Source organism: Diceros bicornis, chromosome 25, assembly GCF_020826845.1.
Source record: "Diceros bicornis minor isolate mBicDic1 chromosome 25, mDicBic1.mat.cur, whole genome shotgun sequence".
In the NCBI taxonomy this organism is placed as follows: Eukaryota; Metazoa; Chordata; class Mammalia; order Perissodactyla; family Rhinocerotidae; genus Diceros; species Diceros bicornis.
Genome location: NC_080764.1, coordinates 43931129 through 43985505, shown reverse-complemented (window position 1 = coordinate 43985505; position 54377 = coordinate 43931129). Strand labels below are relative to the sequence as shown.

Below are 54377 nucleotides of genomic sequence, written 5' to 3'. Positions count from 1 at the left end.
TGTGCCCCTTTACCCCCTTTGCCCTCTCCCCATCCCTGTTTCCCTTTGGTAACCACAAATCTGTTCTCTGTATCTACGTGTTAGTTTGTTTGTTTGCTTATCTTCCACACACACGTGAAATCATATGGTATTTGACTTTCTCCATCTGACTTATTTCACTTAGCATAATACCTTCAAGGTCCACCCATGTTGTTGCAAGTGACAAGATTTCATCTTCTTTACGGCTAAGTAGTATTCCATTGTGTGTATACATACATACATACATATATATATATACACTATATCTTCTTTATCATTGATATTGATGGGCACTTAGGTTGTTTCGAAGTCTTGGCTATTGTGAATAATGCTGCAATGAACATAGGGGTGCAAATATCTTTTCAAATTGGTGTTTTTGTGTACTTTGGATAAATACCCAGAAGTGGAGTAGCTGGATCATATGGTAGTTCTATTAATTTTTTGAGGAATCTCCATTGTGGCTGCACCATTTGACATTCCCACCAGCAGTATATGAGAGTTCTCTTTTCTCCACATCCTCTCCAACGCTTATTTCTTGTCTTTTTAATTATAGCCATTCTGACGGCTGTGAGGTGATATCTCACTCTAGTTTTGATTTACATTTCCCTAATAATTAGTGATGTTAAACATCTTTTCATGTGTCTGTTGACCATCTGTATATCTTCTTTGGAAAAATGTTTGTTCAGATCCTTTGCCCACTTTTTAATTGGGTTGTTTGGGTTTTTGTTGTTGAGTTGTATGCGTTCTTTATATATTTTGGATATTAACTCCTTATCAGATATGTGATTTGCAAATATCTTCTTCCAATTGTTAGGTTGTCTTCTCGCTTTGTTGATGGTTTCCTTTGCCATGCAGAAGCTTTTTAGTTTGATGTAGTCCCATTTGTTTATATTATTGTTTGTTTTCCTTGCCTGATGAGACATATTCAAAAAGATACTGCTAAGACTGATGTTAAAAAGCATACTGCCTATATTTTCTTCTAGGAGTTTTATGGTTTCAGGTCTTACGTTCAAGTCTTTAAGCCATTTTGAGTTAATTTTTGTATATGGTGTGAGATAGTGGTCTACTTTTATTCTTTTGCCTGTAGCTGTCCAGTTTTCCGAACACTATTTACCGAAGAGACTTTCCATTCTCCATTATATGTTCTTGGCTCCCATGTAGAAAATTAATTGTCCATAGATGTGTGAATTTATTTCTGGGCTCTCGATTCTGTTCTATTGATCTGTGTGTCTGTTTTTCTGCCAGTACCATGCTGTTTTGATTACTATAGCTTTATAGTATATTTTGAAATCAGGGAGTGTGATACCTCCAGCTTTGTTCTTTTTTCTCAGGATTGCTTTGGCTATTTGGGATCGTTTGTTGTTCTATATAAATTTTAGGATTCTTTGTTCTATTTCCAGGAAAAATGTCATTGGGATTCTGATAGGGATTGCATTGAATCTATGGATTGTTTTAGGTAACATGGACATTTAACTATGTTAATTCTTTCAATCCATGAGCACAAAATATCTTTCCATTTCTTTGTATTTTCTTTGATTTTTTTTCAATAATGTCTTATAATGTTTAGTGTACACCTCTTTCACCTCCTTTGTTAAATTTATTCCTAGATATTTTATTCTTTTTGTTGCAATTGTAAATGGGATTGTATTCTTAATTGCTCCTTCTGCTAGTTCATTGTTAGTGTATAGAAATGCAACTGATTTTTGTATGTTGATTTTGTACCCTGCGACTTTACCGTATTTATTAATTATTTCTAATAGGTTTTTGGTGAATTCTTAGGGTTTTCTATATATAAAATCATATCATCCACAAATAGTGACCATTTTACTTCTGACCTTCCAATCTGGATAACTTTTATTTCTTTTTCTTGCCTAATTGCTCTGGCTAGAACTTCCAATGCTATGTTAAATAAGAGTGGTGAGAGTGGGCATCCTTGTCTTGATCCTGTTCTTAGAGGGATAGCTTTCAGTTTTTCACCATTGAGAATGATGTTAGCTGTGGGTTTGTCACATATGGCCTTCAGTATGTTGAGGTACTTTCCTTCTATATCCATTTTATTGAGAGTTTTTATCATAAATGGATGTGGTATCTTGTTGAGTGTGCTGTCTCTGCATCTATTGAGATGCTCAGGTGATTTTCTATTGTGCATTTTGTTAATCTGGTGTATCACATTGATTGATTTGCAGATGTTGAACCATCCCTGCATCCCTGGAATAAATCCCACTTGATCATGGTGTGTGATCATTTTAATGTATTATTGTATTCAATTTGCTAATATTTTGTTGAGGATTTTTGCATCTATGTTTATCAGCGATATTGGCCTGTAATTTTTTTACCAATACCTGGTTTTGGTATTGGGGTAATGTTGATCTAGTAAAATGAGTTAGGAAGTGTCATATTCTTTTCAGTTTTTTGGAAGAGTTTGAAAAGGAAAGCTATGAAATCTTCTTTGAATATCTGGTAGAATTCATCAGAGAAGACATCTGTTCCTGGACTTTTGTTTTGGGGGAGGTTTTTGATTACTGTTTCAATCTCTTTACTTGTGATTGGTCTATTCAGATTCTCTATTTCTTTTTGATTCAGTTTTGGGAGGTTGTATGATTCTAAGAATTTATCCATTTTCTTATAGGTTATCCAATTTGTTGGCAGATAGCTTTTCGTAGTATTCTCTTATAATCCTTTGTATTTCTCTGATATCTATTGTAATTTCTCCTCTTTCATTTCTGATTTTATTTGAGCCTTCTTTTTTTCTTAGTGAGCAGCTAAGGCCTTGTCAGTTTTGTTTATCTTTTAAAAGAACCGGTGGGGCCGGCCCAGTGGCATAGTGGTTAAGTTTGCACACTCTGCTTCGGCGGCCTGTGGTTTGCAAGTTTAGATCCCAGGCATGGACCTACACACTGCTCATCAAGCCATGCTGTGACAGCATCTAACATACAAAACAAAATAGAGGAAGACTGGCACAGATGTTAGCCCAGGGCCAATTTTCCTCAAGCCAAAAAAAAGAGGAAGATTGGCAACAGATGTTAGCTCAGGGCCAATCTTCCTCACCAAAAAAAAAAAAAAAGAACCAGCTGTTAGTTTCATTGGTCTGTTCTATTGTCTTTTTAGTCTGTATTTCTTTTATTTCTGCTCCGATTTTTATTATTTCCTTCTTTCTACTGACTTTGAGTTTTGTTTGTTCTTCTTTTTCTAGTTCCTTTAGGTGTAGTGTTAGATTGTTTATTTGAGATTTTTTTTGTTTCTTGAGGTGAAGCCTGTATTGCTATAAACTTCCCTCTCTGTACCACTTTTGCTGCATCCCATAAGTTTTGGTATGTTGTGTTTTCATTTTCATTTGTCTCCAGGTATTTTTTATTTCTCCTCTGATTTCTTCATTGATCCAATAGTTGTTCAGTAGCATGTTGTTTAGTCTCCACATATATGTGACTTTTCCAGCTTTCTTCTTGTAGTTGATTTCTAGTTTCATACCACTGTGATCAGAAAAGATGTTTGATATGATTTCAATCTTCTTAAATTTACTGAGATTTGTTTCATTTCCCAATATATGGTCTGTCTTTGAGAATGTTCCATGTGCACTTGAGAAGAATGTGTATTCTGCTACTTTTGGGTGGGATGTTCTATATATATCTATTAACTCCATCTGGTCTAGTATTTCACTTAAGGCCCATGTTTCCTTCTTGACTCTCTACATAGATGATCTATCCTTTGATGTCAGTGGGGTATTAAAGTCCCCTACTATTATTGTGTTGCTGTTAATTTCTCCCTTTAGGTCTGTTAATAGTTGCTTTATATACTTTGGTTCTCCTATATTAGGTGTATATATATTAATAAATGTTATCCCTTCTTGATGGATTGTACTCTTTATTATTATTATAAAGTCCACCTTTGTCTCTATCTTTGTCTGATATAAGTATAGCTACACCTGCTTTCTTTTGGTTGCCGTTTACTTGGAGTATCACGTTCCATCCTTTGCCTTGAGCCCATGTTGGTCTTTAGAGCTGAGATGAGTCTCCTGGAGGCACCATATTGTTGGGTCTTGTTTTTCTATCCATCCAGCCAATCTGTGTCTTTTGATTGGTGAATTCAATTCCATTTACATTTAGAGTGATTATTGATATATGAGGACCTAATATTGCCATTTTATCTTTTGTTTTCTGGTTGCTCTATATTTCCATTGTTTCTGTCTACCATTTTAGTTTGGTAGTTTTCTGTGATGTGTTTTTCAGTTTCCTCTTTTTTTATGTTTCTTGACTCTGCTCTGAAATTTTGTTTTGTGATTACTGTGAGGTTTGCATAAAACAACTACTAAATGAGATACTCCTTTTCTGCTGATAGCATCTTATCTTCTCTTGCCTGTGCAGATTCTGTCCTTTTCCTCTTCCCTTTCTATGTTTTTGTTGTCACAAATTATCTCTTTTTGTATTGTCAGTTTGTTACCAAATTGAAGTGGTTATAGTTATTTTTAATGCTTTCTTTCCCTTTGACCTTTTTGTTATAATTTTTTACTAACCTATTCTGATACACAGTTGCAATTTTCTAATTCTATCTATCACCTTGCGCTAAGCTTTGTATACTTTTGCCTTTTCATGTCAGATAGGAGAGCTGTTTTCAAGATTTGTTGTTAGGCAGTTCTAGTGGCAATGAACCCCCTCAGCTTTTGTTTGTCTGGAAAAGCCTTTATTTCTCCTTCATATTTGAAAGATAACTTTCCTGGATAGAGTATTCTTTACTGACAGTTTTTATCTTTTAATATGTTGAATATACCATTCCACTCTCTGCTGTCCTGTAGAGTTTCTGTTAAGAAATATGCTGATGGCCTAGTGGAGGTTCCTTTGTGGGTTATTGTTTTTTCCTCTCTGGCTGCCCTTAATCTTCTCTCTCTGTCATTGACTTTTGATAGTTTTAATAAAATATGCCTTGGAGAAGGTTTTTTTGTGTTGAGATAATTAGGTGTCCCATTAGCCTCGTATACTTATATATTCAGTTTCCTTCCCAGGTTTAGGAAGTTTTCAGCTATTATTTCTTTAAATAAGCTCTCTGCTCCCTTCTCCCCCTCTTTTCCTTCTGGGATACCCACTATCCTTATGTTGCTTTTCCTGATTGAGTTGGATATTTCTCGTAGCATTTCTCTATTTTTAAAAAATCTTAGTTCGCTCGCTTCTTCCACTTAGATTCCAGATTTCTATCTTCGAGCTCACTAATTCTCTCTTCCAAATAGTCTGCTCTATTTCCAATGCTTTCTACTTTCTTCTTCATCTCATTTATTGAGTTCTTCAGCTCCAGAATTTCTGTTTGGTTCTTCTTTAGAGTTTCAATCTCTGATGAAGTACTCCTTCTGTTCATTAATTTTATTCCTGAGTTCATTGAACTGCCTTTCTGAGTTTTCTTGTATCTCATTGAGTTTCTTCATGACAGCTATTTTAAATTCTCTATCAGTTAGACTGCAGTATTCTGTGACTTCAAGTTTGGTCTCTGGATATTTGTCATTTTCTTTCGTGATACCGTGTTACCATAGGTTTTCATGGTGCTTGATGAAGTTTCTCTCTGCCGGCACATCTGTAGTAGCCAACACCTTTCTTATCTAGGTAAAGCTTTGTTTACTTTGATTCTGAGTTACTTCTGGTTGTATTTGAGAGCCTGCACTTTCCACTCTCCATTGCCTCTGCCAAAGGTGTGCTCAGTGCCCTTGTGCTACTTGTGCCCCTGAGGTTACTGATGCCTTGTTGCTTCGGTGTCACAGTAGTCACAGGCATCGCCACCAGGGTCACTGGGCTGGCGAGCCCATCTGCTGCTTCTGGAATCACCTGGGTTGCGGGTTCCCCCACTGTAGTGCGGGGAGGCAGAGAGTGGGGTGGGAGCCGGGGTCATGGGCACCTCTACTTCATCCTGGTTTGTTGTGTCTGCAGGTGCTGCTCCCATGGGTGAGGGGGCTGAAGTTGCAGGCACTGCTTCAGCCTGGGGGGCCAGGGTCATGGGCTCTTCTGTCACTCTTACCAAGCTCTCCGTGGCCTCTGGTTCTGCTGCCATGTGTGCCACCTGTGCTGCTGTTCCTGGGTTTTCTTGGGGAACTGGCACTAACGCTGCTGGGGGTCCTGGGTTCACAAGTGTCACCACTGCTGCTGAGTGGGCCAGGTCACAGGTGCCACCACCACCACCACAGGGGGAGGAGTACCTGGGTTGTGGGCTCCATTGCAATTCCTAGAACCTCCAGTCACAGGTGCTGCTGTGGTTCCTAGAGCCTCTGGTCTCCAGCAGCTCCTGGAGAGTCAGGTTGTGGGTGCCACTGTGGTTCCTGGACCCTTGATCTCAGGTGCTGGCATGGTTCCTAGAACCTCAGGTCACAAGCACCGTTGCTGCTGCCAGGGGCACCAGGGTCTTGGATGCAGTCCCCACTGTTGTGAGGGCCAAGGTCAGAGGTGTTGCCATCAGGGGAGGAGGCAGGGGCTGGGTCATGGGCAATGCCACAATTCCTGAGCTTCTGTTCATAGGTGTCGTGGCAGTTCCTGGAGCCTCTGGGAGTGTCGGCTGCCTCAGTCCCTGGGGCCCACATTCATGGGTGTCACCGAAGTTCCTGGGGCTTCTGGTCACCGGTGCCACTGCAGTTCCTGGAGCCTCCATCTTGGGAACCACTACTGCCACTCCCTTGGTTCCACACATCCAGTCCACCCTCTTCACATGTGTAGATGCGTGGATCTCTCAGGAGTCTGTTGTGCTGTGCAGAGGACCCTTTGTTGGTCTATGGGTGTCCTACTGTTGTAAATTAGAGGGGAGAGACAAAGGGAGAAACTCAGCCTGCCATGATGCTGACGTCACTCCATTAATGTCTATTTTTAATTCAAAAGATGTATTGTAGTACAGAGAAGAGTAGCAGTAAAAAAAAAAATCTTTAAGTTATTTTTAGAAATTACAATTTTACATGTATCAAGAGTCCCATTCTCTAATATTCTAGATTGTCACTTTAGTTGCAGTAGACTTAAAAAACTAAACATTTCAGATATTAGACATTTTCCTCATATGCCAGTAGCTTCCTTTAAGAATACTATCAACATTATTCAGAAACAAAATGTTATTAAATCTTAAGGAACATTTCAGATAGCACTAATATTATATTATGGTCATAATCAATAGTTGGAGAACTAGATGAGAACAGATTAAACTCAAAAAGAGAAATCAATTAAAATTTAAAACTTTGAAAGGTACATGTATGATCCAAAAATTAAAATCACACTCTTGTAGGAGATTTTATTTTAAAACATGCCCTGCATACAATAACAGGATGCAGATAGTACACCTTTTAAAACCCTACACAAAATTATCTGTAGTGTAGTTAACAATATCTCTACAAACCAAAGAATTGGTATATCCTGGAATTCCTTTTGTCTGAAGACAAAAAAATCCCCAGATTACTCAATTAATTCAGTTTTAAAAATCATTTATGTTGAATTGTTGACTTCTGTGAACTAAACTATCTAGATCTTTTTCTTCTCAACTAAAGCAACCACCAGCTTCCCTAGGCTATAAATATTAAAATCCATTTAATGTATTTTTAACATGAGTGAGAGTTATTTTGTATATATTGCCAAATACCGAGGAATTTCCACATAGCTAGCTAATTGATGCTATTCTTAAAAAAAGTCAAGTGATTTTATATTTCAAATCTCTCATATTAGGGTTCTTCAGAGAAACAGAACAACAAGTAGAAGAGGAAGAGAGAGAGAGAGAAAGGAGAGACTTTAAGGAATTGGCTTACATGATTTTGGAGGCTAGCAAGTCCAAAATCTAGAGGGTAAGCTGGTGGGATGGAGATTCAAGTAAGAATTGCTGTTGCAGTCTTGATTCCAAAGACTAGAAAATCAGGTAGAATTTCTATGTTGTAGTCTGAAGGCAGAATTCGTTCTTCTTCAAGAAATCTAGTCTTTCCTCTTAAGGCCTTCAACTGATTAGATGTGGTCCACTCACATTATGGAGGACAGTCTGCTTCACTTAAGTTAACAGACTGTAAGTGTTAATCACATCTAAAAAACACCTTTACAGAAATAATCAGACTAGTGTTTGACCAAACACTAGCCAACATAGGCTAGCCACATTGGCACACAAAATTAAGCATCACACTGCCATTTGGCATCATGTGTATGGAGTTGTCATCTTTTTAAGTAAACTATTGCGATTTAACTATTGCATTGTTACAATTTGAATTCATAATTAAGTACTCCTTAACTTGCAGTTTGAAACAAGCTAAAAGTAAATTGACATATGTATAGTATACTTTTCTATCTGTTGTATTGTTTATTATTGTGTTGTCCTTATGGATTTTTAATTAATTTTTCATTAATAATTAAAATATCCTCTGATTTTTAATGTAATTACTCCGTTACTTCTTCAGACTCCTTATTTATCCAAGAGCCTACGTCTCCTTAAATCAGATTAATTGAAATTCTACAGACCACATCAAAAAATAAATTTTTACAGCATTACCTTCTCTGATTTTGAAGAAATATTTGTCAAAGACTATTAAATTGGCACTGCTGTAGGAACTTGCAAGTAGTGGCAGTCCTCAGAAAATAAGGTTTCCATTTGCAGAGTTTTCTATCTATGCTGAAGCTATGAGCAGAGGCTGGGCAGGTGGAGTGCCTCTGCCTTCCTAGCGCAGTTTCCCCTCATTGGCAAGAAGAGAAAATTCTGGGCCAAGGACACATCTTTTCTATTTCTTGTGATCATAACCACAGACATGATAGGACATCTTGGGAGGCCTGGCATCACTTTCCATTTTTTCACTCTGAGCACATCTTGCTCTTAACAGAGACCGCGTTTTACTCGGTTTGTAATTACTAGACAAACTGCTCTGGGCTTGGCCTTTTCAAATTCCCGAGGGCAGTCAACTCAGGATTTGCGCAGTGCATTTTTCCGGGGATCCTCTTGTCCTACTAGGCTATGTCTGAAGTTCCCAGAAATTGCCTCATCACTTGGAGGTAAAGTGATCAGACTTGTCAGTCTTATCTGGGCCAGGGTTGTCCCATTCTCAGCCCTTGGGAAGGATGGTAAAGAGATGGTTTAAACAGTAATCTCTGTGATTTTTTGATTATGTATCCCTATCACTAAAAAATATTGTACAGTGACCAACCATCCTGGTTTGCCTGGGACTGAGGGGTTTCCCAAGACATAGGAAAACACACTAAACCCAGGGCATTCCCTAACAAATCAGAAAGCTGGTGACCCTAAGCTTCATCCAAAAGTAAATATGTACCATTTAATTACCTGTATTATGTGTACTTTTAAAATACAGCAATATAGGTTTTAAAATAAAAAATTGAACCTGAAAAGGATGACATAAAAATGAATTAAAAAATAAGTGCTGGGACCGGCCCAGTGGCATAGTGGTTAAGTTCGCATGCTCTTCTTCGGCAGCCCGGGGTTCGCAGGTTTGGATCCCAGGCACGGACCCACACAGCACTCATCAAGCCATGCTGTGGTGGTGTCCCACATACAAAAATAGAGGAAGATTGGCACAAATGTTAGCTCAGGGCCAATCTTCCTCACCAAAAAAAAAAAAGTGCTAAAGAGATGTTTATGCCAGAAAGATAAGAATTGAACGATTGATATTGTTTGTCTATAATTAATCTGCAATATCCTTTCAGCTATTTTTTCAAGACATATGACCAATTTCTGATGCTTGGCTTAGTTAAAACTAGGTAATATAATCTGTAATTAAATCTACCTGGGCTCACATACTGGAGCAAAAGGAACAAACAAATCCCATAATCATCAACTCCCATTTTCCCTCAGGAAAGCTACATACCACTTGCCAATGGCCCCTAGTCAAAACCCACCAGGAACTCACTCAGAGTTGCACACATTGGATTTGCTCCTTGAAGCTAGTAAGACCACACTGATTATCATAAGAATAATTCAATAAATATGTATTAAGAATACATAATGTATCTGTAAAAATGCTAAGTGTTAAAAGTTTATGTTAGTCCTTGTCCATATAGGTGAAATGAGATAGTATTTATTAACAGCATTAATTTCATAACAGTAATACCTAACAATAATATTTACAATGTGCCAAGCACTAAGTGCTCCACATGTAATAATTTATATAATCCTCTCAATAATTCTGTAAGGTAGATGCTATCGATTTTCATTTCTTGAACTACTGGTAGATGTAAACATATTTTCATAAACTGCATTCAGTTTTATAAATTTTTCTTGAGAGTTATTAAAATAGTCCAGGGGAATGCTGTTCTTTGGTGGGAGGATTCCTAGGAGTTACTGCATACATATAACCATACTAAATAAATATTGACCTCAAAAATACAGGAGTGGGGGCCGGCCCCATGGCTTGGTGGTTAAGTGCGCTCGCTCCGCTGATGGTGGCCCGGGTTCGGATCCCGGGCGTGCACCTACGCACCACTTCTCTGGCCATGCTGAGGCTGCGTCCCACATACAGCAACTACAAGGATGTGCAACTATGACATACAACTATGTACTGGGGCTTTGGGGAGAAAAAGGAGGAGGATTGGCAATAGATGCTAGCTCAGGGCCTGTTTTCCTCAGCAACAAGAGGAGGATTAGCATGGATGTTAGCTCAGGGCTGATCTTCCTCACAAAAAAAAAAAAAATACAGGAGTAATGTAAATTTAGGAGTCAAAATTTCATATAAATATTCCCAGATTTATACTTGATTTTATGGCATTGACTTTTGGATAGAGGCAAACTGTAATTTAGTTCCTGAGACCCAAACTCATCCTGGAATCTGGTTATATACAGTCCGTCTTATCTATGTGTGAAAAGAATAGTTGCAGCATGAATATTTCCACTACACTGTTTTTAGCTTTTTTTTTTTTTTGTCAACTCCTTCATTCATCTCCTGTTCCTCTCCTTTATTCATTTTTCTAATGGTGCTGTTCATTTTCTTAGAAATCGTAAATGGTTCTTAAATGTGCCTTAATGGCACATCAGTGATTTTAATCCTTTGACATTTATCTAACATATCTTTCTCAGTTATCTTCTATTTACATTTTAATGAAGTAAAGTCCATCTTTCCACTTTTTAATGTTGGATTTTATTAGCAGCATCATTTGGCTTTCTCTTGTAACACTTCTTATGCACCATTATTGCAATTTGAATTTTTTAATTATAGAAAAAATCAATCAAGTGAGGACTGATAAAAAAGTAAAAACAGTAAGAAAGTCAATAAATTAAAAACAACATTATCTCCCCAATAACATCTAAACAGAGAACAAAATAACACCTATCAGCATCTTTAGCCTTATTCTGTGATCATTCTCCTTATGTGTATGTAAAAAATATATTTTTAAACTTGCTAGCTTTTATCAAAATCAGAAAGATCACAGAATTAGGGTATTATTTCCTTAAAATTTCAAGCACAACGTGCAGAAACTGAAAACCTAAGGAAGTTCAAAACCATCTGAGATAAATAAGAGGCTTAAAGCTTATTTCCTAAAATTGCCCTTCTTTTCTAAGTGAAAGCAATGTCTCAGACACAACAACAGAAAAGTAAATGGGTATTCAAAAAGTACATCGCAGCAGAACTTTAGTGAAATATTAGTTTTCACATTGCTTGTAAAGAGATAGATGATTCTGTCAGTTTCCTCTAACAATTCCAATGCCTTCAAGAAACTTAATGTGCTAAATTATTTCATCACTTTCAAAATTAAGAAAGTTAAAACTTCTTCGAGGGCTTAGCTGAGTAGCCCAAAATTTCAAAGCTTGAAAAGTCACATGCTATAAAAACTTTTGAGAAAACTATTTATCTTTTGGTATTGATGTACAACCTGTGATTTAATACATCATATGTTAAACAATGATTAAATAATCCTCAAGTTTTACACACCTCTAAAATTTTTGAAAAAATATATTTTAGAAATGTAATGCATTTAAAATATTTCTTGTATGAAGAACATGATGTGAGCCAATTCATTGACATATCGGAAAGGTTGAATATTTGCAGAACTCCCTCAGCAAAGCCAACTTCTTTCTACACAAACCAAACTAGACGCTTTCGTGTGCCCTTCCTCTGAACTCCCATGTTAGTTACCTGGGTTTGAAAACAAGCTCTACCATTTACTGGATGGGTGACTTTAGACAAATTACTTGACTTCTTCTCAGTTTTTCCATCTGTGAAATGGAGATAATAATAATAATATCTGTTTCTTAATGTTTTTATGATTTAAATGAGTTGATATTTTCCAAGCATTTAAAATAGTGTCAGATAGTTCTAGAAACAGTGGTGATGATTATACAACACTGTGAATGTTAACTGCCACTGGATTTTACACTAAAAATGGTTACAATGGTAAATTTCGCATTCTGTATATTTTACCACAATCAAAAAATAAAAAAATCAAAATAAAATAGCTCCTGACACACAGTAAGGATTTTTGAAATAAACTAAAAATAGCATTCACTACTCTGTATTGTAATTGTTTGATGATCTGTCTGTATCCTTTTAACTAAAAGCTGCGTGTGGGTGGACTGCACTCGGAGCCTGCTCTACCACCCAGCATGGGCTCTGGCACACAGGAGGTCCTAAAGACATACTTACTAGATTGATGAGTGAGGGTCTCACAATGGAATGGGCTGCCCAGGAGATGATGACTTCCCTGTCAGTGTAATTATTTAAGCAGAGGGTATGATGATCACCTACTGATATGTGTCAGAGAAAAAGTCGAACACACGGATGGGACTAGTAAAAGTGTCTAAAATTTCTTCTTAATCTAAGAGTTCATTATTCTATTTATCTTGTGCTTTAATATAGCAATTTTTATAGTCTTAACAACAGTACCAATATCATAAAGGAATTCCATCTTTCAGTGCTTGCCATCTTCACCCCTACAACAGGCTCTGTTCCTATTAAAACACTTGCAGCTCTTTTGGATCTCCTGGCACATGACACGCTTTTTCCTTTTTTGAATGGGCTCTTCACCTGTGTGCTTCACCTTCTTGATGTCTCATTCTCCAGAAAGGCTTCCCTGATTCTCTGAAAGGGTGTTAGTTGCCCCATACATGCCACAATAGTATTTTGGCTTTGTATTATCACATGGTATAGAAATTTGCTAGTTCTCTAAACTGTAAGCTACTTGGAAGCAGGGTCTGTGTCTGGCCACTAGTCTTTCTCAACCACCTAACACATTACCTGGTAATAAATATTTATTAAAAGAATAAAGGCGTGAATGAAACCATCTTGTGAGGTCTACTGCTTTCAGTTGTGTACAACATAGATAATTTTTTTTTTGGTGGCGAAGACTAGCCCTGTGCTAACATCTGTTGCCAATCTTCTTTTTGCCAAGGAAGATTGGCCCTGGGCTAACATCCGTGCCCACGTTCCTCTACTTTATACGTGGGACACCTACCACGTCATGACAGGCGGTGCGTAGGTCCCCGCCTGGAATCTGAACCTTTGAAGCCCCAGCCGCCTAAGCAGAGCACATGAACTTAACCGCTATGCCACCCTGCTGGCCCCCAACATAGATAATTTTTAAAAGCACATTTCTTTTTAGGTATTTTTGGCCAACCAGTTGCAATGCTTTCTTTGTGGCAAAATTCTGTCCCAGTGTCAGTGATTTTGAATATCTCCTTAATGCTATGTAGCACAGTATGTTATATGCAAATATGTACCCCAAAACATATATGTGCTTTTATTTTGTGCCTAGAACTTACACTCTTCAAAACAAGTTTTCTTGAGTAAAATGTGTGGCGATAAAGAGACCAGGCCAGAATCTGCTAAGACACCAGCCATTTTTGTCTGAAAAAAAAGAAATGAAAACAAAAAATGAATTCTTACCTACTGTGAAAACAAGGATTTGTCAGAGAAGATGAATATCGTTATTCCAGGCTGTCTACACAGTGCCGGTGACAGAAGTGGCAATATTTTAATCTGATAGAATTCTCCCAGAATTTGATGATCCCCAGTCTTCTCCCTAACTGCTGAGCTCTCCACTCTTCCATTTATTTTCTGGTTTCCCACAAAAGATCTTTAAAACACAGAGAAAATCTCAATGAGGAATTCCACCTAAAAGATGATATTCTTGTATCCATCAGGAAAATAAAGGGCGCGTCCTCCATTAACTTCCCAACTCAACAGGTCAGGAGGAAAAAAAAATTAATTGAATTTTCATCAGTATTACAGAAGAATGATCATCTCCCCTTGCACAATCAGAAGGTTCCTCCGACATGTTAATTATTCAGCAATTGGCATTTACCGTACAGATGGCTTATTAATAAACGATGACATCATGTGGTGTCAGAAATCAACTCTGGATAATATCTGCCTACATTGGTTTAGCGAAGAGCCTGGCTCCTCTAACTCGAGCTTCTCCTGGTTAGCTCTGCAGGCAGCTGGGGCGAGAGCCCTCTGCACCTGCAGCCCTGGCCGCCCCCCAAACTCGCCCCACTCCCGGTGGGCGGGGCCGGCTCCCGCGCCGCCCGCGGATTGGCAGGTCACCGGGGCAGGCCGGCGCGTGCGCACTGGTCTCTCCGCAGCCGGTGGACCATGGAGGCTCCGAGGCCCGTGAACCCCGAGGGGTGCGCCCAATCGCTCCCCGGGACGCGAGGGGGCGTTTTGAAGCTGTGGCTCTGTGAGCTCTGGCTACTACTGCTGGGTTCCGGCTTGAACGCGGATTTTCTGCCCGACGAAGAGGACGTAAGCTTTATCAATGAGTACGTGAACCTCCACAACGAGCTCCGTGGCAACGTCATCCCCCGGGGCGCTAACTTGCGCTTCATGGTGAGGCCCTAGGCGGTTGCCCGACCTCCCACCCTCGTCACCACCTCCCCGGCCTCCGAGAGGCTGGGCCGCTGCGCTGGGGCTCTAGGAGCGCGGGGTGTCATGTGGGTTAAAGATACACCTGCAGTTTATCCACTGAAGAGATAAAACCACTGACACTGTAATAATACACGGTGATGACCAGCGTTCTGCACGGGGCTGGGACCAGGGTGAGTGGGGCATTCACCTGAGGTGCAAACTTTAAGGGGGCTTCCATTCGAGAAAATGATAGTCTAATGCAATATATTTTTTAAAGACTTTAAAATCAGTGCAAAAATCTCATTGATGAAGACAATATCAATTTAAACAAAAACAGAATCCCTGGGCTTGAATTAGGGAAAGGCAAGTGAGCGCTCTCAGATGGTGCAAGTGAAAGGTCAGATCCTGGTTTTATTTAAAATTTTGAATTTTTTTTCGTCATAGGTGTTTTCACATTAGTTTTGCCTTGTTTAAAGTATTATTTACCTTGATTACTGAGTTTTTCATATCCACTCTCAGTTTTGCACCGAGGGAGTGTCTCAGTCACCTGACCCTGGTCCTGGCCCTGATTTTGCATTTCCCTACGCTGTCGTCCTGCTTCTTTCCCATTTCCCCCTTATTTCTATTTAACATCTCGTCAGCTGTCCTCTTGTTGCTGTGGAGTCTTCGTGGTTGTCGTTAAAAATGATGGCAAAATTTATTGAGTAGTAACTCTCCTCTTATCAGGCAGTGAGGAGCTTTCAGTTGCCATTATAAATGATATTGTGAGGACTGTCTCCCTAGACATAAGTCTTTTCTTCCTCTGGATTAGTTCCTTAGGACAAATTCCAGAAATGGGATAAATAAAAGATATAATATTTTTGGTATATTTGATACATAGCAATTGTTATTCTAAAGGGCTGTGCCAAAGTAAGCAACTACTAGCAGTGTGTAAGTGTTCAGTTTTCACCACATCCACACTGGCTTGGGCATTTTCAGTCCCTTGCTAAACTAATAAATTATAAAATGGTACTTCATTTTATTGTTAATTTTAAAATGCTATGTTGATTGGGACATATTTTAGTTCTTTCTTGTTCTTTTCTTTTTTTTTTTTACCTTTTGTATTGTCAGCATTTCCTCTTCTGTTTATATATTTTCTTATAGAAATATACTAGCATTTAGTACTATTTGCTGAAGATAGTTTTTTTCCAAGCCAGTTTTTATCTTTTGAACTTAATCATAGAATTTGAGGATAGATTTGAGAATTTTAGCTATATATTTCCCACCCTTTGTGATTAATTCTATTTCTTGCAAGTTTGAAGATTAGCCTTCCTCCTGATAATTAATAAACACATAATATTTTTAATACAGCTTTTTATAGGTTTTGTATTTCTAATCTCTAAAAACTATATTTCAAACATAAAGTATAGAGAATAATATAGTAGACACCTGTTTACCCACAATATATATCTTAATATATGAACATTTTTAAAGGAATAGTGTTTTGGGTACAAGTTTAAAGCCCCACCCTAAACTTTTATCCTTCTCTTATTTCTAAAAGTTAGGATGTATTTTTCCCATGGATTTTACTAGGACATAAATGGTAACTAAATAGTATAGTCTATGTAATAGTATGATCTACTTAGAATTTTTCCTTGACAGGTTTGGAAATCATACATTTTATTTTTATTGGTTATTCTTAACATTTTAATATATATACAAAGTCAAAAGTTAATCAACATCTATAATCTCCTTCCAAATATTAAAAAGGTCTTACAACACAAATTCTGAATGGTCTCCTGCCCATGTCCATGCTGTTGTTGTCATCTAGTATTTTTGTTCTACTTTGTTTTTAAACTCAAAAAAATTTATTTATTTTTATTGTTGTAAAATATGCATAACATAATATTTACCATTTTAACCATCTTCAAATATATAGTTCAATGGCATTAAGTACATTCAGATCGTTGTGCAAATCATCACCGCCATCCATCTCCAGAATATTTTCATCTTCCCCCACTGAAACTCTGTACCCATTAAACATTAAGTCCCCATTCCCTTCTCCCCCCAGTCCTTGGCAAACACCATTCTACTTTCTGTCTTTCTGAATTTGACTTCTCAAAGTTACTTCATATAGGAATCATACAGTATTTCTCTTTGTGACTGGCTTATTTCACTTAGCGTAATGTCTTCAAAGTTCATCCATGTAGTAGCATGTGTCAGAATTTCCATCCTGTTGAAGGCTTTATTTAAGGATTTAAGGATTAAGTCTTTGTTTAAGGATGGTTAGTCATATTGAGCACCTTTTCATGTACTTGTTGGTTAAAACTATAGAATTCTTAGAAGAACACAAAGGGGAAAAGCTTCATGACATTGAATTTGGCAATGATTTCTTTCATATGTTACCAAAAGCACAAGCAACAAGATAAAACATAGACAAATTAGACTTCGTCAAAATTAAAAACTTGTGGGCCGGCCCCGTGGCTTAGCGGTTAAGTGTGCGCGCTCCGCTGCTGGTGGCCCGGGTTCGGATCCCAGGCGCGCACCGACACACTGCTTCTCCGGCCATGCTGAGGCCGCGTCCCACGTGCAGCAACTAGAAGGATGTGCAGCTATGACATACAACTATCTACTGGGGCTTTGGGGGAAAAATAAATAAATAAATAAAAATTAAAATATCTGTTAAAAAAAAATTAAAAACTTGTGCATCAAAGGACATTTTCAACAGAATGTAAAGGGAACCTATGGAATGGGAGAAAACATTTGCAAATCATATATCTGATAAGGGATTAATAAAGAGTTGATTAATAAATAATAGAATAATAAATATAGAATAATAAAGATTTCCTTCAACTTAAGTAACAAGAAAAACTAACAACCTGATCAAAAAATGAGCAAAGGACTTGAATAGACATTTCTCCAAAGAAGATATATAATGGCCAGTGAGCACCTGAAAAGGTACTCAACATAACTAATCATTAGGAAAATGCAGATCAAGACCATAATGACATACCACTTCACACCCATTAAGATGGCTGTATCAAAAAGCAGAAAGGCCAGAAAGACAGAACCGCACACGCTTAACCTGGTGGCATAGTGGTTAAGTGCGTGCGGCCATGCTGTGGCGGCATCCCATATAAAGTAGAGGAAGACGGGCACAGATGTTAGCCCAGGGCCAGTCTTCCTCAGCAAAAAGAGGAGGATTGGCAAGAGATGTTAGTGCAAGGGTGATCTTCCTCACCAAAAAAAAAACCAAAAAACAAAAAGCAGAAGATAATAAGTGTTGACAAGGGTGTGGAGAAACTGAAACCCTTGTGCGTTGCTGGTGGGAATGTAAAATGGTGCAGCCACTACAGAAAACAGAATGGTAGTTCTTCAAAAACTTAAACATAGAATTTCCATATGTTCCAGCAATTCCCGTTCTGGGTATATACCCAATAGAAGTGAGAATAGGGAATTAAACAGATATTTGTACATACACCCATGTTCACCGCAGCATTATTCACGATAACCAAGACATGGAAACACCTAAGTGCCCATCAACAGGTGAATGGATAAAAAAGATGTAGTCTATATATATATACAGTAGAATAGTATTCAGCCATGAGAAAGAAGGAAATCCTGCCATTTGTGACAACTTGGATCGGCCTTGAGAACATTATGCTAAGTGAAATAAGCCAGACAGAAAAAGACAAATACTACATAATATAACTTTTTTTTTGTGTGTGAGGAAGATCAGCCCTGAGCTAACATCCATGCTAATCCTCCTCTTTTTGCTGAGGAAGACCGGCTCTGAGCTAACATCCATTGCCAATCTGCTTCCTTTTTTTCCCCTAAAGCCCCAGTAGATAGCTGTATGTCATAGTTCCACATCCTTCTAGTTGCTGCATGTGGGACGCGGCCTCAGCATGGCCGGACAAGTGGTGCGTCGGTGCGCCGCTGGGATCTGAACCCGGGCCACCAGCAGCGGAGTGCACACACTTAACCGCTAAGCCACGGGCCGGCCCTACATAATATAACTTATATGTGGAATCTGGAAAAAAAAAAAAAGTCAAACTCATAGAAACAGAGAATAGAAAAGTGGTTGCCAGGGGCTGGGGGGTCGGGGATATAGAAAGAGTTTGGTAAAAGGGTACAACTTTCAGCTATAAGATGAATAAGGTCTGAGGAGCTAATGTAAAACTTGGTGACTATAGTTGATAACACTGTATTATATAATTGAAAAAAAAAAAAGAAACTTTAGCCTCTGTTTTCAACTGTAATTTTATTCAAGGTTGAGCAAAGGAATTTGTAACTATCATAATTTATTTGCACACCGTCGTGGGAAGCAATGAAATAAAATGCTTACAAACTTGGAGTTGAGAGTTAGGTTTCCTGGGTTTAAATCCAGGCTCCGCAATTTACTGGCTATACGTAAACTACATAACTTCTTTGTGTTTTAGTTACTTCCTTTGTGAAACAGAAATAGTAGTAATAATGCATCCCTTATAGGGTTATTGGAAACATTAAGTGAAATAATGCATTAAAAACACTTAGAATAGTGACTGGTACATAGTAAGCATGTGGTGTGTAAACAATATGCAAAACAAGGCAGTAGAAGAATGGTTCATGGAGTATTGTTTGCAAGTGGGAAACAATCTAAAAGGCCATTAATAGTGGAATGGTAACATTTATTATGTGCTATCCATGCTCCAGAATACTATGTAGAGTTTGTAAAAATTGGGTAGATCTAGTTGTGCTAATATGGAGCAATCTCTCTAAGTGAAAACTGCAAGTTGTAGGCCAGTAATATTATGTGTGGTGTAATTACAGTAGTGCAAGGAAAAATATCACAAAATACTCATCTAAAACATCCAAACTTCTATTTGAAGTGTGTATTTCTATATGTATATAGAGATAGAGAAATGTATACGTAAACAATTTTTTTAGCAATGATTATCTTTGGGGTAGGGGAGAGAAATATGTGTGTGTGGGATATTCTAAAGGCCTGATTTATTCTCTATAATGTATTTTGTATATTGTATTTATGTATAATCAATGAAATTAACTAGGAAAACTCTAAATAAGTCTTAGTATTGGTTTTCAGAAGTGTTTACTTTCAGATAGCCTATAACATACACACTTAGCATTTTTATTTTACAGCTGTTTTGTTGCTTTTTCTGTGTGTGTTGTTTTTGCTCTTGGCCTTAACCAGGAAGCAGCATCTTGTGATATTTTCTCACATTTCTGGGAATATCGATAAAACTTTATATGTGCCTCTTTTGTAACATTTACCAACTACCACTATGTGTTAAAATTTTATATATATATAATATCCCAGGTTGTTCTCTTAACAATAAGCAACTAGAGGACAAAATTTATGCCTGGCTTCGTATTTTATTCCTCGCAATACAATAGTTTGCGTATAGTCAGTGCTCAATAAATAGTTTTTAGATGAATATTTTAAATTATTATGTTACTATGTATAAAAAGCCTGAGATTAAAAATACATATTCTGAACAGACTACATGTAAGAGTATTATAATCATTTGCATAATCTAACAATCTGATTTTGTAATTACAAATATGTGCATAGTCCTTGTCTCAGGAAATAGTCATTTCATTTATGATTATCTCAGAAAACTTTCCCCCATAGAAATTCCACAATCAAGACCTATAAGCACAATGTTAGAATTGTTTTCCTTTAATCTAACTATGAGAACTCAAGGAAAATAATGTAGAGCACAAGATATCCTAATTATTGTTGTTTTGTTTGCTTTGCTTTTTGCATTTTTTTTCAGACTTGGGATGTAGCTTTGTCACGGACTGCTAGAGCATGGGGGAAAAAATGTGTGTATGAGCATAATACTCATTTAGAAGAACTAAAAATGGCCCATCCTAAATTTAATGGTATTGGTGAAAATATGTGGGTCGGCCCTGAAAATGAATTTACTGCAAGTATTGCTATCAGAAGTTGGTATGCAGAGAGGAAAAAGTACCATTTTGAAAATGACAGTTGCTCTGATGACTGTTCTCATTATATACAGGTATCTAACTTTTATATTATTAATTCAATAGAATCCTCAGTTGCTTTACTGCTAAGTTTTTATTGATTGTTTCAGTTTTATAGATAAACTCAAATGATAAAATTATTGCTCCTAATAGAATCAAAATTCTAGTCAGTTCTGTATCTTCAACGTATCTATAATTCTATCTATTATGTGAACCATACAATAAAACACTCCTTTAAATATATAAATGTAATCTCCATACCCAAAGATGAAAGGTCCTTTTCTAAAAATAATGGATACTGGAAAAGGAAGTAAACCAGCAAATAAAAATTATTTTGAAATTATTGACTATAAACATAAGTAAAAGATTTGATAATTTTTGCACAGATCAGTACATATACTACTATATAATTGATTGATTAAAACATTTTAAATGCAAATTAATAGTTTTATTTCCCTGCCTCATGTCTAACAATCTACTCCTAGACTTTATACTCCAAGAATACTGAACCACTTGTTTCCTGTACATACATTTATTATTTCACGTATCACATGGTTTTATAATCATCTGTTTATATGTGATACCACACTAAGGGCAGAGACTTTGTATTCTCACCCATGTATTCTCAACACAACAACATGACATCATTTAAGTCTTCAATAAATATTTGTATCAGGAATCAAGAAATTATTGAATGAACTTCCAAGCTTGTTTAAAAAATCATTATTCTTTCAATCAATAGACTCTGATGTCATGTTTTATGTAGAACTTAAAATCTTGGAATTTTTTGATGTTGAACTCGTGTTTTTCTGTTCCATCAAATGAACCATTTTTCAGGAAATTTTTGATCAGTTCTTTCTTCTTCTAGAAAGTTATAGGTTCTGCATTGTGTTACTCATTACAAATTTAAAAAATTATTAAATAAATTATTTATATAAAGTTAAAAAAATTATTAAATAAAATTTACTTATTATTTCTATTTTATTTTATAGTGGAATTTCCTCAACAAAAGAAAAGAGAAATGCTTAAGGCATTCAGTTTCTCTCTGCTCTTTTATCACTTTTCCTTCCTTTCCGTGATCTTAGTGTCCCTCTTTTTCTCCCTTCACAACTTTCCTTCTTCCAAAACTTTTTCTCCTCTCTTTTCCCTCTTCCTCTCTGCCAAGGACCTCGAACTCTCAAATTCAACACGAGATTGAAAATTGTTTCAGCAAGTGTGCCTTCCTTTGGCTCTAAAATTTTATTCTGGATCAGTGTTTCTCAAAGTCTTTATCCTAAGAGTACAGTATTGGTAGAACCTATTAAAGTATTTCTCTAAATACAGTTTGGAAGTGCTTCCTTAAGTCCATGATAATTCTCTACCTGCATTCAAATGAAGAATAGTTCATATTCCTTGAATTACTTGGTTAAAGGTTTAATGTGAATTGAATATATTATTGATTATAACATGGCAGAGTAAATGTTTAGTATTAATTTTTATGTTTTTTTGGAAAATTTTATTTTAGCTTGTTTGGGACAAATCTTACAAAGTTGGTTGTGCTGTTACTCCATGTTCAAGAATTGGACGTATTAAACATGCAGCAATTTTCATATGCAACTATGCACCAGGGTAAGTTACTTTAAATTTTAAAAAGAATGTAAAAATAAATTGGAAATTTTTCAAGGTTAAGTTTTCCTAACTATCAATATATTCTTTTAAATGTCTTTGTGAATTCTTTCCACTGACTTACCATCTGATTATTTACCTTATACCTGAATACCTTCCTGTGATGGGAGATAACTACCTTCTGAAGTAGTTTCCATCTCTGGAGAGCTCCGTCGGAAAGTCTCCAGTATTCTTTTAGGTCAATATGATACTAGAAGTAATATTATTAAAATGTCCAACTAAAGGAGGAAATATCCTAATCAACATGTCAAGTAAACAGTAAAAATTGACTACATGCTAGGGTTGAGAGGAATTTCTGCCAAATAAAATGCTTCTGGGACTAATCCAAAAAGAAAATGAAAAAAAATACCATTGATTACTAATTACTGATCGTATTCCCTTTGATAGGGAAAACGAAAGAATTGTGATGTAAGTCAAATTAGAGTCAGAAAGCCCTTTCCTGTTGGGAAGCTTTGCTGCCTTAGAACATAGGCTTACAAAACAAGTTTGGGATGTAGAGTCATTGCAAAACCTTTTAGGCTTCCTTTCATTCGTACGGACTGGAAGCATTGGGATGATATCTGTTACGTGGAGAAACTTTTGAAAGTTATCTACTGATTGGTATTGAAAATTCAGAGAACTGGACACTGGCGTGGGGGAGGGAGGAAGTTCATCTGCTGCACTAGTCTTAATTTATGCACTTAACAAATATGTACAAGGCCCCAGTCTATCTACTAACAAGACCAAAAAAGATTGACCATATTTGGTTTATAGTCTTGGAAGGAAGACAAACAAATAAGTGACCACATAAATAAATAATATTTAATTAGATAATAAAATGTGCTGTAAAATGAAGATAAGCAAATAGGGAATAACTAGTATGGAATATAGATAAGGTATTTGCAAAAGGAGGTGGCATTTGAGCTGAAAGCCAAACAAGAAGAAGATGGCTAAAGGGTATTGCAGGTAGAAGTAAGAGCAAGTATAAAATCTCTGAGCTTGGAATGAGTTTAGCATGTTTGAGAAATGAATAATGTGGTCAGAGGTAGGAGTTGAGGTAGAGAGTTAGGAGACAGCTACACCAAGTAGAATACCATAGACCATGTTAAGGATTTTGGAATTTATTTTAAGTAATGGCAAAGCCATTGGAAAGTCTTAAGCAAGTGAATGACATGATCTCATCTATGTTTTGAAAAGAACACTTAAAAAAAAAGATTACTCTTGCTTGTTAAGAATGGACATGAGTTTGGTTGTTTTTTTTTTAGATTTGACGTATAAATGAGATCATACAATATTTATTTTTTTCTGTCTGACTTATTTCACTGAGCGTAATGCCTTCACGGTCCATCTGTGTTGTTACAAATGATAGGATTTCCTCATTTCTTATGGCTGAATAATATTCCATCGTATATATACCACAACTTCTTTATCCATTCATCTGTTGATGAACACTTAGGTTGTTTCCATGTCTTGACTATTGTAAATAATGCTGCTGTGAACATGGGGGTACAGATATCTTTTCGAGTTAGTGTTTTCATTTCCTTTGTATATATTCCCAGAAGTGGAATTGCTAGATCATATGGTAGCTCTGTTTTAATTTTTTGAGGATCCTCAGGAGATGTGTTTTGTGTTTGGACACTAGGTAGAAATATAAATGTGGGGAATGTAGTTGAATCATGAGGAGGAACTAGCTATACATGGAGATCTGGGATAGGTTTCTAAGTAGAGGGAACTGCTGGGCCCTGAGGTAGAATGAGTCACAGTGCTGAATGAGATCACCTTATGAGAGAGTGAGTATGGAGACGTAATTTAAGGACTAAGTCCTAGAGCATTACAATATTTGAACTTCAGGCAAAGGAGCTAGCAAAGGAGAATGAAGAGAGGCTAACAAGAAAAGAGGAAAACCAAAGCAATGTTGGTAAGAAAGTGAAGCCAAGTGAAGAACATGAGTCAAGACACCCAGTGTGGTTTGACTGTATGAGATGCTTCTGTAAGAAGGAAAAAAATGAGGAAGTAGAGATGGCAGTTCCATTGATAAGATGAAGGTATTTGGTGACCTGAGTAACAATAGTGAATGTAAGGGTATCCTGTGACTATAGTGATAAGATAAAGCTACCAGTTGTTAGGATTACTATTCTTTCCATCCACCTGTCCCATAGGCTTCTTTGTCTTGAAATTTCTATCAACTGTTTTTCCTTTGATACAAATATTGGCAAGTCTACTTGTGAAGGATCTAGGTTGGAACATATTAGTCCAGTCAGTCCTGTTTGATATATATTCAAAATAGGCAGTCATAGCTATCTTTCTTAAGAAAAGTTGGTAGAAAAATCAATCCATCAGAGTATTATGAAATACTGAGTAAAAATGAAAATAAGAGAGCCAAATTGAAAATTGGAATGCGTAGTAGGCTGAATGGTGGCCCCCTAAAAGATATATTCAGGTCCTAATTCACAAAACCTGTGAATATTAACTTACATGATAAGAGTGAGTATAGTCTTATATGGCAAAAGACATGATTAAGATAAGGGTCTTGAGAGGAGAAGTGTATCCTCCACATGTATCCTCATAAGAGAGAGGGAGAGGAAGATTCAGCACTAGACACACAGAAGAGGAGGAGGCAGTGTGACCATGGAGGAAGACGTCGAAGTGAACTCCTGGAGCCACCAGAAGCTGGAAGAGTCAAGGAATTCTCCCCCTGAGCACTTGGACGGAGCACAGTCCTGCCGACATCTTGATTTTGGATGTCAGGCCTCCAGACTGAGAGAATAAATTTTTGTTGTTTTAAACCACCCAGTTTGTGGTAATTTGTTAAAGTAGCCACAGGAAACTAATACAGAATGGAAGAATAAAAACAGATTTGGCCATAGAGAAAATATGAGTTAAGGAGAACCTTAAAAAATTCTCACAGGCATTTTGGTGAGAATTGGCTCGACAATTCTCTGACATGCTCCGCTTTGGCAGCCTGGGTTCGGTTCCCAGGTGCAGACCTACACCACTCATCTCTCAGTGGCCATGCTGTGGCGGCGGCTCACATACAAAAAGAGGAAGATTGGCAGTGGATGTTAGCTCAGGTGAATCTTCCTCAGCAGAAAAAAAAAAAATTCTCACAGAACACAAGGAAGAATAATAGAAATCAAAATATACATGAACAAAAAAAGGAACTATATAGGGCAGATAAATCTACAAATTGGTAGTCCTAAAGAACAGAGAAGAATAAATGGAACAAATAATAATCAAAGAAAACAAAATGTTCTTAATCTATAAAGATACCCATGTAAAGATTAAGATAGCTTATAATGTATCATAAAAAGTGAACTGAAACAATGTTTACAGATATTTTCTAGTGATTATTTTTCAGTCTCAAAGGTAAAGACTCATACATTTCTAAGCAAAGTAAAACAAAATAATATTATTATTTTTACTAGTATTATTACTACTATAAAACAGTAGTATTATTAGATCATCCTTGAACTTAGTTATTGGAGAAAGTACAATCAAAGATGATCATGAGAATTTAAGCTTAAGTTATAGCTAATTTTATTAACTGAGCTGGGAAAAGATGTAGGGTGGAGGAAAAGGTGTAGGGTGGAGGAAAAAGGATTTGTTTATGTTTACACATGTTACATCTGCAAGTGACTGCAGGACCTTTTATTTTGTTAAATATAAGTTTGTAATAGGTACACCAAACACTGACTAGGCAATGGAAGTCCACGTTTTTTACATGGTGTCTATCCTGAAAACACTTGTAGTCTGTTGGGTAAGAAATATGTTAAAAAAAAAAAAAGAGCGGGAGTGACGTCAGCATCATGGCGGAGTGAGCTTTCCCGTGAATTCTTCCCCCACAAGATACAACAAAAGTAACAGCCACAGACCAACAACGGAATCCCAGACAGTGAAAAGCTAGAGCGGAGGGATCCACACTGCCGCACATCTGAGAGCGGAACGTGCTGGGCCCCCGGAGGAAGTGGGGAGAGGTAAGGAGAACTCTGCTCCCTCCCCATCAGATCAGCGATCCGGTCCGCGCGGCTCCCAGAGAGGGGGGAGGGGCGGCCCTCGGCGGGAAACTGTAGCTCTTCGGGCTCTCTCAGCCAGTGGGAAACTCCTGCACAGAGGGCTCAGAGGAGCCACAGGGCTACCATCAACATCTGAGCAACCCAGAGAGCGGATAAAGAGGGGCAAACGAGAAGCCTCCCACGTCAGGGACCCAGAGGGCAAAAGAGAGAGCTCCCCCCTCCCCGCAACCCGGAGTCTGCAGCTCGACCAGATCTAGCGGTCCGAGGCAGACCTGAATAAACTGGACTGGACCCGTGGATCGCAGTGGGGAAACAAAACAAAACAAAACAAAACAAAACTGCGGATCGCAGCAGAAAAACTGGGGCAGAGCGCAGGGGGCTTAAACTACACAGCCCTTTACCACCACACAGTGGCGGCAGGTGGAAATTGCAACCAGAGACTTCCAGGATGAGGAAAATCAAAACCAACACAGGAACCACAATGCAAAAATATATGAAATCACCAGACCAGAAACAAAATGACAAGCACCCAGAAATCAACCCCGAAGACACAGAAATCCATAAACTAAATGACAGAGATTTCAAAATAGCTATCATAAAAACACTCAACGAAATACGAGACAACACAGACAAACAATTAAATGAGATTAGGAGTTTCTTCACAAAAGAGATTGAAATCATAAAGAAAAACCTATCAGTGCTGATGGAGATGAAGAACACAATGGAGGAGATAAAGGAGAATCTGGAATCTTTAAAGAACAGAGCTGACAATATGGAGGAAAGAATTAGTACTTTAGAGGATAGGAATACAGATATACTCCAGATGGAAGAAGAGAGAGAACTAAGACTAAAAAGAAATGAAGAAAGACTCCGAGAAATATCGGACTCTATTAGAAAATGTAACATAAGAATTATAGGTATTCCTGAGGGAGAGGAGAGGGAAAGAGGAACAGAGAGCCTATTCAAGGAAATAATAGCTGAAAATTTCCCAAATCTGGGGAAGGAGCAGGAAATACCAGTAAGCGAAGCCAACAGGACGCCTATATATATTAACAGACAAAGGCCTCACCACGACACCTAGTGGTAAGGCTAGCCAGGGTCAACGACAAAGAAACAATATTAAGGGCAGCTAGACAAAAACAAAAAATAACGTACAAAGGAACTCCCATCAGGCTCTCAGCGGATTTCTCAACAGAAACTTTTCAGGCTAGAAGAGACTGGAATGATATATTCAAAATACTAAAAGACAAAAACTTTCAGCCAAGAATACTCTATCCAGCAAAAATATCCTTCAAATATGATGGAGAAATAGTAACTCTCCCAGATAAACAAAAGCTAAGGGAGTTCATGGCCACGAGACCGCCACTACAAGAAATACTCAAGAAGGCCCTCAGGCCTGAAAACAAGAAGAGAAAGGGAACACAAAGCTTGGAGTAAGGAGAAAAGTAGGTAGACAAAATCAGAGAAATAGTAGATCTTTACCGGAATAGGTTAGCAACCACTTAAATACTAAACTCAAAGATCAAAGGAAGAAATTCACCAAAAATAAATTTAACCTCATCACTGTAAACACACAGCCACAACACAAGATAGAATAAGGTATAACAAGAGCAACTTAGAAGGGGAAGAGGAAAGTGACTGAATTGACTTAGTATAAGGAAATAGGAGGCTATCAGATAATGGACTATCTCATACAGAAGATTTTTCGCCCAAACCTCAAGGTAACCACTAAACAAATAATCAAATTAAAACCACATATGATAAACAAAGAGAAAACTAGAAGAATCATAAGACAGAACAACCAAACTGAATTGGCAGTCCAAAACAAATGGGACAAGAAACAAAGGAAATGCAAAAGAACCAGAAAATAAGTGACAAAACAGCAACATTCAACCCTCATATTTCAATAATTACCCTAAATGTAAATGGATTGAACTCTCCAATCAAAAGATACAGAGTGGCAGGATGGATTAAAAAGCAAGACCCAACAATATGCTGCCTTCAGGAAACACATCTTAGCACTAAAGACAAGCACAGGCTCAGAGTGAAAGGATGGAAGACAATACTCCAAGCTAATGGCAAACAAAAGAAAGCAGGTGTTGCCATACTCATATCAGACAAAGTAGACTTCAAGATAAAACAGGTTAAGAAAGACAAAGAAGGGAAATATATAATGATAAAAGGGACACTCCATCAAGAAGACATATCACTTATAAATATATATGCACCCAACATAGGAGCACCCATGTACATAAAACAACTATTAACAAACCTAAAAGGAGAAATCAACAACAACACAATAATAGTAGGGGATCTTAACACCCCACTTACAGCAATGGATAGATCATCCAGACAAAAAGTTAATAAAGAAATATTAGACTTAAATGAAAAACTGGACGAGATGGACCTAGTAGACATATACAGAGCACTCCACCCAAAAACAGCTGACTACACATTCTTCTCAAGCGCGCATGGAACATTCTCTAGGATAGACCATATGTTGGGAAACAAAGCAAGCCTCAATAAATTTAAGAAGATTGAAATCATAACAAGCATCTTTTCAGACCATAAGGCTATGAAACTGGAAATGAACCAGGAATAAATAACTGGGAAAGTGACAAAAATGTGGAGTTTAAACAACATGCTACTGAACAACCAATGGATCATCGATGAAATTAAAGGAGAAATCAAAAACTATCTGGAAACAAACGAAAATGATAACATGCCATATCAAACCATATGGGACGCAGCAAAAGCGGTCCTGAGAGGGAAACTCATAGCGATACAAGCCCACCTTAACAAACAAGAAAAAGCCCTAATAGGCAACCTTAAATTACACCTAACAGAACTAGAAAAAGAAGAACAAACAAAGCCCAAAGCCAGCAGAAGGAGAGAAATAATAAAAATCAGAGCAGAAATAAATGATATTGAGACCAAAAAAACAGTAGAAAGGATTAATGAAACAAAGAGTTGGTTCTTCGAGAAGATAAACAAAATAGACAAACCCTTAGCCAAGCTAACTAAGAAAAAAAGAGAAAAGGCTCAAGTAAATAAAATTAGAAATGAAAGAGGAGAAATTACAACGGATACCATGGAAATACAGAGGATTATAAGAGAATACTATGAGAAATTATATGCCAACAAATTGGACAATCTAGAAGAAATGGATAAATTCTTAGACTTATACAACCTCCCAAAATTGAACCAAGAAGAAATGGAGAATCTGAATAGACCAATCACAAGTAAAGAGATTGAAATAGTAATCAAAAACCTCCCAAAAAATAAAAGTCCAGGACCAGATGGCTTCTCCAGTGAATTTTACCAAACATTCAAAGAAGATTTAATACCCATCCTCCTCAAACTATTCCAAAAAATAGAGGAAGATGGAACACTTCCTGAATCATTCTATGAGGCCAACATCACCCTGATACCGAAACCAGACAAAGACAATACAAAGAAAGAAAATTACAGGCCAATATCGCTGATGAACATTGATGCAAAAATCCTCAACAAAATATTGGCAAACCGAATACAACAATATATTAAAAAGATCATACACCATGATCAAGTGGGATTTATACCAGAGACGCAGGGATGGTTCAACATCCGCAAATCAATCAACGTGATACATCACATCAACAAAACAAAGAATAAAAACCACATGATCGTCTCAATAGACGCAGAGAAGGCATTTGACAAGATACAACATCCATTTATGATAAAAACTCTCAATAAAATGGGAATAGAAGGAAAGTACCTCAACATAATAAAGGCCATATATGACAAACCCACAGCTAACATCATACTCAACGGGGAAAGACTGAAAGCCATTCCTCTGAGAACAGGAACGAGGCAGGGCTGCCCACTCTCACCACTCCTGTTCAACATAGTACTGGAGGTTTTGGCCAGAGCAATTAGGCAAGAAAAAGGAATAAAAGGAATCCAAATAGGTAACGAAGAAGTGAAACTCTCACTATTTGCAGATGACATGATTGTATATATAGAAAACCCTAAAAAAAAAAAAAGAGCAACATTAACCAAATATACACACATATCTATATTTTAAGGAGAAAGGAGCTGTTGTAAAAGCAGGTGTGAAATCATAGAAGCTATAAGCCTGGATACAGGTTCAGAAGCAGTCAGCTTTAATGCACAGAAGATGTGTATTAGAGGAAAAAAGAGGGCAATAGAGGAGGTAAGAGATCTGGGATTGAGCAAAATGATTTGAATCTGAGGCTGGACCCTTAAAAGAAGTAAATTATAGTATCCAAAAGTATTTAGTAAAGAAATTTTTCTTTATTTAATAGTTAAGGAAGTATAGTCTGGCAAGTGGTACCATTTTCTTTACTTCTTGAGCAGACAGCCGCCCTAGAAGTTTGGTAGGGCCATGTGACTGAGTTTGGCCAATGGAATACAGGCCACATCCAGGTCTGGCCTTTAAAAATTTCCTTCATGATCCATCACACTCTTGGTCTTTCCTCATCTGCTGGCTGGATACAGAGGATCTGGTGAAAAATTCAGATGTCCTAGAGGGTGGCAGAGCCACAAGATGAAATGAGCCAATGCCCCAGAATGACTGCTGGAAGAAAGCTTCCTCTAGCACTGCCAACACCCATACTGTCCCACAACATGAATTCTGCCTACCATAGCACGGAAATGGCAAGGAGAGCTCAGACTGAGGATATAGGTTGAAGGTGGAGCTAAAAATGCCTGCTGATAGATTTAACTTGAGTAGTGAATGCAATAGAATAATCAAGGTTGATACCTATGTCTCTAGTCTGAGCAACTGGATGAATGATGATGCCATTAAATCAGATAGGGACGACTTGCAGAGGAGCAGAGCTTGAGGAAAGATCGAGTTTTCTGTTTCAGATACATTGAATCATGAGAAGGAGCTAGTCAGAATGAAGGTCTAGGATAGGTTTCTAAGTAGTGAGAGCTGCAGGTATAAAGGCCCTAAGGCAGAAGAGTCACAGTCCTGAATGAGATCACCTTGTGAGAAAGTAAGTACATCTGGAAAATGGAACAGAGGAGACTTAAGGACTAAGCCCTACATCACTACAGTATGCGAACTTCAGGCAAAGGAGCTAGCAAAGGGGTATAAAGAGAGGCTAGCGAGGTAAGAAGGAAACTAGAACTGTGGTGGCAGATTTTTAAAATAACATTTAGACTTATTTTCTCATCAGTCTCATTATATATGAGGTTGCTCTCTTTCCATTATTTTCTGCATACATAATAATTTATGATTCAATATATATCATATTGTAATCATTTTAGACATTTTTGAATAGCAGTTTAAATATAAAATGCAAACAATGCTTATAACCCATTTGAAGTGATGACAATATGAAGAGCTATGACAAGTTCACAAATGAGTAGTGACAGCTGTATCACTTCACTGCCAACCATCAATGATTGTAAGACACCATCAATGTTAAGATGTGTCTTGATTTCAGAGATGTTAAAATATGAAAAGATGTGCATGTTAGAATTATGAAACACAGTATATAATTGAAAGAAAAGATTTACCAAACAATGTGTATGCTCACTATGTATGATAAAATAAAAACGTTATATGAAATAATATTTTCTTCACGGTTAAGTTCAACATTCTAATCTATCTCACATTTTAAAATATTAGTTGTGAAGCACTAACTTTGATTTCATGACCTGCTAATGGCTCATAACTTGCAGTTTGAAAATTAATGCCAATTTAGAATACTCTATACGGATGTTTGGCAATGAAGAGAAGGAAATGGGGTAGGTATGTGGAGTTGAGGGAAAGCTATTTTTTATAACTTTGGTTGCTAATGCATTTTTATAAGCTAAAGAAATCCATCAATGAGTAGAGAGTGATAGAATATATTAGAACATGTGAGCGATGGGGAAAGAATTGAAAGAGCAAGTTCTATCTGGAAAAAGGCAGGAGGAGAGAATTGGAAGAAGAGAAAATGTAGAGAAATTCTTAATAATGAATATTTTTCTTGTTTAATGGGGCTCATGAGGATTTAATTCTATTTTATTGATCTTTCAAAAGAAAACATTTTTGGATTTATGTATCCTTTTCATTCCTTTGTTTTCTATTTCATTATTTTGAGATATTCAATCTTCCGAGTATTTTTTAGGGAGAGGGGCTGTGATATGTTGCTGTTTTTGTTAAGATATACACCACTTCTTTATCTATAATCCTACTTAATATTGAAGATATTTACAGTTATATATTTTCCTCCAATTACAATTTTTGCTGGACCTTAGGATCTCGTATGATATAGCCTCTTTCTCATTGCTTTCTATGGATTGTAATTTTAGGTCATTTTAGTAAAATGATTAATACTTGATACATATTTATGACAAAAAATTCAAAGGTACCAAGGAGAAAGTAATGTTCCCATCCCTGTCTTCCAGTTACCTTCCACAGTATTTCATCCTAAAATATATATTCTGTGCATATACAAAAGTGTATCTATCTTTGTGTGTGTGTGTTTCCATATTCAAATAGGAACACTACATGTCCTGTGGTATTCTTTAATTTATTTTTTTCTTAATCATATGCACTGCAAGTCTTTCCATTTGAGTACATGAAGAGTTTTCAGATTCTTTTTAAGACTTTCACAGGGTTTTTTTTTTTTTAATGGATATGCAAAAGTTTATTTAAACAATGTTCTCCTTTTGATGGACATTAGGCTATTTTATTATTTCTATTACAAGCAATAATTGTCCACATAGACTTGTAATTCTTATATAAGTTAGTATCTGTAATATGATTTCAGTCATTAAATTACTAGGTCAAAGAGCATGTGTACTTTTAATTTGGATAGATATTACTAAATATCTATTCATTGTGGTCACACCATTTTTCTATTACAAATTTTCTTTTACATCAGCATAAGAGAGAGACAGTTTTTCAACTCCCTTGCTAACGTAATATATTTTCAAACATTTTGGTATTTACAGCTATGAGTTCAGTATATTTTTAATTTTCATCTCCTAGTTTACATGAGTTTAGGTATCTTTTTGTATGTTTCAGGAAATTTGGATTTCATTTTCTGGGACGTGACTGTTCCTATACATTCACTATTTTTCTCTTAAGTTGGACTTTTTTTTTCAGTTGTAGGAGAGTTTTATATAGCAAGAAACTTAGCTCTTTCATGTAATGTAATTTACAAATATTTTCCCAGTTTGATGTTTAACTTTTTTTTCATGAGAAAGATTAGCCCTGAGCTAACATCCATTGCCAATCCTCTTGTTTTTGCTGAGGAAGATTGGCCCTGGGCTAACATCTGTGCCCATCTTCCTCTATTTTATATGGGACGCCTGCCACAGCATGGCTTGATAAGCGGTGCATAGGTCCATGCCCGAGATCTGAACCTGTGAACCCTGGGCTGCTGGAACAGAGCATGTGAACTTCACCACTACGCCACTGGGCTGGTTCCATCCCAGTTTGATGTTTAACTTTTGACTTTATTTATAATGCAATTTATTTTTGCCAAAAAGAATTATATTTTTTAATTGTAGAAAAAACCATATCAATACTTTTTTAGTGGGTTTTAAGTTCTGTGTGATACTTAGACAAGCCTTCCCCAAACATTATTATCCTACATTTTCTTCTAGCAATTATTCTTTTTTAACTTAGATATTTGATCCACTTTGCTTCTGGATACCATTAAGCTAGTATAAGAATTAGTTTGCTGCTTAAAATAACCGTAAAGACTGGACAAAACATATAAAATAATGTTTTTAGGCATTAGAATACAAGTAATGCAAGGCTATGATCTATGCAAATAGAAAAGAACTCAATGGGAAGCCTATATTTGCCTTGGTTTGCTCTCTAAGAGCATTCTCCAAACCATAGCCAAAGAAACAGTATCCAAGCAAAGAAGGTATATTTTCTGTGCAAAGAAGATATCAGTGTTTATTGATGTTAAGGTGTCTGATATTTAGGACCAGGATCCCAAAGAGGAGGGAGCTGCAAAGAAGGACCCCCAAAAGTCTGCGTAAAAATTCTTTATGGGTCCTTGGCAAACTCCTAAGCTGCACATCTCAAGGCAAGATTCTGGAAGGATTGGATGGGAACAGTTGCTTTGAGGGCTAAAGACCTGCACAGAGATTTCAGAAGCTGCACAGTGTGAGAAGACAGAGTTGCAGTTTGGGCCCAGCCAAAATGGGAAGATGTTGACAAACAGCCTGGGGCCCTGCCAAACAGAACATAAATCCAGAAAATATGTATACATTTGATTATATAAAAATTTAAAACTAATTTATGGCTAAAGCAATACCATAAATATAGCCAAAGAAAAAATAATATACTGGGAAAATATATTTGTGGAATATATGGCAGAGTTAGTCTCCTTAATATACAAAGAATTCATACACATTGAAAAGAAAAGGAGAAACAACCCAAGAGAAAAATGTGCAGAAGATATAAAGAGATCATTTACTGAAAATAAAATATCATTAATCATGAAGAGGTACTTAATCTCTCTTATAACTGAAGTAATTCAGGTAAAAACAAAAATAAGTGACCACTTTCCACTCATCCATTTGAGAATATTGAAAAGCTTAATTGGTACTCTGCACATGTGATGGGACAGTGAACTGGTTCAGTCTTTCTGTATTTGGTAGTATAACACAATTTAAAATATACTTACCTTTGATCTTATAATCTCCTTATTAAGATTTTATCATATTAATGTCCTCATGAACGTTGGCCAAGATATACATACAAGGATACACATTGTAGCATGTTTTAATAGCATGAAACTGAAATAAGAAAACCTAATGACTCCAGTAATAGGGAACTGAGCAATTAATGTACTGTACATTAATGTATGTACATTATTATGTAGTCATTGAAAAGACTAATGTCTTTCTCTGTGTATCAACATGGAAAGATCTCACTTGTTAGGTGAAAACGTAAGATGCAGAATAATAATAAGTAAGATTGGGCCTCTTTGTTATAGCAGCTAATATTACCAGAACATATAGTGATTCACAGAAATTGAAATATAGTAATATACACCTGAAATTTACATAATGTTATAAAGCAGTGTTACCTCAACAAAAAAATAAGAAAGAAAGAAAATGTAGTGATTCAATAAGATAGAAGTGGGAAATTTCAGTTTAGTGGGTAGCTCTGCTCCACTGGTCAAAGACCCAGGTTGCTCCTATCTCGTTTCTTCACTATCCCCAGAGGACAAGGTCTTTGTCAGCACGATCAAATCCAGGTCACAGATATGAGCTAGCTCAAGCTCATAGCATAGGAAAAGAAACATGTTGGCAGCATGACCATCTCCTAAAGTCCCAGGTGGGAATGATGCTTCACTGCCACTTCCATTCCATTGGATATAAAATTGATCACATCTACGTTGAAAGAGAAATTAGGAATGTAGTGAGGCTAGCCATTAATGTGCCAAAATAAAATACTATTTCAGTATTTCAAGAGATATTTAGATTGACAGCTAGCAGTCTCTATCACAAGTATATAAGTACTGAGAATTTTTATGAAAAACTTTCCGGAGGGAATCATAAGATGATGTTAATAGAGGTTATCTTTGGGGAGACAGATGGAAAGTGGAGAATGGAGACATTTCTCCACTTTTAGGTTGCCCTTTTCCGCTTTCTCCTTTCTACTGTATACCACCAAATGTTACGGGTATTACTTTTATTTATTTATTGACTTTTACATCAACAAGAGATATCTGGATTGAGATTGGAGAAGTATTTAAGACATTTTTAGAAGGTATAAATAACAGAATTTGTCATTGTTTTAAGCAATGAGAGAGAAGAAATAGTCAAGGAAGATTCTCAGATTTATGACTCAAGCATGAATGGTATTGCCATTAACTGCAGTGGGGAACACTGAACCTTTAGGGAGGGAAGGTGATGAGTTCCACTTTGAACATAATGAATTTGAGTTGGCTGTGAAATATTTGCTTTGAGATGGTTAATAAGCAGGTGGTCACATAGGTCAGAAACTCACGAGTGAGGCATGGCATAGGACAAATTATTTGGAGTGCCAGAATACATATGGTAATTGAAATCATGGGAGTAGATGGGATTGCCTAGTGAGAGAGTATGAAGGAGAAGAAAGAGAACCTCTGGAGTGTCATGCCAACATTCAAGGGCAGTGGGAGGAAGATAAAGTGGGAGGGAGGACCTAAGTGGAGTGGCCAGACAGGTAGGAGAAAAACACAGAAGAGTATGGTCTCATTGGAGATAAGAGGGAAAGAAAGAATGTTTTTAGAAGAAAGTAGTAGTCCAAAATTTCACATTCTAAGAGGTCAAGCAAAGTAAGGACTTAAAAATATCAAATTTAAAGAGAAGTTCACTGATGAACATAGGAAGAGCCATTTCTGTGGAGTAGAGGAAAGTGATGCTAGGTTGGAATGAACTGAGGATGGTTTTGTTGTTTTTATTTTGTTTTGTTTTTAAAATGGGAAAGATGTGAGCATATTTAAATATTGACATGAAGGATCTAATACAGAATAAAAGTAACCCTTTATAAAGAATAAAGGTAGAGTACATGTAAAGGTACAAGTCCCTGAGAAGATGGAAGGGTATTAAAGAGATTAGCCGTAAAAAGAAGGAGGAACAGTTCTTCAGTTGTATTGGAAAGGAAGGAAAGAGGGGGTAGGTACATTTGTCATTTTTAGTGACAGAAAATTTCTTAAGTTCCAATCTAAAGGCTATTATGTTTCTTTGTGAAGTAGGACAGATCATGTCCTGATAATAAAGGAGGAGACAGTGGAGTTGGAATTTTGAAGATTGGGAAGGTTTGAAATAGTTATTATGGAAAATGAGAGAGGAAGCTGACTAGGAAACCATAGAAAGATTCTCTACCTAATTTAATGATTTTTCTCCAGCAGCCGTGGAGCAGACATGGAGCATGCAGACATTAATATTCCTTCATTTTTTCCCACACTGGGGTTTTGTCAGGTGGATGTAAAGGGAAATAGTGCAAGAGAGTTTCAGGTTTTTAGCTAGAGAATATGCAAAGCAATAGACCTAAGCTGGATAGAGAATAGACAATAGGATGGACAGGAAGAAAATAGACTTGTGGTACCAGTGAAATTAATGGACAAGTGTAGCAAGAGTAAATGAGTGAGTAACCTGGAAGGATGGGAGGTTGCAGTTGTGAGTGAAATGCGTGATTTTGTGAGTTCAGAAGTGGAGCAGTTTTAGGGGATAACAAGATCCAGAGTGTGGCTACAAGTGACAGTTACGGAGTATTGGGAAGTTTTGTGATGGTGAAGACATTCGGTAACAGAGAGACCAAAGTATTGGATGAATCATCCATAAGCATATTGTAATCATCTAGGTCCCAAATTCTGGGACAATGGCACAATTTTGACTGAATGGGGTGAGCCAAGTGCCATAGTGAATAAGGAGTTATGATCAGAAGGAGGATGGTATCTTGAGGAGAATTAGAGGATGGTACAGCTAAATAATATCAACCTCAAAGGAGCTTTGTTGGTGCTTAACTGTGATCCCTAGTCTTGTAGCTACAAGATGTGAAAGTAAAGGGAGGAGATGTGACCAACTGAGTCTTACAGACATTGATATAAAATAAGGCAGCTTTGCACAGATGGATAATTTGAGGCAGAAAACAACAGGATTCATGCTTTCCTTGACCTTGAATAGTTCTGGGAAGTAGTCATGGAGTTTTGGCAAAAATAAACATATTAGATATATCAGAAAAAGAGCCAGGTAGGATCTCTAAAAGATAATCTTTCTTGCTGCTTATTGTATTGTATTTTTCTCTAGCTTATTGGGAAGGGTTCTTTAAATCTTCTTGGGAACCATAGATGTCCAGATATGAGCCAGAAGCCAACGTTGTAGTATTTCTCAATGATAAACGGAAGTAGTGAAACTGAAAGGAGTTATTGTAGGTGCTCTAGTTATTATGGCTGTGTGAGATGGAAAAGTCAACATCTGTTTGATGTGCTGTGACCATTGTTCTATGGACAGTGTACAGACTGTGAATCTGTACATGGAGAACTTGGAAGAGAAGAATCTGCTACAAATTGTAATTGCTGGATTATCAATCCATAGAGCTAGATTACCTCCTTCATAAACAAAGTGGTGGCATATGTGGGTCTAGTGTAGGCGATGAAAGTGTCCATCACCACCGGAATTGTGTTCTCCTTCTGGAACAGTGTAGATCTATTATAAAATTTGAATAATGGTCTTCTACGGGACTTTGGGTTGGACATGGGTATAGTTACCCATTCAGCCACCCAGGCAACATGTCCTTATTTAGGACCTGGACACATGTCCTATAGGTGGCAATATACTGAAGGTATGGCCAGATATGAGTCTATGAAAAGTTCCAGAGTACCATGTTCAGAGTCTTGACTTGGTCTCAGTGAACCACTGGGCTGCTTTTTGGAAAAGGCAAATGCCTAAAGATAGAGAATTTCATTCGTTTCTTCAGGTGCTGCCAGGGCAGCTGTAAAATTTTAATACACTTTGCTGGTTATAGATACTTATCTATTGTTTCCTCCTAATCTAGCCCAGTAATTCCAATGGCAGTTGTGGAATTGTACTGTAGATTCAGACTCAAGCTGATTTAGGTTAAGCTTCTTAGAAACTCGAAGAAGAGGAAGATTGACATGGGAGAGTGTTAGCTTGGCATTTCTGGCTATCTAATATAAATAGTGATATGAAATTAAGATCTTTGAAAAAGAGGGCCCATTGTATTCTAGCACAGTGTGAATTTATTTTGATTGATTGATTGATGTATTTGTTTATTTTTTTGCCTTTCCAGAGTTATTCGAGGCTACAGTTATCAGACATTATGATCGCAGGGTGATTGGCGTAGGCTCCAGGTTTTAAAGGCAGTCTTTATAGTGAGTAGCTTTTTGTGTAGGTACAAGGGCAGAGGTCCTCCATCCCTGCAGTCTTAGGACATGATAACCTCTGCTTTTGTGTTGGAGGCATCTTTTCCAGTGATAAAGGGTTAGGGCACGAAAAGTAGACTAGGATGTAGGTAAAGGTGACTAGATCAGTTCTTGAATTCTGGAAGGCTAGTCTTCTGGCTGGGATCTAAACAAAATGCATTTCTTCCTTGAAATGGTTTGCTAGTGGAACAGTGAAATTAGAGAAGTGAGAGTAACTACACACCTCTGGATATCCTTGATGGACGGGAAAGCTTGCCATTCAAGGGTATTAGATGCCTTATTGGGTATCACCAAAAACTTCTGATAAGATATGACTCAGGAATTTGATATTCAGGTTTTTTAATATGTATTTCTTAGGTTTGCCATTCTTCTAGATGGCCCAGAGTGGCCTAACCAGAGACATAGATACCTAATGTTTGTTTTTATAGTTTCCAACTGCACACTGAGTAAATAAGCAATCCTTTTTAAATGACCAGGATTAATGACTCTCTCCTCACTCAAAAATATCGTTTCCCCACCTATCTTCCCTATCTTTCTTATCCTAGATTCTTTGTATAAGCTTCCCAATTCATCTACTTTTGGGCCTCTTTTTCTTACTAAGCCCTGGGAAATTGATGGAATAATTTCTCACTTCTCCCCTCTGCTCTGTACAGTGGATTAAAGCAATGTTGTAAACCCCATTTAAATTTATTTGCTTGTTTATATATTTATGTATTTTTCATGTAGACCTCAAACTAATCCATGCAGCTGGGTCTTTGGGACAATAGGTATTTCAGGATTTTGCAAACTCTTCAGATAATTAATATATCATTTCTGTAGAACTTTTTATACATTTGTGCCAATCAGAAAGCAATTAATTATAAAACATTCTATAACATCCATTTTTAAAGGAAAATTTTGCTGCGAACTAAAATGAAAGAAGCTTTAAAACTTACTTATACTTTAATTACAATACTTTGTTTCAAGGACATGTTACAATATTTTGTTTCAAGGACATGGGAATTAGTTTCAGAAGAGACTGTTTTCTGGGGGAAAAAAGAAGGGAAAGATTACATCTTCAATTTAAGTACTTCCTGAGTCCATTTTATTAATTAAATCACCTTTATAAACTAACTAAAAATTGGTAACCATATTATTTAAATAACAAAATTTGAGACTTTTTCTAACTAAATTTTTTCTGCTTTTTTGTAGAGGAACTCTGACGAGAAGGCCTTATAAACGAGGAATAATTTGTAGTCAATGTAGCAGATATGACAGATGCACAGATTTTCTATGCAGTAAGATAAAGAAAATAACTTAAACATGAAAAAAATCCATAATGCATTGGACGACAAGAAAAATGAAGTGTTGAACACTAGTTTTTCATTGTCATGTTAATATTGTTCCTTTGATCAGAATGGTATTATTATATTATCAAAGGAGGGTTGAAACAGGATCATCTTTAGATTTTTCTAAACTGTACAGCCTTTTCTGCCCTCTCTCACCCCTCTTCCTGCCCCTAAGGACGTACCAGAATGTTGGAAAGAAGGAATGAGAACTAACAGTTATACCCTGAAAAGCCTTCACAACTAATTCCTGAAATAGCAGCTTGTTAGAGAATGACTGCTCTAAAGGATAGGCTATTCCAAAATATTTATAAAGAAAAAAGGAGTAAAGTAGCAAATGTTTAATACCTTTTTCTTTTAGTTCCCCCCCCAAATATTCAAAAGATAACAGTAGAAACTATGTTTGATTAAATTTTTCTTTTAGTTTTTTCAAACATAAGTGCATATAGTTCAAAAATATAACTCTACCTGGAATATATGATGCTCAGAGGAATGTGGTAGGGGATAAATCCAGACAGTAAGTATGGGACACATTAGCTTTTGTGTTAAAGAAACTAGTGGACAGTTTCAGCTTGACACCACTGCGGGGGTGAACCCACCCTGACATTTCTGCCCTTGCTTCGCTTGAATCAAGACGCAAAGTCTTGCTCTTCCTCTGCCCCGCTTCTTTCGCTTCCTGAGTAGTTCAGTCCTACAGCCATTAGGTAGGTCAGAACGTGGTGGGCATCCGACACACAGAGGGCAGCCAGACGTGACGTGTTAGAGCCTCAGGAGGATGACAGGGGATGCATACACAGTGCAGTGGACATGGGGAGACACCCTAAGCAGACTGAGGACAGTGTCCATGTTGGGTATGGCCTTGGAATTTAGCGCCCTTGTGGAGTGGAGTGAGTGTCCGTGTACGAGTCAGCTTGGAGTATCAGAGACACATCAGGATGAAGGGATGTCCGTGCAGAGGTGGCTCAGTATGTGGTGTCTGAGCCCAAGCAAGGTGAGGAGAGCATCAGCATGGGGTGGGAGGGAGAAGCCTGGTGCAGAGTGTCAGAGCCTGAGCAGGTGAGGAAGGCTTCCATGGAGGGATCGTCTGGCACTGGTTGTTAGAGCCCAAGCAAGGTGAGGAGAGCATCAGCATGGGGTGGGAGGGAGAAGCCTGGTGCAGAGTGTCAGAGCCTGAGCAGGTGAGGAAGGCTTCCATGGAGGGATCGTCTGGCACTGGTTGTTAGAGCCCAAGCAGAATGAGGAGAGGATTCACATATAGCGGTGACCTGGCTAGAGGTATTAAAACCCAAGCAGGTAAGGGGGCATCCATGTTTAGGGGCAACCTCACATAAGGTGTCGGAGTCCAAACTAGGTGAGGAAGGCTTTAATGTGGGGGCGGTGGCCTGGCATGGGAGAGATCAGAGCCCTAGTGGACTAAGTAGGGAAACCACACATTGGAGAAGCCCAAAGCTGGGTTTCAGAGTCTGAGGAGGATAGGAGGGGGTCCAACTGGAAGATCAGCCTGTGGGTTGCCAGAGTAAATGCAGGAGACCCAGCTAAATTTTAATTTCAGATAAATGAAAAATATTTTTAGTATAAGTATATCCCAAATATTGCATGGGATATACTTGTACTAAAAAATTGTTTGTTGTTTTCTGAAATTCAAATTTAACTAGGCCTCCTATATTTTTATTTGCTAAATCTAGCAACTCTACCAGCCTGGTGTGTGGTTCAGAGCCCAAGCAGGGTAAGGGGGGCACCCATTTAGGGGAGAGTAGAGGCAGTGATGGGAGATTGGAAGCATACTGGGACATTGATCAAATGAGTAAATAGATTAAGGATAATGGAAGCCAATTTTCTCACTGTCAGAGAATGGAGTACAAATATGTAAAGGAAGAAACCAAGCATGAATCATGTTATGAATTGGAATTAGAGGTTTTTGAACTTAAGGATTTCAATAAATATAAATAAACATAGATATGAATATCTATATATGTATGTGTGTACATACATATGTTCCCCAGTTCTGAGATGGCCTTGGAGCAGTAACCCCCCCCACCCCCAAAGCAATGCCCACAACTAGCCCCCACGTCTTGGTTTCTAAATTCTAGTCTGCACGCAAAGGAACCAGGCTCATTGGAGAAAGGTTGGATTCCAGGGCTGGGGCAGAGAAAATATAAGATAAACTCAGAACGTCTTTTTATACCTGAAAGGAAGGAAGTGCTCAAGAGTGATGGGAAATGTAATAAAAAGGACACAGGAGGACTCAGAAGCCGTCTTAAAGGGCGTCACTGGTCAAATCGATTTTAACTCATTGGATAAAACAAACTATGATTCATACTAATATAATTTAATAACCGACTAAATTAAAAGTTTGATGAGGAACAGTGTATTTACATAGTTCCAAAGTAACTGCCCATAAAATGCTTAATCAGGGCCGGCCCTGTGGCTTAGCGGTTGAGTGCGTGAGCTCCGCTGCTGGCGGCCCGGGTTCAGATCCCTGGCAAGAGACATACCGCTTCTCCGGCCATGCTGGGGCCACATCCCACATACAGCAACTAGAAGCAGCTATGACATACAACTATCTCCTGGGTCTTTGGGGGAAAAAATAAATAAATAAAATCTTTAAAAAAAAAAATGCTTAATCACTAAGGGAAAAAGAGTAACTTCACAATGGAGCAACCTGGCAGACACCACCCTAAGAAAGTGATCAAAGTGAGCGTCGTCAGCAGTGGGAAAAGTCAGAACCACAGCCCTGCACCACCTGAGAGGATGCAATGGGAAGAGCGCAGCATCACTTGTGGCACTCCTACCAAAGATGCATAACCTAGTCCAATCACAAGGAAGCATCCCAGGCTAAATTGCAGATTTGTTTAAAAAATTGTGGATTTGTCTATGAAGTAAGTGGCTTGTTATCTTCAAAAATGTCAAGATCGTGAATGTCAAATAAGGAATGAAGAATGATCTCGTACTGAAGAAAATACAGAGACATGAAAACTAAATGCAATGCATGATTCCGAACATGATTTTTTCGCTATAAAGGACGCTATTAGCACAAGTGGCAAAAATTGAATGAGGCCTAAAGATTAGGTGGTAGTAATGTAACAATGTTAATTTCCTGTTTTTGATGGTTGTGTTATGGTTATGTAAAGAATGTCCTTGTTTGTAGAAATACTAAGTACTCTTGGATGATGAGGTATCAGATTGGCAACTTTCATTAAAATGGTTCAAAATAAAAGTTATTTGTACTATATTGCAACTTTTTTGTAAGTTAGAGATTCTTTTAAATTTTAAAAAATTTCTAAAAAAGAACACAAAATCAGGGAAAGTAAATCAGTTTGAAGATTTTTGTTATAGTCCAGGGAGTGATGAGGTTCATATTGGAGTATTTGTAAGAGAAATAGAGGTGATGAGACAAATTTAATTAATATTTATGGAGCAAAGTTAGCAAGTCTTGGAGGCTAATTTAATATGGTGATGAGAAAAAGAGTCTGATGTAAATGTCAGGTTTGGGATTTGAGTGACTAATGGTCAATGGCAATTTATTGAGATATGAATTATATACAAATAGATGATGGGTTCAGTTTTGATCATTATTAGCTTTCAATACCTGAGATATTAAGACTAACATCTGAGCAGATAAGACTAGTAAACTTAAGGTACAGATTAGGGCTGTATTTCAGAATCATTAGCATATAGATGAGACTAAAAATATAAAAAAGGAAGAACTCAGCTGGTACAACACATAGAGAGAGAAGAATAGTATACTGAGAATGGAATCCTAGGAAAAAACAATGAGAAATACTGAAAGAGAATGGGGGAAACAGTAGGAGAGTGACAAAAAGACGGTACCCTAGTGTACCCTTTCATTAAAGCGTGCTCATTGAATTGGCAATATAGAGATCATTAGGAACCTGAGAGAGATGTCAGAGGAATAGTAGGGTAGCAACCAGATTTCCATGGGTTGAAAGTGAATGGAAAGTGAAGAAGTAGAAATATCTAGGGTAATATGTTGTGGTCAAAAAGCTTGGTTGAGGAATTTCCAGTTTAAAATAGCATCTTATTGGTCAGTTCCAACAAAGTTTATCCTAATTTTTCCTTAAAATACCAATAAAGAGTCTTTCCTTTAGCTAATCAACAAATATTTATTTAGTGGCAACTGTATGCCAGATTTTATACCATACAGTTGGTATAAAAGTGGGGGTAAAATGATAAGGAGAGAGACATACTTCCTGCCTTCTTTGAACTTACAGTCTAGCTAGGAAGATAGCATTTAAAAGTAAAAATAATGTTATAAAGTGTAAAACTATCATTTTAAAATTTTATTTAAAGTTCTATGAATTTTAAGATATGTATAAATTCATGTTATCGCCACTACCATCAGGATACATAACAGTTCTATTGCCAAAAAAACTTCCCTGTGTTATTCCTTTACGGTCACACCCTCCTCCCACCCCTAACTCTGGCAACCTCCAAGCTGTTCTTCGCCACTTTAGTTTTGTCTTTTTGAGAAAGTCGTATAAATGGAATCATATGGTTTGTAACCTTTGAAGACTGGCTTCTTTCACTCAGCATGATCCTTTGAGATTCAGCCAAGTTGTATATATTAATAGCTTGTTCCTTCTTTGCTGAGTAGTACTCCATTACATAGATATACCACAGTTTGTTGATCCATTCAGTCACTGAAGGACATTTGTGTTGTTTCCAGTTTTTAGAAATTGTGAACAGAGCTGCTATAAACATTTGTGTACAGGTTTTTGTGTGGATATGTTTTTCTTTCTCTAGGATAAATACCCAGAAGTGAGATTGCTGGGTCATATGGTAAATATGTGTTGAACATTATAGATAAATGCCAGATTGGTTTCCAGAGTGGCTGTAACATTTTGCATTCCCACTGGGAATGTATAGGAATTCTAGTTGCTTTGTTTTCTCATGAGCACTTGGTATTGTCAGTATTTTTTACTTTAGCCATTCTAAAATAGTATAGTGGTATCTCCTCTTGGTTTTAATTTGCATTTGTGTGTACTGTATCTCATTTTGGTTTTAATTTGCCTTTTCCTAATGGCTACTGATGTGGAACATCTTTTCATGTGCTATTTACCCTCATTATATCCTCTTTGGTGAAGTGTCTGTTCAAATCCTTTGCCCATTTTTCAGTTGGACTGTTTATTTTATTTTGAGTTTTGAGAGTTCTTTATATAGTATAGATATAAATCCTTTGACTGATATGTGATTTCAAATATTTTCTCCCAGTCTGTAGCTTGTCTTTTTATTCTCTTAAGTGTCTTTCATGAAGCAACAATTTTAATTATAAAGTCCAAATTATTAATTTTTTTCTTTTACAGATTGTTCTTCTGTTATCATGCCTAAGAACTCTTCACCTAACCTCAGAGTTCAAAGATTTTCTCCTGTGTTTTCTTCTAAAAGTTTTTCAGTTTTACGTTTAGATCTGTGATCTATTTTAAGTTAATTTTTGAACAAGATGTGAGGTTTATGCTGAAGTTGTTTGATTGATTGATTGCACAGGGAAGACCAAGTATTCCATCACCGTTTGTGGAAAAGGCTATCCTTTCACCGTTGAATTGTTTTTGCACTTTTGTCAAAAGTCAGTTGAGCATATTTGTGTGGGTCTATTTCTGGGTTCTCTATTCTGTTCCGTTGATGTATGTGTCTATCCCTCCACCAATCCACACTCTCTTGATTATTGTAGCTATATAATAGGCTCTTAATATCAGGTAGAGTGATTCCTCCTACTTTACTCTTCTTTTAAAATACTGTTTTAGCTGTTCTAGTGCCTGGCCTTTCCATATAAGTTTTAGAATACACCTGTCTGTGTCTGCAAAAAGTCTTTCTGGGATTTTGATAGAAATTGCATTAAGCCTATAGATCACTCTGGGGAGAATGGATATTGACTGTATTGAGTCTGCCAATCCATAAACACAATTTGTTTCTTCATTTGTTGGAGTATTGTTTTATCAGTGTTTTGTGGTTTTCAGAATTGAGATTCTGTACATGTTTTGTTAGAGCTACCTCTAACAAAATGAAACAAAAATGTTTCAATTTTTTGGAGCTGTTGTAAATGGTATTTTAAGCTCTTTTGGTTATCTTTCTGTTATTGATTTCTAGTTTGATTCCATTTTGGTCAGAGAGCATACTGTATATGGATTCTAGTTCTTTTAAATTTTTTGAGGTTTGTTTTTAGGCTTGAGATATGTTCTACCTTGGTATGTATTCCACTGGTGCTTTAAAAGAATGTGATTCTGCTATTGTTGGGTATATCGATTAGTTTCTGTTTGTTGATGGTGTTGTCCTTCTATATCCATGATGATTTTCCATCTAGTTTGTTCTATCAATTTTTGAGAGAACTACATTGAAGTTTCTGGCTATGATTGTAGATTTTTCTATTTTTCCTTTCAGTTCTGTTAGTTTTCCTTGATATATGTTGAAATTCTGTTGTTACATGCACATACAATTAGAATTATTACACTTTCTGAATTGACCATTTTATCGATAAGTAATGTCCCTCTTTATCTTTGACAATTTTCTTTACATCAAAGTCTATTTTTTCTATGTAAATATAGCCACTTCAGCTTTCTGTTCATTTATGTTTATTTTTAAACTAGCTATGGGCCGGCCCCGTGGCTTAGCAGTTAAGTGCACGCACTCCGGTGCTGGCAGCCCGGGTTCGGATCCCGGGCGCGCACCGACACACCGCTTCTCTGGCCATGCTGAGGCCGCGTCCCACATACAGCAACTAGAAGGATGTGCAACTGTGATATACAACTATCTACTGGGGCTTTGCGGGAAAAATAAATAAATAAATAAAAATTATAACAACAACAACAACAAAAAACTACATATATTTCTTATAGACAGTGTGTAGTTAGGTCATGTTTTTTAATCTATTCTGACAATCTCTGTTTCAGTTGATGTATTTAGACCACTTACATTTAATAAAATTATTAATGTATTTGGATTTAGGTCTACCATTTTATTTGTTTTCTGTTTTTTCCCTCTGTTTTTTATTGGTATTTCCCTTTTCATGCCTGCCTTTGAGTTATTTAAACATTTTTCAGGGGCCGGCTCGGTGGTGTAGCAGTAAGTTCACACACTCTGCTTCGGCGGCCTGGGGTCCACCGGTTTGCATCCTGGGCGCGGACCTATGCACCGCTTGTCAAGCCATGCTGTGGCGGTGTCCCATGTAGAACAGCTAGAAGGACGTACAACTATGACATACAACTACCTACTGGGGCTTTGGGGAGAAAAAAGGAAAAAAGAGAAAGATTGGCAACAGATGTTAGCTCGGCCAATCTTCCTCACAAAAAAAAAAAAAACCAAACTTTTTCAGTGTTCCATTTAACTTGTCTATTGTGATCTCAACATATCTCTTTGTATAATTTTTTTAGTTGTTGTAACAACATGCATACTTAACTTTTTACAGTCTATTTAGAGTCAATATTTTATCACTTCTATTGGAATGTGGAAACCTTACCGCCATATGGATCCCTTTACCCTCCCCTATATATCCTATAGTTATCTTACATGTTATATCTACGTATGCTGAAAATGCCTTCAATGTTAAACTTTTTGTTTTCAGCTCTCAAATATATTTTAAGTAACTCAAGAGGAGAAAAATGGTGTGTTATATTTACCTAGATAGTCTATTCTGTTTACCATTTTGTGACTCTCTCTTCATTCCTGATGTTCCAGGTTTTCTTCTGGTATCATTTACCCTCTATATGAGAAATTTACTGTAGCAATTCTTTTATAGCAGGTCTGCTGGCTACAAATTTCCTTAGGATTCCTCCATTTGAAAATGTCTTTATTTCTTCGTCATTTCTGGAGGTTATTTTTGCTGGATATAGAATTCTTTTCTTGACAGTTCTTTCTTTTTAGCACTTCAAAAATATTGTGCCACGTCCTCTGGCCTTTATGGTTTCTGTGAGAAATCCACAGTCATTTAACTCCTTGCTGCCTTATGGGTAATGTTATTTTTCTCTAACTTCTTTCAAGATTTTATTTATTAATTTTTTTATCTTTGATTTTCAGCAGTTTGGTTATAATGTGTCTGAGCATGGATTTCATTGGGTTTATCCTGTTTGATGTATGCTCGACTTCTTGAATCTGTAGGTTTATATCTTTCCAAACTTGAGAAGTTTTCAGCCACTGTTTCTTCATATATTTTTCAACACCACACTCTTTCTCTTCTCCTTCTGGGACTCTGATGACATGAATGTTATACATTTTGTTGTTGTCCCACAGTTTCCCTGAGGCTCTCTTCATTTTTTTTTAAACTTTTTTCTGTTTTTCAGATTTGATCATTTGCATTGATCTATTGTCTTTAAGTTCACAGACTTTTTCCTTTGTCATCTCTATTTTGCTAGTGAGTCCTTCCAGTAAGTTGTTTTTGGTTTTGTTTTTTGGTGAGACCCTGAAGTAGAAAACCCAGCCAAGCCGTGCCTGGACTCCTGACCGCAGAAGCTGTGAGATAGTAAATGTGTGTTGTCCTAAGCTGTTAAGTTTGTGGTGATTTGTTACCCAACTATTTGAACTAATACAATAATACTAAAAAAGACCAGTCCATGATCTATACAAAAAAACTCCAAGAAAAATGGAAAAGCACACAAACAAATGGCAAAAGAAATGTGCTCACCAGAATAATACTGCCACAGAACAGGTGAAAAATGAGAACAGATGTACTGTCTTCAAAAAAACTTGATGAAGCAGCTTGAAACAAGATATCAAAGCAAAGAAACAGAGGTCAAGGAAAATATGGCAAGACAACAGAAGATGAAACTGCTGGTAGAGCATAGGAAAAATGCGAAAGAGGAAAGTAGAACTGTTACAGAAATGAAGATCACATTGAAAACAGCACAGGAACCAAAAGTGCTGGAAAACGCAGTAAGGAATATGAAGCGCATGCCTGAGAAATGCAAGCAAGGAATTTAAAAGATTATGGAGAAAATTATAACTATGCACTGATAAACCAGATTCAGGATGTAAATAATTGGAAGCTCTCAAGAACAGAACCAGAGTAATAGAACAGAAAATAAAGCTGTAGATCGATATCTAGATATTTAAAGAAATAATAAAAAACTTCAGAAATGGAAATTCTTGAATCTAAGCATTAAAAGGCCTACTATGGAATGTAAGTTGGTGCAGCCACTATGGAAAACAGTAGGAAGTTCCTCAAAAAATTAAAAATAGAACTACCATATGATCCAGCAATTCCACTTCTGGGTATTTATCAGAAGAAAATGAAAACACCAACTTGAAAAGATATATGCATCCCCATGTACATTGAAGCATTATTTACAATAGCCAACACATGGAAACAACCTAAGTGTCCACTGATGGATGAATGGATAAAGAAGATGTGATGTAAATATATATACACAATGGAATACTATTCAGCCATAAAAAAGAACGAAATCTTGCAATTTGTGAGAACATGGATGGACCTTGAGGACATTATACTAAGTGAAGTAAAGCAAACAGAGAAATACAAATACTGTATGATCTCACTTATATGTGGAATCTAAAAAAAAAAAAAAAAAGCCAACAAGCTCACAGATACAGAGAACAGATTGGTGGTACCAAAGGTGGAGTTGAGGGAGTGGGCAAAATGAGTGAAGGGGGTCGAAAAGTGCAAATTTCCATTTATAAAATAAGTAAGTCATGGGGATGTAATGTACAGCATGGTAACTATAGTTAATAATACTGTATTGCATATTTGAAAGGTGCTAAGAGGGTAGATCTTAAAAGTTCTCATCGCAAGAAAAAAGTTTTGTAACTATGTATGGTGATGGATGTTAACTAGACTTACTGTGGTGATCATTTTGCAATATATACAAATATCAAGTCATTGTGTGGTACACCTAGAACTAATATAATGTTATGTGTCAATTATACTTCAATTAAAAATAAATAAAATAAAAACAATCTTGTAAAGAAAGAAAAGAAAGTGCATACTATGTGCCAGGAAAAGGTGACACAAAAAAATAGTCACCATTTAGACATTGCCTAGTAAGTTAGAGGAAAAGAAGGAATCCTTTAAGCATCCAAGCAAAAATGTAAGATCATTTATTAGAGAGTTTAACAGTCTGGGTTGAGTCAGGAAAACAGCCACTCTAAGTATCCCAACAATATAGTGTTTCACATAGGAAATACAGCTTACATGAATGCTGTCAACTCCAGGGGAGCAAAGGTCAGAGAAGTTGCCATGGAAAGGCAGAGGAACTGTAGTGAAAGGGTCGGGGAAGCAGACATTGAAGACCTCTTAGCCTGAAGCACCAAAATAGGTGGCTCTCAAAAGCTTACCAGGAAATTGCTGCAATTATCAAGAATCTTGGAGAAAGCTCCCACGAACCGTCTCAGCATTTGGCAGCAAAGCAGATAGTTTCTCATTCCACCAAGAAGCCACTGAATTGCACATCCATTCAGGTTTCTGGCTAACAACCACCTCTGGAGAATAATGGTCTCCAGTCCTCTTAAATCTTCCAAATTTCACATGCAGGTCTTTCATTGGCAAACTCTAAGCTGAAGCTATACAGAGAAAGGAATTCACGGAAAGGTAGTTAGTTCCCTGTTTCAGCTCTACAATATAGAATCAACTTTACACTGGTGTGGTAGTAATGCCACATTGGTAATTTGGCAATCCTGCATTGGGGGGTAAAATTCAGGCTTGCCTCAAACTTATCTACAATAACAGTCAATGCTAAGAGACAATGGAGTAATGCCTATATTGTCCTTAATGCAAGAAGTGTCAACCAAGAATTTGCATTCAGCCAAACCTATTATTTAAGTATAAGCAAATAGACAAATATTGTGGGAACATGCAGTACTTGTGCTACATAGTTCTCATGAACACTTGGTCAGTAAATTCCTAGAGGATGACTTTCACCAAAAAGAAGAGATGAATGGAAAAGTGAAAAACTGGACTAAGTGAAAAAAGTGAAAGAACTACCCAGAAGCATTGAATCTTAATTGATAGACAAAGACTAAAACAAATCTGAAGGTTGTAATTACAAAGAAAAATGTAAATATAATAAATTTTGGCAATATACAAGTGATATAAGTAATAAAACTTGGGAGAAAAGAGGTAGAAAAATGCGCTTAATTTCCTCCTCTTTTATAACCACTGGCCAAAAGATATTATTTAAAGAAGATAAATCCAACAATAGAACTGTAAGTAAAATTAAATGTATTTAAACATTTAATCAAGTGCAAAAGTAAAAGAAGAATGTCATTAGTGAAAATTAGTGATGAGAAAGGAAAGATGCAAAGAAGAAACTAGTTATATCATTGCTCTTACTAAGCAATCAATAGATACACATACACAGAATGAAGTAGAAAAAAAGACTATATGGTAAAAGATTTTTTTAAAGGAGCTATAAATAGAAATCATTACGTAAAATATGAAGTAATAAATAAGACCAAGCACAGAAGGCTAAAATAACCTCAAAGATCCAACAGAAGATCAGTTCTTCTCTAAGGTGCCCAAAGAATGATGTCAAAATTTTCCTCCAAGGGTAGTGTCATTGCAGGACAAAGCCGTTGGTTGCCATTGTGCTCTCTGTGTGTGAAAACTCATTCTTCCTCCCACTCTCCTTCCTAGTAGAATCCAGGAATGGTTGTCTGACCTTCTTTGCCCAGGCATGCAGGAGAAAGGAAATTTATTTCCTGAAAAGTGTTATAAGAGCCTTGAGCTAGATAGCAAAAGCGATGAATACCAGGCTGTAGAATTAACTTTGCCAACTAGGATATGAAGAGCAACTGAAAGCTTCTGAAAATAAGAATTCAATGAGGAAAGTGAGAAGATTCAGAGATTAATTTGGAATGATCTGGGGGTGGGGGGAAGAGAGATGAAAATAAGAGATGTTATAGAATCCTAGAATGTTGAGGCTGGAACAATTTTTAGAGGGCAGAAGTGAAGTGGCTTATATAAGGTGACACGATGATGTAGAGACAGAGTTAGTACTAGAATCCACATCTCCTCACTCCTATACTTCCATGCTTTCTCTAGCAGACCAGGCTGACTTTTGCTAAAAGAGAATGTATTTGACTTTATGCCTGGCTCCTGGCTGGAGGGGGGACATCAAAGATGAGGACATGATGCCTAAGAACTAGGAGAATGATGTCATTGTTGTTGGAAAAATTATCCTATATTCTAGAGAAAAGATATTTTATGTAATTCTCTGTGGACTTTCTTTTTCTTTCTAGGTAATGCAGATCGTGACCAAGCCATATGTATGTATTGTTGTCCTTTATTTCTTGAAAAATTTAGCTACTTTATGTGAAATCCAGCTTCCAATTCCTTCTCTCTTTACAGATTACCAATTTTGGTATCCAAGATGGGAAGTGCCCCGGCCAATTGTGTGTGATCCACTGTGCCTGTTTATTTTCTTTCTGAGAATGCTATGTTTTTCACTATGTGCCACAGTTGTCTTGATAATACAGTCTCAGTTTCCAAATATATTACTGGAAGAACAGATGTTATTTACCCCTGAGGTGTCTGAAGTAGAGCCAGAAAAGGAGGAGGAAAATGAAGAGGAGGAGGAAGAGGACAGGGAAAGGGATGAGGAGAAAGGGGACAGGGAAGGGGAGGAGGAGGAAGAGAAGGAAGAAAAAGAAGAGGAAGAGGAGCAGTAAGATTTGCCACTGTCATAGGACAAAAGTATAATACAAAAAAGGCAAAAAACCCACAAAGAACAAAAACACTGAGCTTTGACAAGAAAAAATACATACAAACCACTATTGCAATACCTTTTATTCCTTTCTTTCTCTTACTATTCAACTAATTTAAATTTGAAAAACAAATAAGGGAAAACACGTATTTTATAGTAAGTGTTATAAGGCAAGCTCTTGGACACTAAGTACAGGTAAAGATGTGATGATAGAAATACTAAAAAAGATTTGACCAGTCGCATTAATCTTAGCATTTCACTATGTTGTCCTGCTAAAGGAGGGAATTTCCATTTCCTAAATATGTTTCTGTCTCTGTGTTTTAAATATTTTTTGAATGGAATAATAAGTTTCTTGAGTATTAAATAAGATTATACATATAAAGTGCTCAGGACCATTTGAAGTTCAGGACAACCATTTAATCACTTTTGGTTTTGTAGTTGTTATCATTACTATCACAGTTGTTATTGGTAGTGGTGGTGGTATTTTCCATGTGATATCAAGGCATCTAATATCATTTCTTTGTTGTATATGTGTTTGGAATGGCTTAAGTGGTACTTGTACATGCTGTTAGGAGACAAATTTGTTATTTCTGCTTCATGTTAATATTTCATTAAAGCCTTGCTGTAATTCTTTACTAGGCTTTGTAATTTGTTGCCACCAAGGGCTAATAAATGTCAAAAATTAATTAGTTGTGATTGAGTAATCTGGCTGCTTCCAAATTTATGTGATAAAATAATTTTTTAAAAAGTTATCTACTTGTAGTTATTCAATATATATAGTAAAAGGTCATAAATTAGTAATATAAATTAACTACTTACCACTTGTACTACTAATAAATGGACTGAATAAAAATACCTAACATAGCAAAATACATCAAATGGTATAAACTCTATGTTTATTAACTCTATTATATTAAAAGCCTATCCTTAAATGGGGCAAGATGAGAATTATACAGAAAAGCCCTAAACTATCCTCTATTCGATAATTTCTGGTTTTTTGTTTGTTTTGTTTTTTTCAAGAGCTCTGCTTTATATATATAATTTCTATGAAGTCAGCCTCTTTTCTACCCAGCCTCCTG

General features: G+C 36.9%; 1 protein-coding gene across 1 annotated transcript; it reads left to right on the top strand.

Moving 5' to 3' along the window:
- The first annotated feature begins 14530 nt into the window (after positions 1-14530).
- On the top strand, positions 14531-53931 carry GLIPR1L2 (GLIPR1 like 2). Its single transcript, XM_058568767.1, has 6 exons — positions 14531-14764; positions 20542-20787; positions 22257-22360; positions 40500-40585; positions 52835-52861; positions 52944-53931. The coding sequence occupies exons 1-6, from the start codon at positions 14531-14533 to the stop codon at positions 53261-53263; spliced, it is 1017 nt and encodes a 338-aa protein (XP_058424750.1). The 3' UTR covers positions 53264-53931.
- Positions 53932-54377: the final 446 nt, after the last annotated feature.

What these genes read in the sequence shown, in the direction of transcription:
- GLIPR1L2 (XM_058568767.1), top strand. Translation starts at nt 14,531, where the DNA reads ATGGAGGCTCCGAGGCCCGTGAACCCCGAGGGGTGCGCCCAATCGCTC. An exon ending in ACTGTTCTCATTATATACAG is followed by an intron (nt 20,788 to 22,256) that starts GTATCTAACTTT and finishes ATTTTATTTTAG; the next exon opens with CTTGTTTGGGACAAATCTTA. An exon ending in ATGCACAGATTTTCTATGCA is followed by an intron (nt 40,586 to 52,834) that starts GTAAGATAAAGA and finishes TTTTCTTTCTAG; the next exon opens with GTAATGCAGATCGTGACCAA.